The sequence below is a fragment of the Amphiura filiformis genome, chromosome 1 (assembly GCF_039555335.1).
Source record: "Amphiura filiformis chromosome 1, Afil_fr2py, whole genome shotgun sequence".
Lineage (NCBI taxonomy): Eukaryota > Metazoa > Echinodermata > Ophiuroidea > Amphilepidida > Amphiuridae > Amphiura > Amphiura filiformis.
In genome coordinates, this window is record NC_092628.1 from 76,561,082 (window position 1) to 76,622,029 (window position 60,948).

The following is a 60,948-nucleotide window of genomic DNA, read 5'->3' on the forward strand; positions in this document are numbered from 1 at the left end:
AATATATTTTGAACAAACTATTGTAGTCAAAAATCTTTCAACTGATGCACATAATATATTTTGTACACTTTAATATTGAAACCATATACAGGTGTATGGTGGATGAAGACAACAGTTCAACATGGCTGAAGGTGGAGCAGCTGATGACAACCTGACCCAAGAATTACAACCATGTAATGGACAGGCAGGTAGGTTTGAATAGGATTTAAAAAAAAACAGCCATCATACGTCTGAAACCTGCAAAAGTCTATCAGTGATGATGATAACTTCACTTATTATCAAGTTGCAAAAAAGAAGATCAACTCCAGTATGCCCATTTGCTCAAATATGCTTGTACACCAAATGAGATGTACTTATTCACAAATTATAGTAGGGGACTTAGTGTACAATAGCAGGTTATTGTTTTGAACTTGGGCGATGACAAAATAATAGCCTTACATGGCTAATTGGTCCACACCACATAATAAAGTTCCTATTCTTTTATACATGTATATGTATTAAATGGATGGAGGATTTGTTCATTTTTTCAAGGTTAAAACTCCCTGGTTCATGAAAAACATAATTTCCCTAATATTTTTATGATACCTTCTACAACATGTACAATGTAACCTAGAATTTTATGGTAGGTTGGTGGCTTTATTTTTTTGGTACATCGAAAAATATGTAAATCCTGTCTATCTTACAGCACACTGCCTGTATCTATGTAGCGACGTCATCTGGTGAAGAAGAACAAAAAACGTGCCTCAAATTTCAGAACTGTAACAATTGCAATCTTTTTATGGTTAGATGTTGAGAAAACCATCCACAAAGTACAGATATCACAAAAACAAAAAAACAAAACAAAAAAAATAACAGGCACATCAGCTTCTTTTCAATTTTTTCCCATTCAATCAACCCAGTATGGTTCGCAGAATGAAAACACTGTATTGTTTTTTACCAGATATTTAATAGCTTGGATGGACCTGATTTTGTGGTGTGATATCTAATGCGTAAGGCTCACCAACACAATACGGATGAATACTTTGATCCTCGGCGTGTTATTGGAGTACTAGCGTGTCCTTAACATTAAACAATAAATTTGAGTATAAGCAGCCATCATCCCTGGCATTGTCCAGCAGCCTATGACATTATAATAGTCCATTTGGTTTCCAGAGGCATTCGGCAAAATTGTGTAAATTGCGTAACATCCGTGAAGAGCCTCCTCATTCCTTGTGAACATTGAAAAGAATGTCCAACATTATGAAAGAAATATGGAAACAAACAGCAATATTTTGTTTAAATAAACAAGTTGCTAACTAATTTGTGTAGAAGGAAGGAAGCCACAACAAGCCCTCATACCAGTACCAGCATATATTCAAGCAGAAAATGTTAACTTGGGACAAACTCAAAATGTTGTTACTGGAGACCAGACATACATCCAACATGTTGACACAAATATTGAAACAAACATCAACAAATTTGTTTTAAGTAAACTAGTTTAGTACTAATTAATTTGTTTATTACAGGAGCTGTGGTAGAAAACAGCAAGCAACAACAAGCCCTCATGCCAGCATCTATTCAAGCAGAAAATGTAAACTTGGGACAAACTCAAAATGTTGTTACTGGAGACCAGACATACATCCAACATGTTGACACAAATATTGAAACAAACATCAACAAATTTGTTTTAAGTAAACTAGTTTAGTACTAATTAATTTGTTTATTACAGGAGCTGTGGTAGAAAGCAGCAAGCAACAACAAGACCTCATGCCAGCATCTATTCAAGCAGAAAATGTAAACTTGGGACAAACTCAAAATGTTGTTACTGGAGACCAGACATACATCCAACATGTAGAAAGAAACATTGACAGACACATCGAAACAAACATTGAAAAACAAGTTGTGTATAACATCAGCGAGCATGGAAATATCAAAGGTAACTTGTTTAAATACAAACTTGAGAAACATGGATAAAAAAATTCTTGTTTTTTGTATCACTCAGGATATATGGTAAAGAAATCCCAAATAATGTTGGTAAAATAAGCCATAAAAGAAAAAAATGCATGAAGACCCTGTGCATTCGCATTTTAGTGTACTTATGTTTGTTCAGATTTTTTTAATTTGATCAATTTCCTGCTTAGTTTGTGCAATTTTGAAAATCACATTTCTGTCATGTAAAAGGAACTTGACCATCTATAGATAATAGTGACTTCAGTTTAGATATATTGCTTTAGTGCCTTTATTCTGCATTTATATCCACTTACAGATATCCCTGAATTTGATTTAGAATCTGTGAGACGGCAGCTGAAAGATGAATACCTAGAAACAAGAGGTAAGCTACCACTGCTGCCTGGTATGCCAGAAGAGTTTGCCAAGATGGAAGACATCTTTGTTGACCTGGACATCATTGAAGAAGACAAGAAACCATCTGGGGTCGTATTAAAGAAACTCAAATCATATGTTGACATTGTATGTATTGAACGACAAATAGAAAAGGGTATGAGAATAGAGAGTAAACAAGTCAAACATATTCTAGTAAGGGGAGGACCTGGGGCTGGAAAATCATCAACAGTATCCAAACTAGCATATGATTGGGCATGTGATAAACAAGATTCACCCATTTCAAGATTTCAATTATTGTTTGCTATCTCAATAAATGAAATTAATACTAACACAGATTTGATTGGAATCATCCAAGACCAGCTTTTGCCAAAGGTGTCAAGACAGGGTCTTGAAGATTACCTCCAATCAAATGCTAGCTCTGTAGTTATTTTGTTTGATGGGTATGATGAGGCTTCAGTGCACTTTCACCAATCAAAAGATATCAAAAATGTATTGTGCAGTAAATGGTTGGCTGAAACCTGTGTAATTGTGACCACAAGGCCTAATCAAGTGGGCAGATTTACTGACAATTACGGTTCGTATCTTCAAGTGGAGATAAAAGGGTTTTCTGGCGATGATAGAAAAACTGTGTATTTTCAAAAGTTCATGGGAGCTCAAAGAAGTAATGCATCTGCCTTTTTAATTCATCTTTTTAAGTCACCACAGCTTCAACAGCTTGCATCCATACCTATAATCCTATCCATGTTGTGCTTGCTGTGGATTGAAGATGGAAAACTTCCATTAACTATTACAGCCTTGTACAATGATGTAATTATGCATTTAGCAAAACATGCAAAATATGCCAAAAAAAGTAGCGATGTCTCAAATGATCAAAAGAAGATTGATAGACTGCTTGGTTATGTCGGTAAAGTAGCCATCGACGGATTGTTTGATGATAGACTTGTATTTAAATCAGATAAATTTGAGGAAACGGTGCTGGGAGAGGCTTGTTCATTGGGTATAGTAACAATAGAAAAGAAAAGATCTAGATTTAATGCCACATATCATGTCACATTCCTGCATAAAACATTTCAGGAAATATGTGCTGCTTATTACTGGATAAAGTTGATTGATATAGAAATGGAGACATTCAAAAAATATCTGAAGCAAGTGACTAATGATAATATATTTCAGATGGAATATTTGTTGAGATTTGCTTGTGGGTTGAGTGTGAAGGCTGCTGAAGTCATCTTATCACATGTTGTACAAATTATTTGTCTCGATGAATTGGAAGATTATGAAGACAATCTTGAAAATATTTTTGAAAATGTTTGCCAGCAAATGCCTCTTTTTCTGCTGTATGAAGCGGAATCAAATAACACAGAAATGGGACATTACGATGAGCTGCACATGCAGTTAAAGCCTTTGTTCAAAACTGTGATCATTGGTTCACCAGGCTCAAGACCAGATGAGTTTCAAGAAGTCATCACTTCATATATTTCCACACAACAGTTGAAAAGTGATAGCAATAGTCATGAACATTCTTGGCTAGATGGTGTTGAAAAAGTTGTAGTTGTCAATGATAGAAGTGATGATGATGATGTGGATGGCGATGATGTGGATGATGATGTAGACATGGTATTTAACTTGCTTTGTACAATATCAAGGATCTCTACCTCTCTCTCAGAGTTGCATTTCACAAATTCAATTTGTTGTGAAGCCAATCGGTTTTCACAGTTTCTATCTATCATGCCATCTCTTACCAAACTTGTGGTATACTGGGTGTCATTGTCTGGTGACTTGTCTAGTGCACTAACACTTCCAGAAGTGAAGGAATTGGACATTGATTACTCACAAACAGCATGCAACGCAATACTGACTGGGTTTTCCCAAGCAGCTGATATAATTGAGCAACAAAATATGAGTCAATCTCACAGTAGTGAGAAAACATCTGCTGTGGAGACTTGTATACCAATAGAAATAATACAAATAGAGCAGTTTCATCTTGAACCTGTTGATGTATGGAATTTAGCCAAGGCTATAAAGTATATGCTACATCTCAGAACTTTGACTTTATCAGTGAATGATTCGGGACAAGATGATTGTGACATGTTGTTTGATGCACTTATTGAAGCTTCTAAGAATATGCACATGTGCAGTCACAAGAACCAGAGTAGTTCAGATGTAAGACATGACAGCAGTCTGCTACTAGAAGAACTCGATTTGTCAGGCCATGTAATAGGAGAATCTATAGGCAAATTTGTGAAGGCATATGGTTACATGTCACATCTCAGATGTCTGAAATTGAGTTGTGTAACATTGACATGCCATCAGTGTGAAAAACTGTTTGATGGGTTTATAGAAGTAGGTCAAACAAGAGATGATGGTTTAGCATTGGAAATCCTGAACCTATCTGGAAATGAGATAGGTGATTCAGCGGGAAAACTTGCTCAGGCATACAGATGCATGACATGTCTGAGATGTTTGTATCTGAGTAGAACACATATGAATCCATCTCAATGTGCACAACTATTTGATGGTTTCCTTACAACAGGAGAGTTAAAAGAGAAGCAACAAGAAAAGAAACCAGGTGGAATGCAGCAGAGAAGTATGCAGTCTGATATGGTCAGGGTGAATGGTTTAATGCTTGAAGAGTTATACATATCCGGTAATGATATTGGTGACTCTGTAGGGAAACTTGCCCAAGCATACAGGTACATGACTAGTCTGAAATGCTTAGATTTAGCAAATACACAGCTGAATCCATCTCAGTGTGCTGTGTTATTTGATGGGTTTATTACAGCAGGTAAAATGTTAACACAACAAGATGAGACAAGTAGCAATACACAAGGCGATGCATCAGGTACATCACAGAGTGGTTTGAGAATACAAGATTTGAATTTATCAGGAAATGAAATAGGTGATTCTGTAAGGAAACTTGCCCAAGCATACAGGTACATGAAAAGTCTGAGATGCTTAGATCTGGTAGGCACAAAACTGAACCCATCTCAGTGTGCTGTGTTATTTGATGGGTTTATTACAGCAGGTAAAATGTCAATACACCAAAATGAGACAAGTAGCTATACACAAGGTGATACAGCAAGTACATCACAGAGTGGTTTGAGAATACAAGATTTGGGTTTATCTGATAATGAAATAGGTGAATCAGTAGATAAGTTGCTTGAGGCACTCAGATATATGCCTCACCTCAAAGAGCTTAATATGGAGAATTGTCAACTAAGTGAGGAAAGTATGGAAGTGATATACAGGGTGTCCCAAAAGTATCTTTACCATTTTATACATTCATAACTCTAGTATTCAACAACTGACCGCAAACTTAAGGGTATATCATTTTCTTCGGAAGGGGGTGGGTCATGAATATACTGGGGGGTCATCGAATATTTATAATAAAAATAGGGGGAGTCATAATTATATTCGCCTTGGTGTAATCTATATAGAAGATATCTCTATCTATCTATGTCCCATAGCTAGGAGGCCATTAGGGCGACGTAATGACGGTTTTAGAGATGCACAATTTCCAAAGCTCTCTGTTCTCAGCTGTTCGTATGAGCTGGTCAAAGTTCAATCCAGTCCAGTCTTTGATGTTATCAATCCACATCTTCTTTTGTCCCCTCTCTTCATTACCCCATCTGTATCTCCCTGCAGAATGGTGTTCGCTAGACTGTTCTTCCACCTGATCACATGGCCAAACCACTGGAGTTGTCTTCTTTGTACAATGGAGATCAGATGTTCTTGCTCTCCAATGAAGCACCCTGCTGGCACATTGTCAATACCTGGTGACTTCACATCTTTCATGTTTCTTATGGCTTCTTCGACCTCTGAGCTGAGGATTGGTGAAACTTCCACTTCTGTGTTTGCCATTGCCTTCAGCCTATTAAACAGGTTATGATCTGATGTTAGGTTATAGTTGTAGAGCTCTTCACAATATTCCTTCCATCTGTTGGATATTTCCATCTTCTCAGTCAAAAGATGTCCATCTTTGTCCTCAATTACTGTTGATCTACCAGCTTTCTCCTTTGTAAGGTCTCTGATGGAAAGCTGCTGCAGTGTTGTTACGCACCTATTTGGTGATCGATTGATTGTATCACACTGATCATGGATCCACTGCTTTTTTGCTTTCTTTACTTCCCTGTTAATTCTGTTGTGTTGGTATGGTTGATGTAATTTATGAAACGCCTCTTCTTCATCTCCCTGCGCCTGTCACATAATTGTAACACATCATCTGTCATCCATGCCTGTTTCTTCTTTCTTACTTTGCCCAGTCACTTTTACAAATTCTTGGATCTGCCACTGATTAATAGTCCTTATATTGCTAACAACATAATTTGAACAAAAATGAATGAGGGTGCTGTTGGTGGATATAGCACCAGTTTCCTCTCATGTAAACGTAGTATTCTTAGAGCAAAAAGTCTTTCTAAATCAGCAACACATAGATTCACTTTGTAATCTTTGAATAGGTTCAGCTGGAATGTGTGTAAAAGCTGTGATTTGCCTGATTCATTTTATACAAAATAAAGTGCAGGTGATTACTCATATTTAGTGATATTTTACCACAACACTATTGGCTTCTTATATATTCAATTGCAGTTGAGTTAATCAAAGATGTTATTGAGTTTGTTGGCTTGTGTCCTCTTACTTATAGAAAAAAGGTTAATTCTATGATCAACTTACCATGCCCAACAGTTACTCAGAAATGGAAGCAGAAGGATGTGTTGGGTTGTAAGTCTGAAGAAGTACGGTGAAAAGTCACTAAAATGTGAATAAATATTAATTAAACATTTTATGTGGAAGTGTGTAATGTTTGGTTTTTACGGGTTTACTTCCACCCTGCTACACAAGTTGTGTAAAATTTCACATAATTTAGATGTTTTCATAGATACTCGTGACATTATTGTGTAAAATTGTAAATTACTTTTCCATCCCAGTATATATTTTATACAATTACTGGGTAATTTTTTACCAAATACTTCTTGATTTTTCGGTATTTGTTACCCAACACAAGTTGGCTCAAGGAAAACATTAACTTCATTATTAGGACATCTAAATTGTGTATATATTGGGATGAATATATTGTGACATTTGTTGGTAAGTAGGACGTTTGATATTGAATATATCTTGATATTAAATATCAAACAATATTGAATATTAAACAATTTAAGTATTATTGTTCTAAACTTTTTAAAAATTTACTTCATTATTAGGACATCTAAATTGTGTATTAAATATTGGGATGAATGTATTGTGACATTTGTTGGTAAGGAACAAGTTTGATACTTAATATCTTGATATTAAATATCAAACAATATTGAATATTAAACAAAGTATTATTGTTCTTAACTTATAGTGTGCTGGTCTATCAGTAATGTATGTTTCCTTAAAACCACTGGTACACTATTGATTCATCACACTGTTCTGCTTCCTTATATATTTTCAATTGTTGTTGAGTTAATCAAAGATATTATTGACTTTGTAGGCTCCTCAAAGTGTCCTCTCGCTCTTAGAAAAAAGGTTCTAAAAGGTTCTAAGTAGAACCTAAGAGCTGTACCGTAAGTAACTCATTACAGCCCGGCATCACACCCTGTATGAGAGTTAATAAAAGGAAGCAGGAGGATATGATGGGTTACGAGTGTAAAGAAGCCAATAGCCTAAACATCTATATTTTATTTGGAAGTGTGTTTTTACAGGTTTACTTTACACACAGAGAAAAGTTTACACAAGTTGTATACAATTTTACACAAATTAGATGTGTGCATAGAACCTCGTAACATTACTGTGTAAAATTATACATAACCTAGTTATTGGGTACAAAATTACTTGCTACTTAGTATATATTTTATGCAATTGCTGGGTAATTTTGTTACCAAATACTAAAGAATTGATTTTATTTAACTGTTCTGTATTTTTTTACTTGATTTGTCCGTATTTATTACACAACACAAGGTAAAAATTTACTTCATTATTAGGAGGTTCTATAAGTACAACTAAATTGTGTATTAATGATTGGGATGAACACCATAAAGATTCGCCTAATGACACATATGGGCCCACTTGACATAACAAGAAGTTTAGGCACAAACTAAAAGTGCCCTCACATACAAAATCCCATCCGTAATTAGCTTACGGACCTCTAATTCTTCTTGGAATTTTCAGAGCAGGTAGATTTTTATTTGTAAGTGAAATTTTTCTCAAAGCAAAGGAAATCATGTACGCCATTAGGCGAATCTTTACGGTATATTGTGAAATTTATTGGTAAGAAAGGAAGTTTGATATCTGATATCTTGATCACCACTACACTTAATCAAAGATTTTATTGACTTTGTAGGCTCCTCAGAGTGTCCTCCCGTTCTTAGAAAAAAAGGTTCTAAGTAGAACCTAAAAAGGTTCTTGAGCTGTTCTGTATGTGGAACCTTCTTCTATGAAGAACCAAGAATGGTTCTAGAAAGGCTCTCAAACCGGAAAAAGTTCTAGAAAAGCCAAAAAGAACTATTTTCAATTTCATAGAATCCTTTTCTCATGAGCTTTCCTGTGTGTAGAACCCAAGAGCATTCCATCTTTGATCAACTCATCATGCCCTGTATGACAGGTGGCTAAAACGGATGTGATGAGTATGAAAAAGCCACTTGTCTGGTGTTGAGAAGTGAGTAAATATATTATCTACATTTTATTTGGATGTGTGTAATGTCTAGTTTTTACAGGTTTACTTCCACCTGCTACACAAGTTGTATAAAATTGTACACAATTTAGATTTATGCATAGAGCCTCATAACATTATTGATATTTCAGAAATATTGGACGAAACATAGTCAAGTCCAATATTTTAAAACTCATAGCGAGACCAATGAATATTGGGCGTAAAGCATCCAATTTTATCATCATTATGTTTTGGATCCAATATTTTCACACACTTGGATTCATCAAAACATAATAATGTGTAAAATTATACATAACCTAGTTATTGGATACAAAATTACTTTGCTATTCAGTATATATTTTACACAATTGCCGGTAAGTTTGTTACCAAATTCTTAGGAAATGTCGTCATTTAATTGCTCTGTATTTTCTTACTCGATTTGTCTGTATCTTTTACCAAACACAAGGTAAAAATTTACTCCATTATTAGGAGGTTCTATAGGTACATCTAAATTATGCAAGATTGGGATGAATACAATTATTGGGACATATGTTAGTATGGAGGAAGTTTGATATCTAACTTTTCTTACCAGTGTGTAGTTATTTTTTGAGAAAAATGCAAAATTAGTCACAAAATTTATCAGGGGTGTAGTACCACCTTAACGTTATTTTTCTCTGTGTGTAGTTATGTACCGGTACTTACCTAACACATTTAAAACTACTTAGTGCACAGATACGTACAATTTTATGTATGTAGTTTAAGTTAAAATTCACTTTGTGAACTTTTCGTCTGTGAAACTCACTTTATAAATGTGTTTTTATATTAATTTGTAAGTTAAAGTTACATATAATAAGAGGTCTACATTGCTGGCCTGCCTAAATGAGTCTGTTGATTAATTGTTAATAGTTTAATAATAATATAGTCTTAATATTATATCTATGCATCCAGTCAGCAGCACTAGCTTTGAATTTCAGCATATGCTGCATTGGCTTAGCATTGTTTCTTGCGTGTACATATGCGCCACTTTGATAGTGCGCGTAAAAGTAGTGCTAAGCTAACATAGAGCACGCTGAATTTCAAAGCTAGTGATGCTGACTGGAGGTAGATAGATATATAGACTACAGTTGTGTGTTGATATCATACTCATGTGTTATTCTTTATATTGGATATAGTTTTATTTCTATATTTTTATGTATATTGTTTTTGCCACATGGTGATGTAAAAGCTCATTCCAAATAAATACAAAGCTATAACCTGGAAATTTGCAACTATTTACCTGTTGTTTAATGTATGCAGTTGTACAAATTAAGTAAATAAAATATATCATTTTTAAGGTTACAACCCCCTATGTCATGTATGTGGAAGGTTTGCTGTCGAAAATAAGGTCAGCTGTGTCAAATATCAAATTAGGTTTGCTAAACCTTATATTAAACCTAGCACCTAACGTTAGATAACTTTATATTCAAAATAACAAACTGTGTTTCATATTTGACATTACAAACATTATTTTTGACGTAGCGAACCTTCAACATAGCAGGCAGACACCTAACTTTTAGGTACACTACTCATTGAATAATACTATCATAATACATAATACCATTATGTATCAGTGGCATTGCCAAGGGGGGTCAGCTTCTTCTGTAGGACATCATGCCCCTCTCCTTTTTGGCCTAAAATAGATTTCTCCCAGGTGGTTTTGCACTTGTGTCATTAATATTAAATAGTTCAAAGGACATGTTAAATATGTGAAGTTGGTATTTACAATGTTACTTCCCCTTCCCCTGCTATGCCCTTGTAATGCAAGCCAAGTACAGGTTGGTGTCAGTATCAGGGTTTAATGAAATATGTAAAGTTGGTATTTACAATGTTTATACTTCCCCTTCCCCATGCTACACCTTTGTATTCATGCTAAGTGCAGATTTAAGGGTTTAGTGATATATGAATATGTCAAGTTGGTATTACACCATACAAATGCTAACTGCATATCGTCAATTATAAGCCGAACAAACTTTATCAACAAGCAAACTTTTTTCTTGTTTTTTGCTGCATGGCTGCTATTTTTTATAACTTAACAAACATGGGAGTAGAAAAGGCCCAGCGTAGGGCTACGCGGTAGGTTGGCTTTCACAAACTTGAAAGACAAGCAGGTTGTTTTTTTTACCTTTCAATTTCACATTTTGAGGCCCTTATGTCTTTTCACAAATAGTTTGCAGATTTATACTCATATCAGCATGATCAGAGGGCACAATTCAATGACCCATATATTTGTCTAATAATGACTTAAATTGTGCCACAAAGTCGGCATTGTATCAGTATATGTGTTAGGTCATGTGGTAAATGGTGTGACAGTTGAATGATTTCAATTGTGATCAAGTTGCAATGTCAATAGCTGTAAATATTTCCTTTATTTATATGCAAATAATAATACGACTGTAGGAACAAACTGCGTTGGGTGCCATTTTGATCAGATCTTTGACCAGGAAACAAGATACAACACCACTACATGCTGAAGTCTACTTGATGAATAGTTTCCAGTAGAAGGTAAGATTTAATGTAATATAATAGAGATATTAAATGTGTAAAGCGTATGAAAAGAAATACCTCCAGTGGCAAACCTATGATCTACTACTGGTTGTGTCAAAATGATTGGTAAGCTTACCAGGTGTCCATTTCCAATTTGGGTTATTTTGTTTTTATCATGTGGCTGAAATGTATTGGTAATTTTATTTAATATTCAGGTTACTATAAAGAATGTCAGATATAAGAAGAATGTTTTGGGAACAGGACATTTTATGATGAAATCATGAACATTTTAAGGAAAAACTTCTTTTTTAGGTTTTGATTTAGAAACAAAAAAATAAATGTTTGAATGATTTTTAAGGCCCAGTTAGAATTGTACCTTCTTCTAACTGCAGCCAATGTTGGAATGCACACAATGTATGCTCATCATTACCATATATATTCTCTCAAACACTCATATAATATCTTGCAAGCAGTAAACCCTACTGATACGTCGCTGAGCTGTGCAGACGTGTTCATCTGGTGCTCTCAAATTTCATCATATTTTCGTTGTGCAAACCTTGTTTTTGCCTTTCTGATGTGCTGCATCTTCAGCACAAACCATAGTTACTACACTAGGAGTTGGCATATCAGTTATTTTTGACTGCATTTCCATCATTTCTTGGACTTTTTGCTGTCAAGGACTTCATACACTTTTAGTATACACACAGGGGAGTGAAATTCGGAAGCTCTGCAATTGTTTATACAGGAAGAGTTGGGGATACACAAAGTAAGAATTTTCCTTGTCTTTTGTATGCCATCGGTCCACGATCGCTTCAGAATCAAATACTATGGACATAAACTGGTCTTATTTAGATGTGCAAAGATTTATGGCTACTTTCTAAATGTGTTTTATCAGATGTGGAAACTTTCCCGCCTTTTCAAAATGGCGGCCCTGTAGCTGGTACTACATCCCAAATTGATGTGTCAGCTTACTCTCTTTTGAAGTGATGCCCAATAGTTTATGGGTCTTATATTCAATATCTAAGCCTCCTTACACAATAACATTCTTACTAAACTTGCTTGTTTTAAGATTGTATACAAAAATTACTATTGCGTGTTGCTATACACTGGATAGTTTACAGAAGATCAGTTTCATACAGGTGAAAAAATTTTATGGCACAATTTTAACATGGAGTCAACAAAACTTCTCAGACTCGTACTACAGTTCCTTATAGCCTTATACATTTATAGGTCATGTGATCCAAGCAAGTTGATCCCTAGATACCGTGACCAGGGAAATCATGTGCCAAAGTATGAATACAACAACGGCACACTCAATTTAAATTGTTTCAGTAATGACGCTTCATATTATGTCAATAAGCAGCCTCACCCAACGCAATATAGCACCAATTTCAAAGCCTTGCAAAATTGGCTGGGCCTTGCTTGCTCCCTGAAATCTAAACCAAACAGATTTTATTATCATGGTTTACTTCATAAACACAGTTCAGCACCCAGGCAACTTATTTTGCTAGTTCTGTTTATGAGCGGTCAGGTCGAATTAAATCCCGGCCCCGCCCAAGATGTGCTTTCCTCTTACCCATGTGGGATTTGTGAGAACGAGGTTCGTGATGAGGATAAAGGCATCTTCTGTGATTGCTGCTCTACATGGTATCATATAAATTGCACTGGTCTGTCAAACCATATGTATAATGTGTACTGTGCCAACTCAAATTTGTCATGGCTATGTATCGCATGTGGTTTTCCCAACACATCACCCGGTATATTCAATAGTACCTTATTTGATACCTCAAATTCCTTTCAAATCCTTGATAGTGATGAGAGCGACATATCCAATATTGAAAGCGAAAGCTTCATTCCAATTCAAACTTCAACACCAAACAAAGAAAGCACCCCATTTGTCAGTACTTCAAGTAAGCATAAGAAAAGGGCAAATCCACCAAAGCTCAAAGCTATGATTGTAAATTGTGATGGGCTTCATTGGCCAAAAAGAAAGGCCCAATTTCATGTTTCTGTTAATGAACTCAAACCTGATATCATCTTTGGATGTGAATCCAAGCTTGACCCAACGATACCCACATATTCAGTCTTTCCAGATGAATATAATGTGATCAGGAAAGACAGAACTGAAGGTGGAGGTGGAGTTTTTGTTGCATGCAAAAATAATCTTATTGTTACCGATAAACCAGACCTTGACACTCCGTGCGAAACGGTTTGGTCAACAATCGAGTTTAAGGGGTCTGGAGTGTTATTCCTGGGTAGTTATTATCGCACTCCAAATGCAGGAATTGAACCATTACAGCATCTCCAGGACAGTGTGAACAAAATTCTCACAAAGAGCAAACGCAACCCAAAGTTGAGCAATATCCTACTATGCGGGGATTTTAACCTGCCGGATATTGACTGGAAAAATGTAATCACCAAACCAGATAGTAAACGTAAAGGGTTGCATGACAATGCATTGGAGATTTTCAGTGAAATTGGCCTTATTCAGTTAGTGACCCAGGTGACAAGACCAGCATCTCAAAACACACTGGATTTGATATTTACCAACAACTGCAACATGATATCAAATGTGAAGACTTATCCAGGTATCTCAGATCATGATATTGTATTATGTGATATCAATATTTCACCATCTGTTAAACGTAAACCACCCAGACAAATTTTTCAATACCAGAAATCAGATGTAGATTCTCTGAAGGAGTCACTATCATCAGAAGTGCATTCTTTTTTGAGTAATCAACCTGAAAGTTGTTCTGTGGAGGAAAACTGGCAGAGTTTCAAGTCTTTAGTTCACACACATATGGAGAAGTTTATTCCCTACAAAATGTCAAAAGGTAAACAAGCTCACCCATGGATTAGTCCATTCATTGTTCGCCAAATGAGGAAAAGAGACAAATTATACCAGAGGGCTAAAAGAGCAAGTCCTACAACAAAAGTCAAACTTATAAACGCCTACAAAAAACAAAGGAACAAAGTTACAGAACTCATACGAGAGAGTCATGAAAATTACAAGACCGAAGTCATTGGTCCTAGCTTGGAATCAAACCCAAAAAAGTTTTGGAATTACATTCGCTCTCTGAGGAGAGAATCCTTGGGAATTCCACCGCAGGTTGTCAACAACAAGTTCTACTCCACTGACAAAGGCATTGCTGAAGCTTTAAATCAGCAATTTACTTCTGTTTTCACCAAGGAGAATGTTGATCAGCTACCAGACAAGGGTATCTCTCCTTTTGAGGATATTCCTGACCTCCACATTGATCTGGCAGGAGTGGTAAAACAACTTGGCCAACTTAACACCAGTAAGGCAAGCGGCCCTGACAACATACCCGCTAGATTCCTTCATGATTATGCAACCGAACTGGGTCCATTTCTTCATTTTATTTTTCAACAGTCTTTTAACACTGGCACACTTCCTAACGATTGGAAAAAGGCTCTGGTTACCGGCATATATAAAAAGGGTTCAAAATCTTCACCCGAAAACTACCGCCCGGTTAGTCTCACATGTATAACTTGCAAGATCATGGAGCACATCGTCTTATCGCATACAGCAAAACATCTGGCTAGAAACAACATCATAATCGATGAGCAACATGGGTTTCGGCAGATGATGTCATGTGAGACCCAACTGATCCAGGCTACACAGGACTGGTCGGAAGTGCTAAACCGTGGAGGGCAGACGGATGTCTTGCTATTAGACTTTAGCAAGGCATTCGACAAGGTACCACATCTGCGCCTTGCTGCCAAGCTCAACTACTATGGCATTAGAGGGAAGATGTTAAGTTGGATTCAAGACTTCCTTGTAGGGCGAGACCAATGCGTCGTTGTTAATGGCACGCACTCTAAGTGGTCACCAGTGACATCGGGAGTACCCCAGGGCTCGGTCCTCGGTCCCACCCTCTTCTTGTTATACATAAATGACATAGTTAGTGACATCAGTTGCACCCTGCGGCTTTTCGCAGATGACAGCATCCTGTATAAAGAAATAACATGTGCCGATGATTATAATCTCCTTCAAGAAGATCTGAACAAGGTGTTTAGATGGGCCGACCAGTGGCAGATGTGTTTTAATGCTGGGAAGTGTGAAGCTCTATCCATCACCCGTAAAACAAAACCATTCAATTACACCTATGAGGTTGACGGGCAACGCATCCAGAAATCATCTAAGCATAAATACCTTGGCGTCACTATCACCAACCAACTGGATTGGAAAGACCATGTTCAAAATGTCACTGCTAGCGCACGAAGCACCTTAGGAGTCCTTAGACGTAATCTTTCATCTTGTCCATCTCAAGTCAAAAGTAGAGCATACCAGGCATTGGTACGACCAAAGTTGGAGTACGCCTCGGCTGCGTGGAGCCCGTACGTCAAACAGCAGGTGAACGCATTGGAGGCAGTGCAGCGTCAAGCAGCTAGATTTGTTTACAACAACTATGAAAGACAGGCTAGTGTTACACAGATGCTGCAACGCCTTGAGTGGGACTCCCTAGCTACCAGACGTCTGCTCAACCAGAATACAATGTTCTTCAAGATACATCATGGGCTGGTTAATATTCGTTTCCCTCGACGGTACTACCATCTGTTCGTCAGGGTAGAGCATCCAACATCTATAGCTACCAGGCCATACAACCGAGGGTCAACACCTACCGCTACTCCTTCTTCGTTCGTACAATACCAGTTTGGAACAGATTGCCATCTCCAGTCGTATCATCTTTGACAGTTAGCCATTTCCAGGCCCTGGCGTTACCACTTCTCCGGGATATGGCTACTACACCAACCCACCAATCCTTGTAGTCTTCGGGGCTTCGCCCCTTTTTACTCGCACTTTTGTTGATGTTTTTTTGAGCACCGAATTTGGCACGTATGCACAGCACAGCTCTCCTAGGAAAAGCCTCGCTTAATAGGAGTTCATCACTCAAGACTCAAGACTCAAGACCCATAATTTTGTGCTGCAAGAGAATTTCATGATAGCACCTTTCTTCAATAATTGAACTTCTCCAAATTGCATCAACATATCTGAAACAAATTAATCAATCAAATATAATACTACAAGGGTTATTAAAAAAGTAACCCTGTATGCTTAAGCAACTAGTAGCCCTTTCATATTCTTGGGTCTTATCCAGCTTGCAACAAACCTTTGTTTTATTAGTTATTTCCATCATTGTTGTTGGCGAAATGTAAAAGTGAAATCAGGATTCAGTACAGTGGAAATGGAGAAAACCTGTGCAGATTTCTACAAAGAGGTGACCTTAGAATACCATTTAGACCCTTAGACAAAATAGACATAAAGGCAAATCATACACCCTGAAAAAAGAACATTTTCAGGGTTTATGGACAGATATTGTAAATTTATATGAAACATGGTTAGTGGTCATTTGTTGTCAGGCTTCATTGAATTATTGGGACGTCATTGCTCTAGACAATTTCGGCGTGGGAATTTTGAATATCTCGTGTTGAGAGATGGCTGTTTTTATTCGTTTTTATGGTTAATATGAGTTTCTTTTAAATAAAACCATGTGATTTGTGCTTGATAATTATTTTTCTAACATATAAGACATAATAATGTTGTGATTGCCCTACACATTATTTTAGGCCTACAATATGATACGATATGATTTTATTTCAGCAAAGGGAAAATACAATAAAGGAAGATAAAAAACCAAAACAGTTATGCTAGCAGCTACAGAAAAAACTTGACAAACTGCATACTCTTTAGATGAAATAAAATTGAACACCAAAACAATGATATGTATGTATCAATTATAAGAAATGAAACTGTATTTGATATCAATTAATAAATTAACACAAGAGACTAGGCAAGGGAAGAAAAGACAAAGACATCTGAACAAACATACAAAGACGTAGCTCAATGAAGTTCAGTAACAGAACCCATGCATGAGAGCATAACGAGCCAGCAAGATAATTCAAAGCAACCAACAGCGGATGTCAAAATATAATAGCAAGAACTTTTTTTATTATAATGTATACTATTTGTATGATTTATCTTTCAGATCAAATCGTTTCATCAAGCAAAGTCTTTGTTTCAACTCTTAGTCTATTATAAGTTCTGTTGAAAGGTGAGCAAATTATGTGTAGGTCTACAACGAATTTTAATTTCTGAAATAGAAAAGAAACTTTAAATTGAGGCTGTCAAAAGAACAAATTGTCTAAAAAGGCACATAAGATAAGATTTTTTTTATTTCCATCAAATAACATCAAATAAACAAAACAAGAGGCAAGAGCCTGAGAAGCATTAATGCATTCATCCCCTTTACAAATCCGTGAGGGGATGATGCATCTAAGCCCCTCTACAAGTTAACAGAACAGGGATATTATGTCATAAATGGTTAATTCCATATTTATCACAAAAATCTGCTTACAAATTTAAAAACTCACGACAATAAGCCAAATATAGTAAATCTTAAATTCACCAATATTTTTGACATTTTTGTTAACATTAATAGTCTTTGACATCATTCGGCAAATTGGTCCATAACATTGCGACAGCTGACACTTTGTTAATATAGACATCAATATATTTTGAACAAACTTTTGCAGTCAAAAATCTTTCCACTAATCCACATAATATATTTGTACACTTTTATATTGAAATACAGGTGTATGGTGGATGAAGACAGCAGTTCAACATGGCTGAAGGTGGAGCAGCTGATGACAACCTGACCCAAGAATTACAACCATGTAATGGACAGGGAGGTAGGTTTGAATAGGATTTAGATTATTAAAAGCAGCCATCATACATCTGAAACCTGCAAAAGTCTATCAGAGATGATGATAACTTTACTTAGAATACTTTGATCAATTTGCAAAAAAGAAGATCAACTCCAGAATGCCCATTTGCTCAAAATGCTTGAATAACAAATGAGATGTACTTATTCACAAATTATAGTAGGAGATTTAGGGCAAAATGGATGGAGGAATTGTTCATTTTCTCAAGGTTAAAACTCCCTGGTTCATGAAAAACATAATTTCCCTAATATTTTTATGATACCTTCTACAATGTAACCTAGAATTTTATGGTAGGTTGGTGGCTTTATTTTTTTGGTACATCGAAAACTATGTAAATCCTGTCTATCTTACAGCACACTGCCTCTATCTATGTAGCAACGTCATCTGGTGAAGAAGAACAAAAAACGTGCTTCAAATTTCAGAATTGTAACCATTTCAATCTTTTTATGCTTAGGTGTTGAGAAAACCATCCACAAAGTACAGCTATCACAACAACAAAATACAGGCACATCAGTCAGCTTCTTTTCTATTTTTTCCCATTCAATCAACCCAGTATGGTTCGCAGAATGAAAACACTGTATTGTTTTTTACCAGATATTTAGCTTGGATGGACCTGATTTTGTGGTGTGATATCTAATGCGGAAGGCTCACCAACACAATACGGATGGATACTTTGGTCCTCAGTGTGTTATGGGAGTACTAGCATGTCCTTAACATTGAACTATTTTAATTGAAGAGACCTCATTCCTTGTGAACATTGAAATATTGAAAAGAATATTCAACATTGTGAAAGAAATGTGGAAACAAACAGCAAAGTTTTTTTTTTAAATAAACAAGTTGATAACTAATTTGTTTATTGCATGTGCTGTGGTAGAAAGAAGTAAGCAACAACAAGCCCTCATGCCAGCATCTATTCAAGCAGAAAACGTAAACTTGGGACAAACTCAAAATGTTGTTACTGGAGACCAGACATACATCCAACATGTTGAAAGAAATAATGAAACAAACATCAAGAAATTTGTATTGAATAAACCAGTTCAGTACTAATTAAGTTGCTTATTACAGCAAGCACAAAAGCACATTTTTAAAACGTTTTAAATAAGTTATATTTTGGGTTTTGGTTTAGGTAAAAACGTGTTAATAACATTAAAATGTTGGGTTATATAAAGGTCATGAAATCGTTTTAAAACGTTTTGTATGAAAACACACTACAACAATATTTTTAAAATGTTTTCGAAATGTCATTGTAAACTATTTTTGCAAACATTTTTGGCCAAATATTTTGCCAACACTTAAATAACATTATGTTAAAATATTTGCACCCAGCAAACACAGAAATGTTCTTAAAATGTTTTTTACAAAACGTTTTAATAACATTTAAATGTCGGGTTATATAAAGGTCGTGAAAACATTTTAAAAACGTTATTGTAAATATTTTAGGCAAACATTTTTTGCAAAATATTTTTTCAACCCCAAAATAATATTCTGTTTAGAATGATTTGTACCATGTTTTCACAAATGTTTTTGGAATGTTATTAAAACGTTTTTATACCCTTTATATACCCCAACATTTAAATGTTTTCTGTAAAACATTTGTGTTTGCTGTGCAGTAAATTACCAACAAATGTTATTTAATGTTATGAAAAAGTTTTATACCATTAATGTACCCTTTATATAACCCGACATTTAAACGTTTTCTGACAACCTTTTATAACCTTTTGCGAATGATGTCGAAAACGTTTTGTGTTTGCTGGGAAGCAACAACAAGCCCTCATGCCAGCATCTATTCAAGCAGAAAATGTCAACTTGGGACAAACTCAAAATGTTGTTACTGGAGACCAGACATACATCCAACATGTTGAATAAAAATAATGAAACAAACATCAATAAATTTGTATTGAATAAACCAGTTCAGTACTAATTGATTTGCTTATTACAGGTGCTATGGTAGAAAACAACAAGCAACAACAAGCCCTCATGCCAGCATCTATTCAAGCAGAAAATGTCAACTTGGGACAAACTCAAAATGTTGTTACTGGAGACCAGACATACATCCAACATGTAGAAAGAAACATTGAAAGACACATCGAAACAAACATCGAGAAACAGGTTGTGTATAACATCGGTGAGCAGGGAAATATCAAAGGTAACTTGTTTAAATACAAACTTGAGAAACATGGATAAAAAATTCTAGTTTCCTGCATTAAAAGTATACAAACAAGATGTAAGATTTTTTTTATTGATTATTTTTTTGGTATCACTCAGGATATGGTAAAGATAGTTTCAAATCCCAAATAATGTTGGTAAAATTAGTTTGCAAAGGAAGCCATAAAAGAAAAAAACGCATGTAGACCATGTGCATTCGCATTTTAGTGTACTTCTGTTTGTTCAGATTTTGGATTTTTCAATTTCCTTATTTTACTTTGGTCAATTTCCTGCTTAGTTGTGCAATTTTAAAAATCATATTTCTGTCATGTAAAAGGAACTTGAACATCTATAGATAATAGTGACTTGAGTGAGAACAATATTTTACACTCATGAATCAGCGTATTCTTACTTCTTTGAAATCTGTTTGTAATAATCATCAACTTGAAATAAGGCAGGTTCTTGAGCCAATGGTGAGGGTTAGAGAAGTTTTGATTCTGCAGACCTTACTCATATTTCTCACCAACCTGCTGACAGAGGGTAGCATATAAATGTTTGCCTCTCTTGATTTAGTCATGTGCCCATTTTACCATAGACCATTTAAATGATACAAAATTCATTGTTATGTGTTTTCAATGTTAAAGCTAAAATATCACCAAATCAGGTTTAACTGTTCAGATACAAGTATATTGCTTTAGTGCTTTTATTCTGCATTTGTATCCATTTCACAGATATTCCTGAGTTTGATTTAGAATCTGTGAGAAGACAGCTGATAAATGAATACTTGGAAACAAGAGGTAAGCTACCACTGCTGCCTGGTATGCCAGAAGAGTTTGCCAAGATGGAAGATATCTTTGTTGACCTGGACATCATTGAAGAAGATAAGAAACCATCTGGGGTCATATCAAAGAAACTCAAATCACATAGTGACATTGTTTGTATTGAACGACAAATTGAAATGGGTGCAAGGAAAGAGAGTCAACTAGTAAAACGTATTCTAGTGAGAGGAGGACCTGGGGCTGGAAAATCATCAACAGTATCCAAGCTAGCATATGATTGGGCATGTGGTAAACAAAACTCACCTATTTCAAGATTTCAGTTATTGTTTGCTCTCACAATAAATGAAATTAATACCAACACTGATTTAATTGGTATCATCCAAGACCAGCTTTTGCCAAAGGTGTCAAGACAGGGTCTTGAAGATTACCTCCAATCAAATGCTAGCTCTGTAGTTATTTTGTTTGATGGATATGATGAGGCTTCAGAGCACTTTCACCTATCAAAAGATATCAAAAATGTATTGTGTAGCAAATGGTTGGCTGAAACCTGTGTAATTGTGACCACAAGACCTAATCAAGTAGGCAGATTTAGTGACAATTATGGGTCTTATCTTCAAGTGGAGATAAAGGGGTTTTCTGGCGATGATAGAAAAACTGAATATGTTCAAAAGTTCATGGGAGCTCAAAGAAGTAATGCATCTGCCTTTTTAAATCATCTTTTTAAGTCACCACAGCTTCAACAGCTTGCATCCATACCTATAATCCTATCGATGTTGTGCTTGCTTTGGATTGAAGATGGAAAACTTCCATTAACTATTACAGCCTTGTACAATGAGGTAATTATGCATTTAGCAAAACATGCAAAATATACAAAAAAATGTATAGATGTCTCATATGATCAAAAGAAGATTGATAGACTGCTTGGTTATGTCGGTAAAGTAGCCATCGACGGATTGTTTGATGATAGACTTGTATTTAAATCAGATAAATTTGAGGAAACGGTGCTGGGAGAGGCTTGTTCATTGGGTATAGTAACAAAAGAAAAGAAAAGATCTAGATTTAATGCCACATATCATGTCACATTCCTGCATAAAACATTTCAGGAAGTATGTGCTGCTTATTACTGGACAAAGTTGATTGATGTAGAAATGGAGACATTCAAAAAATATCTGAAGCAAGTGACTAATGATAATATATTTGAGATGGAATATTTGTTGCGGTTTGCTTGTGGGTTGAGTGTAAAGGCTGCTGAAGTCATCTTGCCACATGTTGTACAAATTATTTGTCTCAATGAATTGGAAGATTATGAAGACAATCTTGAAAATATTTTTGAAAATGTTTGCCAGCAAATGCCTCTTTTTCTGCTGTATGAAGCGGAATCAAATAACACAGAAATGGGACATTACAATGAGCTGCACATGCAGTTGAAGCCTTTATTCAAAACTGTGATCATTGGTTCACCAGGCTCAAGACCAGATGAGTTTCAAGAGGTCATCACTACATATATTTCCTCACAACAGTTAAAAAGTGATAGCAATAGTCATGGACATTCTTGGCTAGATGGTGTTGAAAAAGTTGTAGTTGTCAATGATAGTAATGATGATGATGATGTGGATGGCGATGATGTGGATGATGATGTAGACATGGTATTTAACTTGCTTTGTACAATATCAAGGATCTCTACCTCTCTCTCAGAGTTGCATTTCACAAATTCAATTTGTTGTGAAGCCAATCGGTTTTCACAGTTTCTATCTATCATGCCATCTCTTACCAAACTTGTGTTATACTGGGTGTCATTGTCTGGTGAATTGTCTAATGCACTAACACTTCCAGAAGTGAAGGAATTGGACATTGATTACTCACAAGCAGCATGCAAAGCAATAATGAGTGGGTTTTCCGAAGCAGCTGATATAATTGAGCAACAAAATATGACTCAATCTCACAGTAGTGGGAAAACAACTGATGTGGAGACTTGTATACCAATAGAAATAATACAAATAGAACAGTTTTATCTAGAACCTGTTGATGTATGGAATTTAGCCAAGGCTATAAAGTATATGCTACATCTCAGAACTTTGACTTTATTAGTGAATGATTTGGGACCAGATGATTGTGACATGTTGTTTGATGCATTTATTGAAGCTTCTAAGAATATGCACATGTACAATCACAAGAACCAGAGTAGTTCAGATGTAAGACATGATAGGTGTCTGTTACTTGAGGAACTTGACTTGTCAGGCCATGTAATAGGAGAATCTATAGGCAAATTTGTGAAGGCATATGGCTACATGTCACATCTCAGATGTCTGAAATTGAGTTGTGTAACATTGACATGCCATCATTGTGAAAAACTGTTTGATGGGTTTATAGAAGTAGGTCAAACAAGAGATGATGGTTTAGCATTGCAAATCCTGAACCTATCTGGAAATGAGATAGGTGATTCAGCGGGAAAACTTGCTCAGGCATACAGATGCATGACATGTCTGAGATGTTTGTATCTGAGTAGAACACATATGAATCCATCTCAATGTGCACAACTATTTGATGGTTTCCTTACAACAGGAGAGTTAAAAGAGAAGCAACAAGAAAAGAAACCAGGTGGAATGCAGCAGAGAAGTATGCAGTCAGATATGCTAAGAGAGAATGGTTTAATGCTTGAAGAGTTATACATATCCGGTAATGATATTGGTGACTCTGTAGGGAAACTTGCCCAAGCATACAGGTACATGACTAGTCTGAAATGCTTAGATTTAGCAAATACACAGCTGAATCCATCTCAGTGTGCTGTGTTATTTGATGGGTTTATTACAGCAGGTAAAATGTTAACACAACAAGATGAGACAAGTAGCAATACACAAGGCGATGCATCAGGTACATCACAGAGTGGTTTGAGAATACAAGATTTGAATTTATCAGGAAATGAAATAGGTGATTCTGTAAGGAAACTTGCCCAAGCATACAGGTACATGAAAAGTCTGAGATGCTTAGATCTGGTAGGCACAAAACTGAACCCATCTCAGTGTGCTGTGTTATTTGATGGGTTTATTACAGCAGGTAAAATGTCAATACACCAAAATGAGACAAGTAGCTATACACAAGGTGATACAGCAAGTACATCACAGAGTGGTTTGAGAATACAAGATTTGGGTTTATCTGATAATGAAATAGGTGAATCAGTAGATAAGTTGCTTGAGGCACTCAGATATATGCCTCACCTCAAAGAGCTTAATATGGAGAATTGTCAACTAAGTGAGGAAAGTATGGAAGTGATATACAGGGTGTCCCAAAAGTATCTTTACCATTTTATACATTCATAACTCTAGTATTCAACAACTGACCGCAAACTTAAGGATATATCATTTTCTTCGGAAGGGGGTGGGTCATGAATATACTGGGGGGTCATCGAATATTTATAATAAAAATAGGGGGAGTCATAATTATATTCGCCTAGGTGTAATCTATATAGAAGATATCTCTATCTATCTATGTCCCATAGCTAGGAGGCCATTAGGGCGACGTAATGACGGTTTTAGAGATGCACAATTTCCAAAGCTCTCTGTTCTCAGCTGTTCGTATGAGCTGGTCAAAGTTCAATCCAGTCCAGTCTTTGATGTTATCAATCCACATCTTCTTTTGTCCCCTCTCTTCATTACCCCATCTGTATCTCCCTGCAGAATGGTGTTCGCTAGACTGTTCTTCCACCTGATCACATGGCCAAACCACTGGAGTTGTCTTCTTTGTACAATGGAGATCAGATGTTCTTGCTCTCCAATGAAGCACCCTGCTGGCACATTGTCAATACCTGGTGACTTCACATCTTTCATGTTTCTTATGGCTTCTTCGACCTCTGAGCTGAGGATTGGTGAAACTTCCACTTCTGTGTTTGCCATTGCCTTCAGCCTATTAAACAGGTTATGATCTGATGTTAGGTTATAGTTGTAGAGCTCTTCACAATATTCCTTCCATCTGTTGGATATTTCCATCTTCTCAGTCAAAAGATGTCCATCTTTGTCCTCAATTACTGTTGATCTACCAGCTTTCTCCTTTGTAAGGTCTCTGATGGAAAGCTGCTGCAGTGTTGTTACGCACCTATTTGGTGATCGATTGATTGTATCACACTGATCATGGATCCACTGCTTTTTTGCTTTCTTTACTTCCCTGTTAATTCTGTTGTGTTGGTATGGTTGATGTAACTTATGAAACGCCTCTTCTTCATCTCCCTGCGCCTGTCACATAATTGTAACACATCATCTGTCATCCATGCCTGTTTCTTCTTTCTTACTTTGCCCAGTCACTTTTACAAATTCTTGGATCTGCCACTGATTAATAGTCCTTATATTGCTAACAACATAATTTGAACAAAAATGAATGAGGGTGCTGTTGGTGGATATAGCACCAGTTTCCTCTCATGTAAACGTAGTATTCTTAGAGCAAAAAGTCTTTCTAAATCAGCAACACATAGATTCACTTTGTAATCTTTGAATAGGTTCAGCTGGAATGTGTGTAAAAGCTGTGATTTGCCTGATTCATTTTATACAAAATAAAGTGCAGGTGATTACTCATATTTAGTGATATTTTACCACAACACTATTGGCTTCTTATATATTCAATTGCAGTTGAGTTAATCAAAGATGTTATTGAGTTTGTTGGCTTGTGTCCTCTTACTTATAGAAAAAAGGTTAATTCTATGATCAACTTACCATGCCCAACAGTTACTCAGAAATGGAAGCAGAAGGATGTGTTGGGTTGTAAGTCTGAAGAAGTACAGTGAAAAGTCACTAAAATGTGAATAAATATTAATTAAACATTTTATGTGGAAGTCTGTAATGTTTGGTTTTTACGGTTTTACTTCCACTCTGCTACACAAGTTGTGTAAAATTTCACATAATTTAGATGCTTTCATAAATACTCATGACATTATTGTGTAAAATTGTAAATTACTTCGCATCCCAGTATATATTTTATACAATTACTGGGTAATTTTTACCAAATACTTCTTTTTTTCGGTATTTGTTACCCAACACAAGGTAGCTCAAGGAAAACATTAACTTCATTATTAGGATATCTAAATTGTGTATATATTGGGATGAATGTATTGTGACATTTGTTGGTATGTAGGACGTTTGATATTTAATATATCTTGATATTAAATATCAAACAATATTGAATATTAAACAATTAAAGTATTATTGTTCTAAACTTATTAAAAATTTACGTCATTATTAGGATATCTAAATTGTGTATTAAATATTGGGATGAATGTATTATGACATTTGTTGGTAAGGAAGAAGTTTGATACTTAATATCTTGATATTAAATATCAAACAATATTGAATATTAAACAAAGTATTATTGTTCTTAACTTATAGTGTGCTGGTCTATCAGCAATGTATGATTCCTTGAAAACACTAGTACACTATTGATTCATCACACCGTTCTGCTTCCTTATATATTTTCAATTGTTGTTGAGTTGATCAAAGATGTTATTGACTTTGTAGGCTCCTCAAAGTGTCCTCTCACTCTTAGAAAAAGGTTCTAAGTAGAACCTAAGAGCTGTACTGTAAGTAACTCATCACACCCCGGCATCACACCCTGTATGACAGTTAATAAAAGGAAGCAGGAGGATATGATGGGTTGCGAGTGTAAAGAAGCCATTAGCCTAAACTTCTATATTTTATTTGGAAGTGTGTTTTTACAGGTTTACTTTACACACAGAAAAAAGTTTACCTAAAAGGTAGTCAACACGGATAATAAAGAGAAAGGGAGCCAATACATCGCCTTGCAGGACTCATGTTGTTACATCGAAGAGTTCAGAGATGCCCCTGTCAACCATAATTGCACTGCTGGAGTTACTGTAAAGTACCTTTATGGCACTGACCAAGGTGCTTGGAATGCCGTAGTCACGCAATATTGAGAACATTACTGTTCTGTTGATGGCATCGAAGGCCTTCTTGAAGTCAACGAAGGTAACTGTCAAGAGGTGCTGGTATTCCTTAAAGCATTCCATAATTCTTCTCAGTATATGGATCTGCTGTGCGCAGCTGCGTCCTGGTCTGAAACCAGCCTGGTTGCTTCTCAGCAAGGGGTCTACATGAGGCCAGATCTGATGGTATACAAATATTAACTGTCTTAAATTTGTGTAATGGTCAAAATATAATCACGAGGTGAAAGATGGATTGTTCCATTCCACGAGCTGGAACGGCGAGTGGAATGGAACAATACATCTTTCACCGATATATCACTCATACATAAATTCTGTTAGTTAAAAATACTATTTGAGATAGGGAATACACTTTTCATCAACATAACACCATATTTTACTGTGACATACTTCACATTTTGGTGTCCACCCCATAACATGGTAAAAACTATCACACGGAGAGGCTGATGGTAAAAATGATAAATGGTAATCAACCACTGAACTGTGTAGAATTTATGTATGAGTAATATAAAAAGACATATTACATAATATATGGATGCCACTGCAGGATTCTGAACAACAGGCCTAAAGCAAGACTTAAACGGAAGGGTTGACCCTGAAGAGACCAAAGGGTCAGGTTTTGAGATCACTTAGGAGCTTCCAGCCAAGCCTGTCCCTAATAAATGAAGAAGGTGTGCGAACAGGGACCCTGTTTTAGGGAGAGCGTGGTGCAATGGTTAGGGTACTTGCCTTTAGTGCATGAGGTCCCGGGTTCGATTCCCGGCGGTGGCGATTTGCTGGGATATTGACTTGGGGAAAAAAAGTCTGAAATTAATTGGCAACTTCTGTAGATTAAATTCAGACTTCCGCTCTCCCCATGGTTCATTTAGAATTGGGTATATGAATCATGAAAGTACTCCGTCCTTCGGAGGGGACGTTAAGCCGTAGGTCCGTGTACAGAGAGCCATACCTGTACATGTATCTCGCAGCCAGTTTCGAAAAGAGTAGGGTGTTAACCCCTGACTGTTCCCAACCCGTCCCGGTGTTCAAATGGACCCCAATGGAAATAAGCTTCAATAGAGGCTTTCTTGGGTTATCCAGGGTGGTCAAACCCGAACAAATCAAATCAAATCAAATCAAACCCTGAGGATAGCTCTCCCAGCCCGATTCTGAAGACGTTCTATCCTGTTCTGTAGTGTATAATTGCAGTTACCCCATACATTGTCACAATAACTGAGTCTGGGAATCACAAGAGCTTTATAAACTGTGTTTAAATTGTCAGCTGAAAGCCACTCTGTGTTGGGTTGTAAGTCTGAAGAAGTACAGTGAAAAGTCACTAAAATGTGAATAAATATTAATTAAACATTTTATGTGGAAGTCTGTAATGTTTGGTTTTTACGGGTTTACTTCCACTCTGCTACACAAGTTGTGTAAAATTTCACATAATTTAGATGCTTTCATAAATACTCATGACATTATTGTGTAAAATTGTAAATTACTTCGCATCCCAGTATATATTTTATACAATTACTGGGTAATTTTTTACCAAATACTTCTTTTTCGGTATTTGTTACCCAACACAAGGTAGCTCAAGGAAAACATTAACTTCATTATTAGGATATCTAAATTGTGTATATATTGGGATGAATGTATTGTGACATTTGTTGGTATGTAGGACGTTTGATATTTAATATATCTTGATATTAAATATCAAACAATATTGAATATTAAACAATTAAAGTATTATTGTTCTAAACTTATTAAAAATTTACGTCATTATTAGGATATCTAAATTGTGTATTAAATATTGGGATGAATGTATTATGACATTTGTTGGTAAGGAAGAAGTTTGATACTTAATATCTTGATAATAAATATCAAACAATATTGAATATTAAACAAAGTATTATTGTTCTTAACTTATAGTGTGCTGGTCTATCAGCAATGTATGATTCCTTGAAAACACTAGTACACTATTGATTCATCACACCGTTCTGCTTCCTTATATATTTTCAATTGTTGTTGAGTTGATCAAAGATGTTATTGACTTTGTAGGCTCCTCAAAGTGTCCTCTCACTCTTAGAAAAAAGGTTCTAAGTAGAACCTAAGAGCTGTACCGTAAGTAACTCATCACACCCCGGCATCACACCCTGTATGACAGTTAATAAAAGGAAGCAGGAGGATATGATGGGTTGCGAGTGTAAAGAAGCCATTAGCCTAAACTTCTATATTTTATTTGGAAGTGTGTTTTTACAGGTTTACTTTACACACAGAAAAAAGTTTACCTAAAAGGTAGTCAACACGGATAATAAAGAGAAAGGGAGCCAATACATCGCCTTGCAGGACTCATGTTGTTACATCGAAGAGTTCAGAGATGCCCCTGTCAACCATAATTGCACTGCTGGAGTTACTGTAAAGTACCTTTATGGCACTGACCAAGGTGCTTGGAATGCCGTAGTCACGCAATATTGAGAACATTACTGTTCTGTTGATGGCATCGAAGGCCTTCTTGAAGTCAACGAAGGTAACTGTCAAGAGGTGCTGGTATTCCTTAAAGCATTCCATAATTCTTCTCAGTATATGGATCTGCTGTGCGCAGCTGCGTCCTGGTCTGAAACCAGCCTGGTTGCTTCTCAGCAAGGGGTCTACATGAGGCCAGATCTGATGGTATACAAATATTAACTGTCTTAAATTTGTGTAATGGTCAAAATATAATCACTCAGTGAAAGATGGATTGTTCCATTCCACGAGCCGGAACGGCGAGTGGAATGGAACAATACATCTTTCACCGATATATCACTCATACATAAATTCTGTTAGTTAAAAATACTATTTGAGATAGGGAATACACTTTTCATCAACATAACACCATATTTTACTGTGACATACTTCACATTTTGGTGTCCACCCCATAACATGGTAAAAACTATCACACGGAGAGGCTGATGGTAAAAATGATAAATGGTAATCAACCACTGAACTGTGTAGAATTTATGTATGAGTAATATAAAAGACATATTACATAATATATGGATGCCACTGCAGGATTCTGAACAACAGGCCTAAAGCAAGACTTAAACGGAAGGGTTGACCCTGAAGAGACCAAAGGGTCAGGTTTTGAGATCACTTAGGAGCTTCCAGCCAAGCCTGTCCCTAATAAATGAAGAAGGTGTGCGAACAGGGACCCTGTTTTAGGGAGAGCGTGGTGCAATGGTTAGGGTACTTGCCTTTAGTGCATGAGGTCCCGGGTTCGATTCCCGGCGGTGGCGATTTGTTGGGATATTGACTTGGAAAAAAGTCTGAAATTAATTGGCAACTTCTGTAGATTAAATTCAGACTTCCGCTCTCCCCATGGTTCATTTAGAATTGGGTATATGAATCATGAAAGTACTCCGTCCTTCGGAGGGGACGTTAAGCCGTAGGTCCGTGTACAGAGAGCCATACCTGTACATGTATCTCGCAGCCAGTTTCGAAAAGAGTAGGGTGTTAACCCCTGACTGTTCCCAACCCGTCCCGGTGTTCAAATGGACCCCAATGGAAATAAGCTTCAATAGAGGCTTTCTTGGGTTATCCAGGGTGGTCAAACCCGAACAAATCAAATCAAATCAAATCAAACCCTGAGGATAGCTCTCCCAGCCCGATTCTGAAGACGTGCTATCCTGTTCTGTAGTGTATAATTGCAGTTACCCCATACATTGTCACAATAACTGAGTCTGGGAATCACAAGAGCTTTATAAACTGTGTTTAAATTGTCAGCTGAAAGCCACTCTCTAATTCTATATAGGAGGACAATATATTTTGAAACATTACAACAAATTTGATTTATGTGAGGCTCTCAGCACATTTTTTGATCCAGAGTGAGGCCTAAGTATTTACATTTATTTACAGTTTCCAAGACATCATTATTCAAAAATAAACTAAGATCATCAGATTTACTAATATTACGACTTGAGCAAAAGAGCATGGCTTTGGTCTTTTTTGCATTTAGAGTGAGTTTATTTCTTTCCATCCACAATGCAATTTGAGAAAGGTCAGAATTGAGATGATCATTAATGTTGTGAACATCTTTGGAAGCGAAAAATATGACAGTGTCATCAGCATAAAGGTTGATTTTTGTTTCCTTAGAAACAACCAGGGGGAGGTCATTAATATACATTGTGAAATGGAGAGGGCCAAGTATTGATCCTTGAGGCACCCCATACTGGACTATTTCAAATTCAGAAACAACATTTCCAACTTTTGTGGCTTGCTTTCTATCATACAAATATGAACTAAACCAATCCAGCTCCAGACCTGCAATTCCGAAAGATTTGAGTTTGTGAAGCAGAATAGAATGGCTGACTGTGTCGAAGGCCTTCTTGAGATCAATAAAAATGCCTCCTACAAGATGACCGGCATCCATGTTTGTAAGGATGTAGTCAGAAACCTCAACTAAGGTGGTGAGTGTGGAATGTTTGGGTCTAAATCCAGATTGGTTTGAAGAAAGAAGGTTGTTTTCACTCAAGTAAGAATAAAGTTGATTATGGATCGGTCTCTCAAAAATCTTCATGACAACAGGAAGGACGGATATTGGGCGGTAGTTATTTACCTCAGATCTAGAACCCTCTTTAAAAAGAGGAGTAACTCTATTAGTTTTCCAAGGATGTGGAACCTGTCCCATAGAAAGACTAGAGTTAAACAAGTGAGTCAAAGGAGGTTTCAGGGGACCAGCCCCTGCTTTAAACAGACGACTACTCACACCATCTAAACCAGTCGCCTTCCTGTCATCTAAAGTTTGAAGAGATTTAAAAACCTGATCATTTGTAATTTTGACAAATTTGAAATTACAAGAACATGTATCAGATTGTTGAAAATCATTTGATGAACCAAACTTTTTGGCGAGATTTTCTCCTACAGTGGAGAAAAAATTATTTAAAGTGTTTGCAACCATAAGCTTGTCATTTATTATGCCATTCTCTGTTTTTAAAGATGTAATATCACTATGACACTTGCCAGGTAAAACAGATTTCAAAGTCTGCCACAATCTACGAGGATCACTTTTGTTTTCATTGATTTGCTGGTGGAGGTCTTTGGCCTTTAACTTATTGCGCAAATTATTGACTCTATTTCGCAATAGTTTTGATTTGACACAGTCTGCATCTAATTTGGTCTTCTCTGCAATTTCACGGGACGTTTGGCTCTGACGTCACAAATCAAGATATTCATCAGTGATCCACCTAGGCTGTTGATTTGAGACTTTGATCTTTTTTGTTGGAACATGTTTATCACAAAATGGCAAAAAAAGCTTTAAGAACAAATCCCATCCATGATCAGGTGAGCTGGCACTGTAAACTTCATCCCAATTAATATTGAAAAGATTATCGACAAATGAATTCTCGTCAAACTGACGAAAAGAGCGGGCTTCAATGATTTTTGGATCACGTTTTGTTGGAAGAAACCTCAGATCGTCCTGATCTTCAGTCGTAGTCATTCCGATGCAGCAAACTACAGACCAATCTCCCTCACATCAGTCTTACGCAATTTTTGTGAACACATTGTACACTGTGCTGTAATTCGCCATCTCAATACCTGTAAAATCTTATCCGATGCACAACATGGATTCCGACAGCGTAGATCCTGTGAGACTCAACTTGACTAATCGTCACCTTGGATGACCTGACAAAAGGATTGGACAACAAATCCCAGACTGATGTGATTCTTCTTGACTACAAGAAAGCATTTGACAAGGTATCGCATTGTCACCTTTTGAAGAAAATTGAACACTATGGCGTCCACGGCAGTACCCTTAACTGGATCAGGGACTTTCTTGTCATGAAATACCAGCCACTGCAGTCAGAAAGTTAAGGAAGCAGCGTACACAACCTCCATAAGACCTACTGTGGAGTACGCAGCATGAGACACCCCCCCCCGCACACACCTAAATGCTCCGTCATCTCAATTGGACCAATGTCCAGGATCGACGTCTGCATAGTCACCTTCTCATGATGTTCAAGATTCGTTTCGACCTGGATGACATCACACGAAACCACTACCGTACCTCACCCATCATTCTTCATCCACCAGAGGCCATTCATCTAGCATCATGCAACCTTCACCAATACAAACTCTTCAGTGGGGTTTGCTAACTCCTATTTCTTAATACGTACCATCCGTGACTGGAATAATCTCCTAATGGATCCAGCGGAGTACCAATCTCTCAACAGCTTCAAGACCATGTTGAGGGATTGTCCACTGAAGTAGTCTCATCACCAGCCTCGCATAACTGATTTTGCACCTGTCGTATTTTTCATATTATTGCTCTGACTGAAGGACGGAAGGAAGAACGGAAGGAAGGGCGCTATTCAGTACGATATAGATTGAATATTAGAGAGGCCGGGTTGGCCAATTCTGCTGCTTGTTTGACCTTGACGATATAGATTGAATATTAGAGAGGCCGGGTTGGCCAATTCTGCTGCTTGTTTGACCTTGACTCAATTGTAGCACGAACATTGATTAATCTGAGTGCAGTACTAGTATGATAGGACACCTTTACCCTTTAGGGGATTTTTATTAATTTTACGTTTATTCAAAGTCAACTGTATATGCCACAATAATTATCTGCACTAAAAATCATGTATATAATTTGTGTAGTCATGCGTCAATATCTATCATTAAACCGGCAAGCACAAGTTCACGTTCCATTCGAAACCAGCGACCCTTAGTCTTCGCATGTATGCGTCTGTCCTTGCGAATACAAAATTATACTGAGTTGTATTGTACAGTTAGTTTGGTAATATATCTGTGACAAAGTAGTCGTCAAAATGGCAGATTATGACGATCTTCAATATCAAGGCATATCATCAGATAATTCAAAACGTTCGACAAGGATTCTTTCTGGTGTTAAGAAGTTTTGCAAGGCAAATCTGTTGGTAATTTTACTATTGACTTCTTTGAAACTTGGCATTATCATCGGGTTTGCAGTGAAATTCGGAAGCAACAGGGACTTTTCCAAAAAAGATGTTGAGTACATCAGTTTTCCAGGAACACTGTTTTTGAATGCATTGAAAATGGTGATTGTTCCTCTCATTACTACCAGTTTGATCTCGGGCATGGCCTCTCTGGATAAAAATGCTTACGGTAAGCTAGGAGGAAAAGCAGTTCTGTACTACATGACCACTACCTTCATTGCTGTTATTTTGGGGATCATTGTAGTGACATCTATCCAGCCTGGAAGGGGTGCAGACAAAGATGCCATTCAGCGCGAAGGCAGTTCTCAGCAAGTGAATACGGCAGATGCATTCTTAGATCTCCTAAGGTAAGACATTGTTCAAAATGTTCCAAATGATGTTCAGAGGTTGTTTGGTACGATGCGGGGAAACAGTTATGTATATTATGGGGGCAAGAAATCCAATTACTTCACTGATTCAAGACAAGTGGCTCATAATTCTAGCGGTACCTCTTTTCTTATCAAAAAAAACGTACCGCTTGTCTTAAGTCACTGAAATTCCAGTGTAGTAACTGGATTCCTTGCCCCTATAACATACATAACTTTTGTTACCAGTGTGTTATTATTTTTTTGAGAAAAATGCAAAAATAGTCACAAATTTATCGAGGGGTGTAGTACCACCTTGAACAACTTGCTAACAATGTTCAAGTAATAAGCCGCTTCCCTTGTTTTCTAACATAGATAGACTGAAAAAACAATTTCGATGTACAAGTGAAATCGCAATTTCTAACCAAATAACTAAATGATACTGCCTCAATAGTGAACATGTAAAGGCCATTCAGTGATTAGCTCATCCGGACGATCGTAAAAATCATCAAAATTCAGATTTTGGTACATTTGTCAAAGTGTCATAGATGTACTAGAATAGCCTGCTAGTGGTTCAGCCAAAAGCCGTGTATTTAAGACAAAATAAGAACTTTTATAATATACTGACAGTAGGCTACATGTATATAAATTAGCTACATGTATTTGAATGGCTTAAATTTCGTAAATACTGATGTTTTCTCCGTATTTTGCCAAATTTTTAATTTCAAAAATACCAAATGACAATTGGAATGATTTATCCTTCACTTTTAAGTAATTTATAAACAATTTAATTTTTTTTACACTTGCGCTGGGATCACTGAATGGGTCTTTAATTGGCACAGTAACAAGTCAAGTCAAGTCAAGTCAAGTCAAGTTAAACTTTATTAATCCATTTCTGGAAATTACATGCACATATGAGATCATAAAACTACATTAAATAGAGAACAAGCATTATACAAAAACAGTTATTATAAGCAAAATGTAATTCAAGGGTACTCCCTAGAAATGGAATGAAAACATAAATTAACGACGGTACTTCAAGTTATGATAAAAAATAGCTTGAGGAACAAATGAGTTCAGGTACCTGTCTGTATTTGCACGCGGCAGTTGCATACGACCAGATTTTGAGTTATGGTGATATGACAAGCGATGGTGGAGTGGATGTTGGGGATCCTCCATCACATCGGTGAGCTTTTTCAACAAAAGATCAGTATACACTGTCTCGAAAGCCTGTCGTGGTGAGCCTATGATTCTACTAGCTTCTTTAATTACCCTTTCCACCCTCTGTCTGTCCCCTATGGTAATGTTCCCTCCCCAACAAAGTAAACAATATCGCCAAACACTTGCTACAACTGAATCATAAAACAAAGCGAGAATACGAGAATTAACATGAAAGAAATTCAGTTTCCTGAAACAATACATGCGAGAGTTCAGTTTTTAACCATGTGATCAACATGTTTATGCCAGTTCAGCTTGTCATCTATCATGATGCCAAGGTACTTGTATGATGACACACGCTCTACGTTACCTCCTTTTAAGACAACGGGACCTGGAGAACGACTTTTAGAGGTTCTAAAGTCAACAACCATTTCCTTTGTTTTGGAGACATTTAGCTCTAAGTAGTTGGCATCACAGTAGTTGACAAACCGAACAAGCTGTTGTTGGTAAACAGTATCATCATCATCGGCAATTAGCCCAATCATGGCACTATCGTCCGCAAATTTAATAACAGGACATGCAGGGTCATTCGATCTAAAATCGGACGTGTAAATAGTGAATAAGAATGGTGCTAAAACTGTACCCTGGGGGGCACCAGTATTAGATGTAAGCATATGAGACAATGTACCGTTGGACGTAAGTCTGACATATTGAGAACGATTGGTTAAGTAATTTAAAATCCAGGCCATGAAAGAACTGAAAATAACATGAAATATGCATAGCACTAATACAATGTCCCTGATAAATCACTGAAAGCAGTGAACCAGACACTGCATACAAGTCATATAGAATAGAATACTGAATTAATTTGAATTAAATTTTCTTAGCCACCTTAGCATTATACATTAAAAGGTCAAAATTGATAATTGCAGTTTTCCTCAAACGCAAAATCTGCACGGGAAGATTTCTGTTCAGCAAAAGGACATATATACGAAATGTATTAGCCTGAAAAAGGCAAAGACACGTAGACTATAATAGATCTATTTATAGTAGGCATATATGCAATTTTTGCAAGTACTCAAAAAGCGTCTAATTCTACAATAACATGGTTAATGGTAACATTGGAATTATTGCTGAACCGTCATGACTATGAAATGGTCTCAGCCTATATTACTTACGAACTTACTTACTCAGCAACCCAAATGGACATAATCTCGAAATGCCAAGAGGGTATGACACCCAAGTGGTGTCAAATGAAAGATGAAAAAGTAAAAAATACATCGGGGGCGACACTCCTCAAGACATGTAAGACTCGGGCCAGTATTCATATTTTGGGTCCTTTTCAGTATAAACACCGTCACTGCAAGAAATATTGTTTTGTGATGTAGTTTGCTACCAAAGTGAGACCATGAACGTCTATCCCCAAATACTTTTGGCGCGCGGGTAAAATCCTGGCAGTATGTCATGCATGCCAAAGTATTGTGCAATATGCCTGTACAGTGCTACAGCAAGATTATAATATAATTTATAATGTGTGACGGTTAGATCAAAGTTTTGGTTACATTATGCGAGAATTCATGCTAGAGTAGGCCTATCGCACAATATGCCTGTACAGTTTTGCAATACCAAAAAGGTGAGTGAGTATATGGTCAATTCCAGCGAAAGCGGGACAAAATTCTCTCTATGTTAACTTTCCACTTTAAAGTGTCATTAATAAAGGAAATCACATTATTGATGGAGCATATCATGTCACGTCCAATGTGCTCTCTTTGTGCATATTAGCAAGTCATACCAGGGGACAAGTTATGATAGCTTAAATGAATTGGCGTTACCCACGAATTCAAAGATAAAGCACCATATATGTCATTGAATGTCCTTCAATCAAAATGAAATTATTACCGTTAGAAAGACGTTTGCATGATCTCTCATCATATGTAAAACGATTGAATTCCACCAAAGTTTGTGGACTCTAGAGGCCATTAAGTCAATTTGGCTAATAATTTTGTTCATAGGGCCTGCACTTTGGCTCGTTTTTTGCAGGTTTACATGGTCCAATAATCACAAGATGACTGACATGTGGTAACAAAGGAAGCAGTCACTGCAATTTGATTATGTCCCATATGATTGGCCATTCAAGACACCCCTGTGAATATACTATAGCGGCCTTTTCAAAATATAATACCTGTTTGCTTGACTGCATTGACAATACCCGGGAACAATACACACAGTATATGCATTGGACAAACTTTTTACAATAAGCATGATAAGTGATGATGTGACCTCCAGATTTATACATCGTTCGTCTCGCACACTGACGACATTTGATTGAATGGACTGCGCCGTGATTACGGTGAAGGACACCGGTTCAAATCCTTTGTTTGGAGCCAATCGATAAAAGCATGCAGGGCCTCTATACCCTATACCCATGTACAGTTTATCCCTTACATAACCTATGTCTTGAATACGCTGGTAAAGTTATGTAATAATCGGATTAATACTATATAGCAGTAGGTAAAAACAAGTTTTGAATAATCCGCGCTACAAAGTCCCATTCAGTGATCCCAGCGAAAGTGAAAAAAAAATCAAATTGTTACGTGTATAAATTTTTTAATGAAAAACAAATGGCAAAAAAAAACAACAGGAAAACGACGGTATTGACGAAGTTGAAGCCCCATTCAAATACATGTAGCTAATTTATATACTGTCAGTACCGGTATATAAATTACAGACTCACGTAAATGCATTATTTTTTTTGTCTTAGACACACGGCTTTCGGCTGAACCACTACACTAGCAAGCTATGTTAGCACATCTATGACAATGACGAAACGTACAAAATCAGCCATAGGCCTTTTATGACCTTTGACATTCTTTTGTGGCGAGTGACATGGTCTTTCAATTCACGCCGAGTGTCCTTGACAGGTTCGACTATGCTTCAGTGGTCATGAAAGAATTCAAAAGATAACCTCTGCCCCAATAATCCCAGGCAATTATCTGAAACTGCTCCTCGGATCATAAGAACTCAGTCCTCAAATGATAGTCATAATAATGTCCAAAATATAAAAATTACTGACTATCATTGAAGACTGAGTTCCGCAGTCTAGTATCCAAAATCTGAATTTTGATGATTTTTACGATCGTCGGGATGAAAAAAATAATCAAAAAAATCACTGAATGGGCCTTTAGTTCCCTACTCTCCTTACCCTGGCAATATAAATCAAAGAAAAATAAAGAAAAAAATAAATAAAACAAGAAAAGAAAAAAAAAAGACAAAGAAAACGCATTCTGAATACGAAGAATGTCTTTCTGATATCAAATAAATTTCATTGTTTGGAATTCACGATATAATACAAATTTTATGACAAATTATTAAAATGTGATATTTTTCACATTTTTGATATAGAACAGTCTTCGAAGTAAATTATATAAATCTAATGACATATTCTTAAAGTGTATGTAGCAGGGAGGAAAAGCCGACGGTCAATTGAAAATTTTGACCTAATACGAAAGGTCAAAATTTTCAATTGATCGTCGGCTTTTCATCCCACCTACATAGGCCTACACTTTAAGTATAAATCATCAGATTTATGAAGTTTACTTCAAGTACTGTTAAATATCAAAAATATCAATTTTAATGATTTGCCATAAAATGTGTATTAAATTGCGAATTTCAAAAATCAAAATTATTTGATATCAGAATGACATTCTTCGTATTCAGAATGCAATTCGATATGTCTGATGTGCTCTAATGTCCCACAATAAATACTGTCCAAACGTTCATACCCCAGCCCTTAACAAAAGAAAAACAAATTTATTCCAATTAAAATTCTACCAGGGTTCGAACCCACAACCTTTTATTTAACAGTCGAGATCGAATACCACTACGCTGTGAGTGCTTCTGCCAGAAATGCGTTTGTTCATCATACTTATTGATTACGGAATAAATCGCAAACACACGATATATATATATATTACTTGTCTATTACTGTCTGTTCAATTAGCTTAGATTCTTGAATTTTTAAGATATTTGAAAAAATAAAAAATTGTGGCCAAAGTCATCAAAGAAAAGTGTTAGCACAGCCTCAGACCTAACGTGATTTATACTTTTCAAATTCCAAAGTTCAATTTAAAACCCCGTTTCTTTTCAATTTTGCCTCATTTTAGGCAGTTACTTGGGTCCACCAAAAGGGTTCGCGACCTTTTTACAAATCGAGTGGGACGGTCCATTCTCAACTTAGGGCATAGACCCTATCCAATTTAGCAAAACAATCTGTCCACCAATCTGTCCTGCCATTTCAATTGTTATACCGTTCCGGTTATTGGACAGGTTCTATAGGTGATGATGGTCCACCGGTTTTTGTTACACGAAATTATACATGGCGCGATTACGTTTTATGCATAACATTATTCTGAGCATTATTTGTTTCCTAAACAATGACATTAAAATTATGAATTTCGTTCTTATTTCAACTGGTTTACAATGTTATTGTAAATTGAGTTTTGTTTAATACCCTTCCCAAGAATATCAGCATTCGCTTGACATTTTCAGATAAAGTGACTTTACAAGGATTGTTTTTTGTAACCTGATTGTTTTAAATAATATTTTCTTGTACAACAGTTTTTTGTTTCACAGTTTTTTCAGTTTGTATTCAACAAACAAAACGAAATAACAAATTGAAAATAAATGTGTAGTTTTATAATTAATAGGCCTATAAGCCTACACCTTCTCAGACCCATTCTCAGACCCATTCGCATAATAAATAAATAAATAAATAAATAAATAAATAAATAAATAAATAAATAAATAAATAAATAAATAAATAAATAAATAAATAAATAAATAAATAAATAAATAAATACGCAAGGAATGTATTTATATAAGCTGGGCCTATTTTAGAAAACCTTAGTTCATAATAACGTGTTTCAACAGTAGGGTTTCAACACAAATTAGGCATACTGGCTAATATTTTGCTGGACAATATTTCCTGATGCGGATGGTCGAATAAATATACTATCTCTCCGCATTGTGACATCCGTCCCCATTGCTCTAAATGGATTGATTCAAACAAGTTTATGGTACCCGACGTTCTACGGCTTTTTATCAAAATATCGCGGGAAAAGACCAAAATTGAAAGGAAATGGGGTTTTAAATTGAACTTTAGAATTTGAAAAGTATAGAAGTATAGAAGAGGTAAGGCGTCAGAATTTGGTACACGAGCGCTTCGAACTTTAAATCGGAAGGTGGTGAGTTCAAGCCTCATCACGGTCACATTAATTTATAAACCAAATATTGTTCGAACTTTTCATATTTGTTTTTCTTTTATTGTTTCTTTTTCTTTGTCTTTTTTTCTTGTTTTATTTAATTTTTTCTTTATTTTTTTTTGTTTCTTTTTGCCAGGGTAAGGAGTGGAGGGTACTAACGGCCCATTTAGTGATTTTTCATCTGGACGATCGTAAAAATCATCAAAATTCAGATTTTGTACAATGATATAGTCAGTAATAATCTTTTGATCATGACTATCATCATCCGAAGAGCATTTTCAGACAATTGCTTGGGATTGTTGGGGCAGAGGTTATCTTTTGAATTCTTTCATGACCGCTGAAGCAGAGTCAAACCTGTCAAGGACACTCGGCGTGAATTGAACTGATTTAATTTATATACTGACAGTATATATAAATTAGCTACATGTAGGCCTATTTGAATGGGGCTTCAACTTCGTCGATACTGCCGTTTTCTTGGGTTTTTTGCCATTTTTTTCATTAAAAAATTTTTATAAAAGTAACAATTTGATTTTTTTTTTCACTTTCGGGATCACTGAATGGGGCTTTGCAACGCGATATATTCAAAACTTGTATTCACCTACTGTTATAGCATTAATCTAATTATTACACAACTTCGCCAGCGTATTCAAGACATCCAATGCAAATAATCACCTAGATTATGACGTTCATACCGTAAATATGGCGGAGTACTCAAATTCATTCAACAAAAGCATGATTACAAGCTATTGCAATCTACCGCGACAGCTCGTCTCACACACATAACAAATGCACTATAGGATCAAATAGGTTGACGACAACGTTTGATTGAATGCACTGCATTGCACCATGATTACGGTGAAGGACACCACCGCCAACTCCCCCTGAACAATAGAGCTCCCGAAACAGAAAAGATGAAACGAGGGTTTGTATGGAGCTAATCAATAATTTCACGCACATCCTCTATTATTGCCCAATTATTGCCCGGGATGATTGCACACTGTAAAAGAGCTATTGTTATAATGTTTGATGAAATCGTGTTTAACTATTTGCTTAAGAAAGGCACAATACAGATAAAGCAGACAGATTTACTACATGTGGTACATGTATATACATATAGGGAATGTGTTCGAGTATTACCAGGGGGCTGACACTCACCTCATTTGCATGGCAAAATTACCTGTCTCCTCTGCAGCCAATTTGTTTTCGCTCCATCGAAATCAAGCTGGTCACGGAGGAGACTACCTTCCTTTGTGTTTGTTCATTTGTGTATGGAGAGCCTTTCTTGGAGTCCATGACTTAGGCTACTACGCTCTCAGCTAGAGTCCGACGCTGCATTGTACTAGAAATACCTTTTCTGTGAAATCGCTATAGAGCCAATCGGAACACGTATTCAATTTATAAATATAGCATTAAATTAGTATCACATAGTGGCCTCCGTGCAGTGGAAAACCTTAATTCTTTCATCAAAAAGAAATGAAAATGACCAAAAAAACTGGATCCACCTGTACGCCTATAAAATGGGCACAGAAATTTGTCTCAAATATGAATGAATTTTAAGAAACATACGGGATATGATGAACCAATGACCTGACGCCATGATAGCAGGATCTATTAGTTGTTTTATATACAATGCATATACCGTGTTGTCATAATACCAATATTTGGCATAATATATAACGACTAATATTTAGTATTGTAAATATGCAGTTCATATGCACAAACGAACACTGATCTTTATGATATTCAGGTTGTTGTACATCTCATATAACATGTCATATAGGAGGTCATATGTGTTGACCTTCTCCTATTGTATTTGTTCATCTGTGTATGGAGAGGATTAGCGCCATTAAACGCCATTAAAACTCCATCAGTATTAGGGCGTAGTTCAGTGAACTCACCAGATTGCTATTCCAAGTACTTTGATAAATACAGATAATATGTATTGATGGGTCGAGGCGATTGCATTGAAAACCTAATACATTATTCATAACAGTTACGTAATCAATCGATAGTGCGGACACTTTTCATTTGCAAACCACCAAAATTCGTGATCTTTTAGCGTTGGAAAAGAAGCCACGTGAATAGAGTGCCCTCTCAAGAATATCAACTCTCTGGTATTACCTAATTATAATAGGGGCGTATCCAAAAATGAATTCACACCCCTTTCAAATGTCGAGCCAAAGTGCAGGCCCTATGACCCGCGTATCAAAAATAAAATGATCGTTCTGAAAAATGTTAAGTGAATATGCCATAAATGACTATATCATGAAACGAAGTTTCGTTCTATAATTCAGAAGTCCAAGTGATTATTTTATGCAAATACGTTTTACCCATAAAATTCCATAAAATCAAATTTGACGTTACCCACGTATCAACTGTTACCCACGAGTCCAGCAAATATAATTGCCATAACTTAAATTAACATTTAATGACTTTGGACACTGAATTTAGTTTGACAAGCGCTTAAAATTGTAAATCGTAAAAATACTTTCACCGCTTTAAAAAAGAATCTACGACGGTTTAAACTTTTGTTACCCACGAATCCCGAATAGATGCTAACCTTGAAAAATAAGGAGATTGTTTATTTTAAGTTTAAATCAGCACATATTCAAGCCATGGGTATGCTATAATTTTGACCGTACTTACAGTTTATACACCTAAGAAACGCAAACCCCAAACGGTACTATAGTACTTATAGCTTTACCCACGAATTCGGCGTTACCCACGAATCCAAGGATTTTCTCGTAAATTATATGTTTCTTATGCATCTTAACATTTTGAAAACATGCGAAATAGGTTCCAAAACAGTCCTGTTTAATAGCGTCCTCTTGAAGGTATACTGAAGCTGTATCATGAAGTTTTGATTGATTATCCTAAGTTACCATTTTTTGGGTAAATGCAATTGGTTAGAGAATCGGGAATCATTGAAACACAATGGAGGAATAACCGCATGGTGGTTTCCAACCTTCTGTAATATTTTCTGTTTTGCCGCTTACCAATACATACCTTCAAATATGTGTTACCCACGAACATTTTGGTTACCCACGAATCCCTACTTAAATTATAGTTAACAATGTATTGATAGTGTTTTAGTTCATAGGAACTGTCAAACACGAGTTAATAGAATATTAATGCATGAAAATATGGAATGATTTTACTAAAATAATAATATAAAATTGTTTGCTCTGTCTATTTGAATTTGGCAACTTCATTATTCTCAAAATTTTTATACCCAAAATGCCATAATGATCCATTCTAAATATTCCATGTAGTCTGTATTTTGATTAAAATTCATTTTAGTGCCATTGCAGCCTGAATTATTGACATACGGAAAAGTATTTTTATTTTTATTTAAAAAAATTAATAGGAATTGCTATTTTCCAGACGCTGTTACCCACGAATCCATCCGAGATATTCATCCTGCGACGAGATACAAAATCTAACTTTATATTTATATGAAGCATTTATTCTAATCTTTCGAAATAATACAGTAATTTTCAATGACAGCCACTTTGGAAAGAGTTCGAAGAATTGACACAATCTTAACTGTACACCTGGTTCTTTCTTAAAATTTGTAATAACCAAAATATTTCTTTGTAGATATATGTAATAAAATTCTTTTTTACGTTCAAAGTCTTCACCGATTTCTAGTGTATATGAGTCACACATAAAATATTGAAAGATATTAAAGAAAGTGAAATTTTATGGCGTACAACAGGTGAACAATGCTTGAATTCGTGGGTAACATGCATATGCGCATTTAACACTTTATTTGGTCTAGCAAGAAAAGTTATTTTTCAATCCGATGGCACTTCCACCTGATGGTTCACTAGACATGATCGTCTCATTTGATAAGTCTAGAATTGAAAAGGAAAACATTTTCAAAATGGCCCCCAGAGAGAATTTTGGCCCGCTTTGGCTGGAATTGACCATATACACTCATAATAACCCGGAGCTCTGGCTCTAGCAAAAAAAAAAAAAAAAAAAAAAAAAAAAGGGAATCATTAAGGGCTGGGGTATGAACGTTTGGACAGTATTTATTTTGGGACATTAGAGCACATCAGACATATCGAATTGCATTCTGAATATGAAGAATGTCATTCTGATATCAAATAATTTTGATTTTTTGAAATTCGCAATTTAATACACATTTTATGGCAAATCATTAAAAATTGATATTTTTGATATTTAACAGTACTTGAAGCAAACTTTATAAATCTGATGATTTATACTTAAAGTGTATGTAGGTGGGATGAAAAGTCGACGATCAATTGACAATTTTGACCTTTCGTATTGAAGATATGGATTTTTTTCCCAAAACACCACAAAAAAAATTAGGTCTTTTTGGGAAAAAATCCATATTTTCAATATGAAAGGTCAAAATTTTCAATTGACCGTCGGCTTTTCCTCCCTGCTAAATACACTTTAAGAATATATCATTAGATTTATATAATTTACTTCGAGGACTGTTATATATCAAAATTTGAAAAATATCAAATTTTTATAATTTGTCATAAAATTTGTATTATATTGTGATTTTAAAAAATGAAAATTATTTGATATCAGAAAGACATGCTTCGTATTCAGAATGCAATTGATAGGTCTGAGGTGCTCTCATGTCCCACAAAAATACTGTCGAAACGCGATAAACGCTCATTTTGGATCCCTTAAGTACAACAAAACTGCTCGGGTAGGCCTATATAGGATTTTTCTCCAATATTTTCAAGACTGTACAAACAGAACAACGTGCCTCTGATCCTGTCCTGTCTTTATGCTGTATATGCCCGGTTGTAAGTTAGTCAAGACGAAAACCGGGGACAAAAGTCTTAGTTTCTTACACGTTTTTCTTATCCTTTACAGGAACATGGTACCACCAAATATAGTTGCTGCCTGTTTTGAATCGGTAAGTACAGGGTGTCCCGAAAGTTCCTATACCATTTTAAGGTGCTATATCTCTTGTACAAACTATTATAAAGGTTTTATGTACAATAATTTTTGCAAAGGGGAAAGTTGTACAATAATTGTTTTGACTCCTAACTTGACCGGTGCATGTGTAAAAATTAATATTAAGAAGCATTTCATCGTATAAAAATTAAGAAAAGCATGGGCCTACATCTATAATAAATTACGGAGTTGGACAACTTTTTGTGATAAAAAAATAGGGTGGTGGCAATGCGTTTGCAAATTGGTTTGCGCCCCACTTACGCGATATTTCAATACATTTCATGTTGGTTTGCGCGCCACTTACGCGATATTTCATTATTTCAATACATTTCATGTTTTCACCTTCACATGTTTTTTTTTTTTCAATTCCGACTGCCAAAATGTCCAACTCAGTACTTTAATTCGAATACAACCAGCAGAAATAAATCGATTGTGGCATGTAGAATCATGAATCCACGGCTATATTCACGCGTTGAACATTTAGAAAAATTGACAGTCAGAAGTGAAAATGGTGCAATCAAAACGGATATTCTGTCAAAATTATAATAAATTTCATTAGCGAACTTTATTACTTTGAAAAGCTAAAGAGTTTACCCCCAACGGGCCAAGCTCAGGCCTGTCAAAATCGAAAATTCATCGCTAGAATAGACAATATTTCACGCCTAAGCTTAACACCTGGATTTCAAAATATGTGGGGGGCGGGGGCTATTATCAAGTATTATGTTTATCTTCTGATATTTACTGAAAAATTAAATGATTGCTTTAATAATTAGGCCGATGAAATTTATGTAGTTCACAATATTGCTCATTTTAACTCCGAATTCTAGTGCCTAATGACCGAGTGAGACTTGCATAACCATGATAACAAATAGCCATTGAGTACTAGCCGGCGTTAATTCTGAGTAAACTTGATGAATAATACTGTTTGTGATAATATTATTACATTCAAATAAAAAACTGTACGAAATTGGCACCATTATTAAACATTCTCGTTTTATGTTGGGTTACTGCTCTTATCAAAAGTGCAAAATTTCGTAAATTGGCAGGGAAGGGCAGCTGTTCATTGCATTAACAATGGATCATTAAAGGGAAAAACACATCATAGTGACTGACTGAGAAAAATGAAATCATTCATGCATTTATTTGGATAGATTACAGATGATAATTGCCTTTTCTGGACTCTTTGAATGCCTCGTCACCGAATGGGGACATTTTCTCCCACTTTTGGAAAATGTAAAAGAAATCAACATCACCAGCAAACATTCCTGAGTTGAATATCTAAAAAGTTGATATCCTTGGTTAAAAATGGGCATTTTGTCTACAAATGGAAGACTCAATATGCGACCGTACACGTCGAATGAGCCGTAAATCCTCCCCGGTCAATTTTGTTTTATTTCGTGTTTAGAAAATATACATCATAAGCTTTAAAATGGTATATTATTTGACTTCAAACGATATCCAGAAGCGGGTTATGGTTTGTTGAACTTTGCTCCTTCAACAAAATGGTAGCTTTTTTTCGTTTCTATTGTGTCTCTTTTTCCACATTGCTGGCAATAAATATCAAACGGTCATATTTGGCGGTCATTTCAAATCATCCCCAAGTCAACGAGGTTCAAGAAAGTTCTCTCATTGTTAATTGTTGGTTATACATACAATGCCTGGCAACCCACCACTTGAACAGGATTTAGCCAAAGCAAACAAAGACCAGAGCTATTAAAAATTCTATAGCCATCTAAGGTAGAAGGATACTATCCTCTTCAACAATAGGATTATTGATTGGTGTTTGACTATCAACATGAGATAGATGTCGCGCCAGCTAGAAATACCGATGAATACGACCTTCATGCACATTTTACACTGTAACCCAGAATACAATTTATGGAATTTACGGCTCATTCGTGCATATTTAGTGCACAAATTACGAATTCACACACACATTGAGGTGACGTGAATTACAAATAAAATAAAATAAATAAATAAATAAATAAATAAATAAATAAATGTCGGTGATATAACGTGCGCTAAACTTAAATGTACCAGCCCACTTCAACAATTATTATAAAGTATTCCACAATTTTTCACATATCTTATTTGTTTATTTCCAAAATAAAGTATAAAACTCGCCAGGTACCGGATGAAATCGAACCAGGCATGGTTACAGAGTTGATGTCAAACATCACGGGCGCTACCGTAACCATGGTGATGACTACAGAGGATGGAATCACATCTTTGGTAAATGAATCAGTGATGACTACTAAGATGCCGATGATGCGGTATAAGTCTGAGGGCGGCTTTGAAGACAAGACCAATGTGCTTGGATTGGTGGTGTTTTCCTGTTTCTTTGGGGCTATTATTGGACGTATGGGGCGACAGGGAGAGCCACTAAAAATCTTCTTCGATACCTTTATGGAGGCTATTATGCGTCTTGTATCTCTTATTATATGGTAAATGCACATCCTTGCTTCTTTAGTGATAACGCTGCTATTGTATTAAACATCTACCAAAAAGTAATTACCTCCTTTGTTATGAGATATTACTGAAATTAGCAAAAGGAAAGCCAGTTTTGTTTTGCAAATTTTGATATCTCTTTGTCTTAATGGTCCAAAATTTGTTGCCATGGTGACCCTTTGAATGAAAAGGTCCACAATTCAAAAGTTGTCTCTAAACCCATTAAAATATTGCTTTTGTTGCTATAGTTCTTGGTCGTCGCTGGTCACCGCGGGTCATCCTTGATCTGTCATGTATATAATGTAATAGTACACTGACTTGAGCATAGCTTTTTGATTCCACTTTTAAAAATGCATCGTTTTCATTCATCGAGTCACCATGGCTACAAATTTTGAGCTATCCAGACATATGAGGTATCAAAATTTGCAGAATTAAACTGGGTTTGTTTTTGCTCTTTCAGTTTTTAAATTTGATGCACAAATTTTGAGATTTATCTCGTTATAAAGGGGGTAATTACTTTTTGGTAGGCGTTTATTTACTGTTATAAAAGCAGAAAGACACATCATGTGTGTCAGATCACTGCTGCTTTTAAATTTCTAGTAAAACCTCATGTCAATGGGTTTCCACTATTTTTGAATGTATTGCCCTGCACTATAAGCAGGATGCACTTATCACATGTGTATGTGCGCAATCATAGATTGACTACGATACTGCGCTTTTTAAAGACACTAATCTTACAGGTGCGGGTGATCAGCATGAGGTGAAAATTCTAGTGCAGTGAAACTCATTGCTATGGTAATTAATCCTGTTATATCACTACTTCTGATAAATGATGTCCTTAAAAACATGTAACACGTCATCGGTTATTGACAATTAAACACATTTGTTTCGCGTAACAGTTTTTGCTTATAAATAAACGTACAATTCGCGTCTTACCTTCAGCGCTACGGATAAGCCATGTAAACATACATATTCATCACTAAACGGGATTTTCAGTAATTCCGCGAGAATATGAACAAATGGTGGGAAAAATTGATGGTGCGCTTCAATTGTTGGAAATAATGTGAAAGCTTCTTTGATCTCGAGTCGTAATATACAGCTCTATATTTAAAGAGTTATTACTGCTTAATGTAAAATGTCTTATTTTGTCTTTAATACACGACTTTTGGCTTAACCACCAGCAGGCTATGTTAATACATCTATGCTACTAACATGACTAAGGTTACAAAAACTGAATTTGGATGATTTTTACGACTTTCCGAATGATCTGAGCAAATCGCTGAATGAGTCCGGCATTTAAGTTAACTGCTTTGTACCCGGTATTTGCTGGAAACTGCATATGTGTTTGCCGTTTGACTGCCATATACGATAATAATAAAAATATTGTTTTTGACCTTTCAGGACTTCACCAGTTGGTATCTTCTTCTTGATAATGGGAAAAATTTTAGAGATGGATGACTGGCAAAAGACATTTCAGCAAATCGGCTTGTATTCTGCCACTGTGATGACTGGATTGGCTATTCATGCCTTTATTGTACTGCCTTTGATTCTCTTCATTTTCGCTCGCAAGAACCCTGTAAGGTATCTTTTTGGCGTGGCACCGGCACTTATGACTGCCTTTGCAACTGCTTCCAGGTACTACACACTTATCTTTCTTAGACTTTTTTTTTTATACAAAGAGTCAGTTGATACACCTTTTTTTTCAATGTGGCAATAGCCAATCTCGTAAGCGAAACAGACGGTACGCCGGCAACACTGAACTACAATCACAGAGGCTACTACAGACCATATATCAACAGTCAAAGTCTCCGTGCATTGTATGCTGTGAAAATGAATTCTCGCATATTCATGAGGGCCGATTGTTCGATCGTGCCTTGTCTAACAATCACGCCAATCGGGAGATGCTGAGACTTTGACTGGCAATGACTGCTTGTGGTTGTACGCGGTCTGTTATCTGTTATTAGTAGTGCTCGGTGTATCTGTTTCGTCCTTGACCACACCGCATGCATCACGCATAATGAACAGTTTCTAAAAGAGTTTTTGAAATAAAATAAATAAAATAACGCTAAGGAAGCCTGATTACCTTTTAGAATTAAGCGAGTGAGAGGGTTTCCAATGAAATGTTTTTGTGTGTAAGAACTGAAGCATCCGATGTGCAAAAGAATAGTATGAATATTACTACTCCATCACACGACCATCCCTATCACGCGTAACCGGGAGCAAAATATAGCTTCTTTTGCTCCCAGAATAACTTTCCTTGGAACAAATTTCGAGCGAAGCTAAAACGTACTGAAGACAGCCTTCCCGACCCCATTTTTCAACATTTCTTTCTGAGTTGGCCCTTTCAATTGTTGCTTTATTTTTACTTGTCCAATTTACAATTTACTGCTCGTATAAAAATATAGATTTTTTTACCATTGCAGCGCTTCTCTACTTGTTTGCTTCTCCTTTCTATCTCTTTGCTCCCCTGCCCCCTGGCAGATACGTCACTGATGCGTTCCTTTACCATGTTTACACCACCCCTTGTTGGCGGTACTGACATATTTTGCATTTGTTTTGGGTGGGTTTTTTTTATGAGTATTCTGCTAAGATCGGAATCTCGTGTCTTGTTTATTTTGAATACTTTTTCAGTACCCTTCCTTTTCTGTCGTTCCAGCTCAGCAACTTTACCAATCACATTACAATGTCTTGAAGAAAATCTCAATATCGACCGTAGAGTTACGCGTTTTGTTTTACCAATAGGTGCTACGGTAAATATGGACGGCACAGCTTTGTACGAGGCTGTGGCAGCCATTTTCATCGCGCAGGTTAACGGCCTTAATATGGATGCAAAAGACATTGTAACCATAAGGTAATTAAAATATCCATGGTATTAAGTTTTACCTATCACCTTATTACAACTATATCATTAAAATGATGTAGGGATAATAATAACACCAACTTAAAATAATAAAAATAGATAGTTGTAAAGCGTTCCAAAACGTATAATGTACCAAACGGAACACTATTTGTGAATAGAAAACTCGTCTGACCCATCGGTAAAAGAGAACTTTCCATAAAAATGTGAAGTGGAAGGCAAAGTTCGGAGGGTCCGTGTTGTGGTTTGATAAAATAATGGTATCGTCTTCATTGCCAGTCGTTATCCACGGACCCGAGGGAGGGTCCGCAATGATTTTCGCTGGATGTTTTAGAGAACACTGATCAAGATTTTGTCATGAAAACTAAGTTATGTGATCATCTATTAACCAAAATATGTACATGTGGGTTGATTTACAGCATTACAGCAACATTAGCAAGTATTGGGGCTGCTGGAGTTCCACAAGCAGGATTGGTTACCATGGTAATAGTGTTGAATGCTGTTGGCTTACCTATTGATGATATTACATTGATTATAGTCATTGATTGGTTTCTGTAAGTATACTCATATTTTACAATGTCGAAGTAATAATCAGAAGTAATAACTACCATAGCAATAGGTAAAGACAATTTTTGAATATACCGCGCGCACTAGTACGTTCACGCGGTACCTTTGCATTGAACCATATCATGCTAATCACTCGCACCTGTATGATTAGTATCTTTGAAAAGCACCCGTATTGTATTCAATCTATGATTGCAGACATACACAGGTGATGAGTGCAACCTGCTTGTAGTTCAGCGCGATATATTCAAAATTGTTTTCACTTATTGCTGTGGTAGATTTATTACGTCACTTCGCCAGCGTATTAGAAGGTAATGAAGCAGAAAGTTCAAATTGGCAATCTTATCGCAACACAAACGCTTATTTTTTTTCTTTTCCTGTTAAGTTGGTATTACACCCTTTGATAAATTTGTGACCATTTTTGCATTTTTCTCAAAAAGTAATAACACACTGGTAGCAAAAGTTATGTATATTATAGGGGTAAGGAATCCAGTTACTACACTGGAATTTCAGTGACTCAAGACAAGCGGAATGTTATTTATGATAAGAAAAGAGGTACCGCTAGCATGTACCTCATTTCTTAACATATATAATGAACCACTTGTCTTGAATCACTGAAATTTCAGTGAAGTAATTGGATTCCTTGCCCCTACAATATACATAACTTTTGTTACCAGTGTGTAGTTATTTTTTGAGAAAAATGCAAAATTAGTCACAACATCTATCAGAGGGTGTAATACCACCTTAACATAATCTAAAAAGTATTTAGTGTGTGTCGCCGGTCACTGGTCTTTGTTAGTTGATTGCAAAGGTGGCACCGAAACACTGTACAGGTGTATCAACCAGGAAATGCTATAAAGAAAAACTAAAATAAAATTACTTCAATATTATGCAGATTGTTCTCTAATATTATATTTCTGTAGTTCTTCTATTGTTACATTTGGATTTTTTTTCATTATTTCCTCTTATTTCAAAAGGGATTAAACAGGGAACTCCCGTTGATCTAACCGGCTCATGATGCAGTCATGTCTACAGTAGAATTCATCTCGACCTTTGCAGGACTTAACCCCATTAAAAGCTATTAAACCAAGATAACACTCATTGAAACAGCTCAACTGATTAAATCGGATCTTCTCTGGTTGTGCACAAGTGACTGTTTTCATGTGCGATATCGCAATAAAGCTGGTATTCATAGCTTCAGTTGGGTAACCGATTATAAAGGAAACGAAAGGAAACAATGTTATGTGTGGCTTTGTTCACGAAATCAGACAATGGCGTACTTTTTGTAAACCAGCATTCTTGAAAATGAGCAACATAATGATTTTTGACTTAACACGGTTTGGAAATAATTTCTTCATATTTTTGGTGTTATCTGTCGTTTACATGTCCTTCCTAAAACACAAAAGTACGACCCTCTCCAAACACCTAAATTAGCTAAAAATTTAGGACATGTTACAAAACTATATTGTCTAGAATTTTAGAAGAGTACTTTTAATATTGGCCGGTTATTTTTCACACAGCGACGTTAACTAGGCAATGTACTATTACCTATAACATTAACTAAAACACCAAAGTACGAATATTTCCAAACATCTAAATTAGCTAAAAATTTAGGACATGTTAAAAAACTATATTTTCTAGAACTTTAGAAGAGTACTTTTAATATTGGCCGGTTATTTTTCACACAGCGACGTTAACTAGTCATATCCCCATACTGTTAACGTAGGGCTATTTGTAAAGGTCACGCGTCAATGGGAAAGAGCACTGTGTATTGTGTATAGGAAAACGGACAGTAACTGCAGTATGTAATGGAGAAAGCTTCAAGTGCGTTTACTGCAAACCCCTGGCACGTTAGACCTGGTCTAGCCATGGAGGTTAGAATTAGGGAGGAATCGATTTTACTGTTTTCTTGTCCTTCTTTACTCTTAGCCCATTCTAGGGGTTACACTGCAGCCATCTAATATAGCTTAATATTAAGTCACATGTCTTTGCCCTTAACAGGATTTAAAATAATACAGAATAAGGAATTCATATGCTTAAATAGTTCCTTCTCCTTAGGATTAATCTCCATAGTTAGACCAAGTCTAGAGTAGTTTGTGCATACGGACCTTGCCGTTTGAAATAACAGTTTTGATTGTTTACCCTTGCAGAGATCGTTGCCGAACAACCATCAATGTCTGGGGCGATTCTATCGGTGCTGGTATTGTATACGAACGTTCGAAGGATGAACTACAGCGTCTACCCGATCCCTTTGAAGACAATGACAAATTTTCAATTGGTTATCAAACTCCAAACATTAACAATACACATGATGATACAACACTGTAGAGCGAATAACGCTTTACATCATTGTAATTTCCATCCATTTACTAATTTATATTACCGAGCATTTAAGCCTACTACAGGCTGTATCAAAATTATTGGTACCCATCAGTTTCCATTTATATGGACAAGACTGCCACACACCGACATCGCCTGGCTAATAATTACTTTCTCTGCAGAGACACTAAAATCAATACCCGGGATCGATACACGTGAATGTCCTATGCACGAGTTTGATATGAGACGAAAATCTTTGGATACCGGGGTAGAAAATGATGAATATCTCCCGTAAATGATTTCGTATAAAGAAACCAGATATGGTTCCTTGCACTTGAATATATATTTTGAACAGATATGATAGTCGTTAGCTTGCGTCTTGAGATAGAAGCTTGCGTCTTGAGTCAAAAACTGACAATAATTCTGATTTATATGTGCCGAATTATATAGCGCAGTGTATAGGCCAATCGTGAAGGTAGTCTAAAAGAATATGACCTCGACTCACACACACGCGAGGTCAGTCACCGGCCTAATCGGGGTTATTGTCAGTAGCCTTATGCGACTCAAAACTATTTAAACAGGTCGATACAAAATGGCCATGCGTGGCGGTGGATTCAACCTACCATGGCGATTTCTGCCATGAAGATATCGGGGCGATGACACTGTGTGCCACATCAATATACAGCATAAGATCCACCTCATTTGTATATTAATGTTATTATCGGTCATCAAACTGTAACAATCTAGTCCTTTGAAGGAGATCCAATACTGCATTTGTGAAGATCTGGCTTTTCATTAAAACATCCAAACTGATGGGTACCAATCATTTTGATACAGCTTGTACTAGTAAGCAACCGTAGTTTAGAATAATTTATACTAGTTTGATTCACGGTGTTGCATTTACAATTTGTAACAGATACACAAAAATCGGGGTTTTCGTAAAGTTTTGGTAATCTGTAGTAATTCCATCCAGGCATAGTATTGTCACTGATCATGCTCTTCTAGCAGGGGGAGCAGCCATGACTTAAACAGCTGCCAATGATTATGTCACTACCTTTCAGCAAAGTAATACTTTGATATGTGTGTGCGACCAGTGTTTGTAACAAATCTGCAGGCGATTCCGGGAGGCGATTACCCAATATGGTGCAACTCTACTAGTCTTGATTAAAGACTCAACACTACACTATTTTTCGCTCACCTTGGACGTTTTCACTAGTTCGACTAGCGTCTATAGCAGATGGTGATGCTGTGATGATATCTTGTCTACAATCAGGATATCCTTCACTGATGACATCATTATGATTGACAGAATGACGTCATAGGATGTTACGATGTAGTGCCCCCCAGCATCAGCAAGTTGTCCCAGATAGGATATTTTCTACTAGTCTTATTACAAGACTGCCCTACCGCAGCCCTAAACCCTAACCCTAAACTCCTTTAACGAGGACTTGACGCAAGTTAGCAAGTTGTACCAAATCCGGTAATTGTACCCAAATCTTTTATTATACATCATGTATATAAATGCCAGAATTTTTTCGATGTGTGTATATTTTCACACTTTTACAAATAAATAATTGACTGAAGTGAGAAGATTTGTGAGTTATTTACTTGATCATTACGTGTACAGTGGCTTACAAAATCGAAGCAGAATGACCTGCGTAAAACGCAAAATCACTGGTCACATTATATTCATCCTAATCGTTCACCTCTTTTATCAGTCAATAGTACCACGCCTATGTGCTATTGACTGGTTAAAACAGGTGAAGGATTTAAATAGGATTACGAATATAGGACCCTTTTACATGACCAGTGATTTTGGTTTTTTCATGGGTCTTTCTGCTTTGATTTTTAAGGCACTGCACAGCAAAAGAGAAAGGTGTTTTTTTCAGGTGTATACTTATGGGGTAAGAAATTGTGCACGTTTTTACCCCACATTTAATTTAGTGAACTGTAAAAATATTGCGACTACACGTCAGGTGGTAAAACCGTTGCCTAAATATTACCCTTGCAACAGGTATTATTTTCACCGGCTTCGGCGATAAATACGCGGAAATTAGGCAAATAATACGCGGAAATCGGGTAAACACCAGCCAAAAAAATAAATTAATGATTGAACATTACATGGCCGATCCTGAGGTTCACGCGTTTCTGGTCTTGTGCAAGTTGCCATGTCCATGTAATGAATACAGTATAAATGTTACGACTTTGTTGATGAACAGGACAAAGTCAATGTAATTAATGGGACGTGTTGCTTGGATGAATCATATCAGCATTTTATACTCAGTTTTACTCAGATTTATAAAGTGGACACTTTAATTACATAACATCCTCTGATAATATATATATACAGTCACAAAATACGAATATACATTATGTGGCGTTAAAATCTTGGTCATGTTATTTTTTCAGGCGCAGAATGTGAGTCATAAAAACAAGTTGTGTTCTATTTGGAGCTATTATTGCCATTAAATTATGTTTAATGAACCCAAATAAATAAAAGTATCTAAGGACAATGATCGAATATTAAAAAGTTCAAAATATTGCTATAGACAGAGATGGCCATATACAAGGGGATACCATTACAACTTTCAGCATTTTACAAATGAAATACAGGTTGTAACAAAAACATTTATGCAATTTAGAAAATAGTATTTGGCAAACATGTCATTTATTGATTGTATTAAGTTTTAATTAGTCAACAAGATAATTTCTTAAGCTACTACATAAGCTTGGTTTCAATCAAATTCGTGGTCTACAGGCGTTGGGTCACTTTCGTGTCTTTGTGTAGCAAGTGACTGAATTAAGTTGAATTTACCATCTGGTCGGTGCTCTTAAAATGGGTAATTTTAAACAATAGGGCATTTTTGAAGTGGTATTTTCATTTATCAAATTGAAATAAATATTATTATTTACTTATGTCAATTAAGTGAAAGAAAGACATGAATCTTTGCTTTTGTTCTGAAATCTTTGACGATAAGCATGAAACTTCACACACGCGGTACAAACTTGATTCGTGCGGACATGGCAAAAAGTGACCCAACTCGAGCGATTAAGTAAAAGCGGACATAGAACCTGAATTTGGAAAGAAACCAAGTAAAGTTATGTCATGACCCATTTAATTAATTTTTTTCTGAAAATTAAAAATGCAATTGCTAATCATGAAAGCCAATCTTTAGCAATACAAGCTTGATAGCACGAAAATGTTAGAAGGGGTCCAGCTCGTTTTCTGTACGATTTAGTCATATTATTATGATCATGCTTTATATAATGTACAAATTGTAAGATTCCACTGTCGTGTGTTTCAATAAAAGAAGATTTTGAAGTTCAAATTACAGAATCTTGAGGCGTGTTCTTTTTTCTTCTTCTTCTTCGTTTGTTTAATTTTCTTTTATAACAATAGCCCAATGAATGACACAGGTCAAGGGAACTTATATAGGCACCTAGGCCACTATAAAAGAAAACCAAAACCACATGGGCCAATCAGAGGTTCACGGCAGCTTAGGAACAACAAGAGTGAGGGGGATTAACAGTAACGCATCAGACACAATGTGTTACGAGCCGTACTGACTCAGGGCCAAAATCACACGAATAGACTGTTTGATTAAGTTAACAAAATCTAAGTCTTTAATTGAAAGTAAGATATGATTGGTACATAACATCAATTGCACATACAATATATTCACACAATTACAGTTTTAACTAATCAGTAGTTTAATACCCAGCAATCTTCTTGTTGGTGCTCATAGAGTTCTTGCAATGTTCTGGACGGCTGATGTATATATATGTATCCTTATTCACTTGTCCTACGAAATTCAGCGAAGTCCATTGTATACTTGCATTTATATCCTTGCGAATGAAATCCTCACACAAAAATGGTGCTGCTTTCTCCAAACTCGTAACTCCTTGCGCTGCTTTCTCCAATCGCTTATCCCCTTTCGCTGCTTTCTCCAAACACTTATCTCCTTGCGCTGCTTTCTCCAAAAATGGTGCTTCTTTTACTAATCACTCTTTCTCCAGGAAACAGGCTTCTTTTGGTACTGCTCCACTGTATTTGGCAGGTTGACAGAAACACTTTAATCCTTTGATGAGAAGGAGCAGTGGCGGATTTAAGCTGTCAGCACTCAGCAGTTGCTGACAGGGCCCCCTTGCCAGTACAATTATTACCTGTACAAGTATCATATCCAGTGCTATCCGTGCAGTTTGACACTTAAGCCCCCTCCCCCGGGTCCAAAGTTAAATTATGTGTCAATCTAGGACACATGAGCCCAAATTTAGATAACATTTACAAGCTGCAATAGCTCAACTATTACATTAACAGTGGCTCAAAGCATGTCTTCGCCTCATGCAATAAGGTCCCAAATTTAAAAGAAATATTAACAGGGGAACTAAGGTTAACAAAGTTGCATAGCGTGAGTAATTCGATAATGGGTTGTGAGATCGAGCCTGATTGAGGAGTACTGGCCTTTTTCGGCAATGTCAATGGGCTTTTCAAAATTTTCACTTCGATTAGGGGCACGTGCCCATAAGCTTGTTTCAATGCGTTTACCTTTCTCATTTTGAGCTATGTTTGATGCATGGTTAATTTAAATGTATTTTACCCGAAATAAGCTTTTCCTCGTTGACCATGGTGACACTCTGTCCTCTTTGTCATCACCTGGTTTATGCCTTTATAATTGCTAACAAGTATTTAAACATCCTTCTGCAGCCATGCTCTCTTTACAAGATATATACAGTAAGCCAAAAAATTAAGGTACCAGTTGCGTTCACCCCCTGTATACCCTAAACAAAGGCAAACATGTCATAATTGAAACCAACAGCCAATAGCTGCATCTTTCAGCTCGAATTTAAGACCTCATTCGTTGACATTGTCCAAGAAATAAAGACACGACGATCCAAAAACCCAAGGAAGATGCAAATATAAAAGTTGCAGTTTGCCACATTACATGCCCTATTGATTTGTACACAAAGCGTATACGTGAACAAGATAACTAGCACTGTGCTTTCATTGATTAGCACGAAAAACTAGCATCGTGCTTTCATTGATTAGAACACAAAAATGCAACTTTTTATTTCGTATCTTCATCAGGTTTTGGACTACCGTTTCTTTAATTCTCAACCAATTTCAACATATAAGGTCTTAAATCAGAGCTAAAAAGTACAGACATCGGCTGCTTGTTTTAATTTTGACACATTTGTCTTTATTTAGAATATACAGGGGTGAACACAACTGCTACCTTAATTCTTTTGCTTACTGTATATGAATGAAGCTGTGCATATTTGTCGGATTTTTTTCGAGTTACGAATATACGACACACTTCTTTCATCATCGTGATCATAACATTTTGTTTGGTCATTTTCCATGCACAAAACGGAATAATTATGTCTGCAACACCAGAGGTGTGTATAATAATATAATTCGTTTGTTTTGTATAATTGATCATAATTATGTTTTATTACTATTATTATCTAAATAACATGAATCCAAATAACTGCGTAATTCCCCCCAAATACATGTACAATGCATAGAAATGTCAATGCTTGGCATTCTTTTCAATTGAACCTTTCAATTTCAAGCGTTATACAAGACGAAAAGCAGCAGAACAATCTCATACCCGGGGTCAATATAACCATAAAAATATAAAACGTGAGTAATTTTTTCATGGTAATCATGGTAAAAATTGCAATTGTTAATTTTGAAGTTTTATCTTCATACATGATAAAATAATATTTTATAATGTGATAAAGAAACGTTAAAATTCCCCTTATGTTCAACCAATCCATTAACGTTTATGATTTTTTTTAAATCAATGAAGTAATTAAAAGTTTAATATCAAAAAATGTAACCATAAAAAAGTTTTATTTCATTGTAATGCTTGCACGTGCAATCGAAAATTATCATAATGATATTATGAATTGATAATGAAACATTTAACTTTCTAGCATAATTGATGATGATCAATCTGTGATTCGGTTACAAGTTTGTGAGTGATCGAACAATTCCTGACTGCAAAGTTTCTTTTTGTAAACCCCATTAACTTTGTATTGCAACAATACCAGGCAGTCAAGATTAAAAGGAAAATTTTCACGGGAAAAATTCTGGACACGTGACACCCATGGGCGCAGACATATTAGCATTATGGAATGTGACCCCGAGCACAGCGGGTGGTCTTCCAATGTATTTGAATTGGAAGAATTTCTCCTTGGATGCAAAATAAGTTACTTGTCGGAAGTTGATAATGTTATAACAAGAGTTTCCGTAGATAAATATTTTTTCCGTAGGTAAATATATTTGAAATTACGTTTTGATGATATTGTGAAGAAAATCAAGAAATTAAGATTGCATAATTTTCAATAATTTTGCAATGCACGAATTTCTATCGAAACTGCGGCCAAAAATACGATTCCAATTCAAATTAACTAAGACTTGAATAGCGAGGTCACCGCCGGGGGTCAGGGATCAGGCTCGAGGTTACGCTCACATTGATACGCATTGGTCACGTGTCCAGAAAATTTTCCCGTGAAAATTTACCTATTAATCTTGACTGCCAGGGGGTGATCGTTACGAAGTTGTCATGTGTTTTTCAAATGATCTTTTCATATGAAATAGACAGTACATTATCATGATTATTATTTTCACTGGCAAATACCCTGAAAATTTTGACCCATTTTTCAAATTTGTTTACCCAGGTTGGTCCGTGTTTTTGTTGTATGAGCTTGTAATATGGATTAGCATGTGTCCCTCACGGTGAGGGACACATGCTAATCCATATTACAAGCTCATACAACAAAAATGCACAAGCCTGGGTAGCCAATGCAGGCTAATAAGATGCATGCTGGCCCAGATAGGTTTGATAAACAATGTAAGAAATGGAAGAATATAGCAAGGAAAAGGAGAGAAGGCCACTCCCAAACACAATTGTACAATTTTACTCTTAGCCCTTAGTGAGAAAGGAAATTGAAATTCCAATCTCAAGCCCCGATGCAAAGGCTGTAAAACTTGAAGCCCTGTATCCGCCTCTCTGTAGGCCCCCGGGCAACT

General features: G+C 36.2%; 2 protein-coding genes and 1 long non-coding RNA gene across 3 annotated transcripts in view; all 3 read left to right on the forward strand.

Moving 5' to 3' along the window:
- LOC140166975 (uncharacterized) overlaps window positions 1-1,638 on the forward strand; it is a 4,851-nt gene extending 3,213 nt beyond the window's left edge. Inside the window, exons 3-4 of the long non-coding RNA XR_011860910.1 lie at window positions 92-188; window positions 1,506-1,638. This is a non-coding gene — a long non-coding RNA (uncharacterized lncRNA). The remainder of the gene's footprint in view (window positions 1-91; window positions 189-1,505) is intronic.
- Window positions 1,639-17,485: 15,847 nt separating this feature from the next.
- On the forward strand, window positions 17,486-25,969 carry LOC140163047 (uncharacterized). The gene is made up of 4 exons (XM_072186407.1): window positions 17,486-17,553; window positions 18,094-18,190; window positions 20,163-20,369; window positions 21,100-25,969. Exons 2-4 carry the CDS (start codon window positions 18,124-18,126, stop codon window positions 24,462-24,464), a joined length of 3,639 nt encoding a protein of 1,212 aa, XP_072042508.1. The 5' UTR covers window positions 17,486-17,553; window positions 18,094-18,123; the 3' UTR covers window positions 24,465-25,969.
- Window positions 25,970-33,546: 7,577 nt separating this feature from the next.
- On the forward strand, window positions 33,547-57,246 carry LOC140153539 (excitatory amino acid transporter 3-like). Its single transcript, XM_072176316.1, has 7 exons — window positions 33,547-34,361; window positions 45,638-45,680; window positions 47,834-48,165; window positions 49,571-49,804; window positions 50,826-51,020; window positions 51,446-51,580; window positions 53,741-57,246. The coding sequence occupies exons 1-7, from the start codon at window positions 33,868-33,870 to the stop codon at window positions 53,916-53,918; spliced, it is 1,611 nt and encodes a 536-aa protein (XP_072032417.1). The 5' UTR covers window positions 33,547-33,867; the 3' UTR covers window positions 53,919-57,246.
- The last annotated feature ends 3,702 nt before the right edge of the window (window positions 57,247-60,948 follow it).

What these genes read in the sequence shown, in the direction of transcription:
- LOC140163047 (XM_072186407.1), top strand. Translation starts at nt 18,124, where the DNA reads ATGGCTGAAGGTGGAGCAGCTGATGACAACCTGACCCAAGAATTACAA. An exon ending in ACCATGTAATGGACAGGGAG is followed by an intron (nt 18,191 to 20,162) that starts GTAGGTTTGAAT and finishes TGCTTATTACAG; the next exon opens with GTGCTATGGTAGAAAACAAC. An exon ending in TGAGCAGGGAAATATCAAAG is followed by an intron (nt 20,370 to 21,099) that starts GTAACTTGTTTA and finishes TCCATTTCACAG; the next exon opens with ATATTCCTGAGTTTGATTTA.
- LOC140153539 (XM_072176316.1), top strand. Translation starts at nt 33,868, where the DNA reads ATGGCAGATTATGACGATCTTCAATATCAAGGCATATCATCAGATAAT. An exon ending in GCCTTTGCAACTGCTTCCAG is followed by an intron (nt 49,805 to 50,825) that starts GTACTACACACT and finishes CTGTCGTTCCAG; the next exon opens with CTCAGCAACTTTACCAATCA. An exon ending in AAAGACATTGTAACCATAAG is followed by an intron (nt 51,021 to 51,445) that starts GTAATTAAAATA and finishes GTTGATTTACAG; the next exon opens with CATTACAGCAACATTAGCAA.